Genomic DNA, 72,089 nt, shown 5'->3' on the forward strand with positions numbered 1-72,089 from the left:
ACAGGTCAATCCCTACGTATGACATGTGTACTCTATCAGCCCTCAACAAACCCCCTGCGCTAGCATCAAAATCCGGGTGTCTTATCCCCCAGCCCCCGCACTGCGCAACAAACTTGCCCACCGCCCCATTCACCTTTTTTCGTGTCTTATCTACCGCGCGCATCGACCTGGCCCCGCGCCAGGCCTACAATGTCTGACCAAATAAACTGCACCGTCGGCCAGCGCATGAACATCTGCGCCACGTCCCTCCTGATGGTTTCTATTAACTCAACCGTCCGCACCGCCGCCACGTCATTCCTCCCGCGTGGATGAGCAGGATCTGTGGTGGCTTTCTATCCCTTGCCAGCACCAATAGACGCGGTAGCAGCTGGTCCCACCGTAGCCCCCTTCCTCTCCACCAGAATATTCTCGCCTGCCCGCGCAAACCGAGGTCCGCTCCGTATGGCCGCCACACCGCCCGTTTCTCAGCCCAGTGTATTAATGAGTCACCAATGATCCAGACATCCATTGCCTCGGCCTCTGCGGTTGGGTGGTGGGGGGGGGGGGATTGTGGGGGGGTTCGGAAGGATAAGAAAAAACGGGGGGGGGGGAGAAAAGAGAGAGAGAATCATACCGGCGAGACCCGTTCTGCACCTGCCAACAAAGGCCTGACGTAGGACCGATACCTGTTGGACTCCCAACACGCAATCCTCTGTATCACCTCCCCTGCCAGCCCAGCCCGTGCCGCCTCTGTCGCGGCCCCGATCCTGAATGAGTGAGTCCCGAAATGGGCCGCCTTCATCCCCAAACGTTCGAGGCATACCCGGAACACCCGTGAGAACTGGTACCTGCAGTCGCTGTGAATGAGTAAGGGGCCCTGCTGGTGGGACGTAAGGCCAAATATGCCCTAAGCGCCTCCACTGGGCATATCCTCCTCCCTGGTACGCTTAGCAGTGGGACCACCACACCTCTACCTGCTTGATCCGTTTTGGACCGCCGAATAAAGAGCTGCAAGGAGTCTGAACCGAGCGCCACATCCCCCGCTTGCAGGCCCCCGTCCCCCCTCTTAGAAGCGCAGACTAGCTCCCCTACTCGCAATGCGCCAAAGAATGCCAGTGTAAATGCCGCGCTGAAAAGAGTCGCCTCAAATGCTGAAAAACAGACTAACCCTGTCATCTTAACCAGCCCTTCCAATAAAGCTGGCGTCACTGGCCTCCTGGCATCGCTGGTCGGGGCCCCCCTTAAAAACCCCGCCAGGGCCCTCTTTACCACAAACGCCTTGGGGATGTCCGACTCTCCCCCCAGCCTTAGGAAAAAAGACACTCCACTCAGCTTTTTGCTTATAGATCTCCCCGCTAGTCCCTTGCGTCCCAGTGCGACAATGAATTGCATGATTGTTTCGACACTCTCCGTCTGTCCCCCACCTTCACTTGCGAAGCCTGAGTACTCCCACCATGCAGCCGCATAAGCTTCCCACGTCCCCGGCGCCACCGATGCTCGCACTAAGTTGGTCACCGCAGGGTCCCCAAAGCCCATAACTCTGTCGGGCATGGTAAGCCGTCCCTGTCTGCTTCTGGTGCCAACTTCCGAAACTCCCCCATCTGCAATCGGGATAAAGAGTCGTCTATGTTATTTAATATCCCGGGCACATGGCGCGCTCTGAACGATATGTTCAATTTCAAGCATGTGAGGACGAAGCAGCGCAAAAGGTTCACGACCGGTGGGGAACGTGAACCAAAGCTATTCACCGCCTCAACCACTCCCATGTTGTCTGTCCAGAAAACCACCTCCCTGTTTGCGAGGTCATGACCCCACAAGCGCACCGCCACCAGCAATGGAAACAGCTCTAGGAACGTAAGGTTTCTAATGAGCTGGGACTCCTGCCACTGCGCGGGCCAGCGCTCCGCGCACCATGCGCCATTGAAATACTCCCCAAAACCTACCGATCCTGCCGCGTCTGTGAACAGCTGCAGCTCAGCGTTCCTTGAAGGGCGCCCCCGCCATAAGGTTCTCCCGTTGTAAGCCCCCAAGAAGTCCGACCAGACCTGTAAGTCCTCGCGGATCTACCGGGTTACCAGGATGAAGTGGTTGGGGTTTCTAATGCCGGCGGTGGCCGCCGCCAGACGCCTCCAGAAGACCCTCCCTACCGGCATGATCCGCGCTGCAAAAACTAGGTGGCCCAGCAGAGATTGAAAATGACGCAGCGTGGTTTTCCTCAGGCCCCCGAACTCTCGTAGGAGCTCCTTTAGGGTCGCCAGCTTATCTGGCGGGAGCCTGTATTCCATCCTCGCTGAGTCAATCTCGATTGATGACTGTTGTTGGGCTAACCGTTTTTTCGTCGGCCAGCGGGACCCCGAACTCTCGAGCCATGGCCGTAAACTCAAATAGCCATCTAGCGCACAACTCTGATCCCGCCGGGCCTACGAAAAGAAAGTCATCCAGGTAAAGCTTGCACCCTGTGACGCACCACCCATTCGAGAAACGTGCTAAAAGTTTCAAAATAAAAACATGATAGCGCGCAGCCTATGGGGAGGCACAAGTCGACAAAGTACTGACCGCCGAGCATGCAACCCAGCAAGTGGAAACACTCAGGGTGCACTGGTAGCAGCCGAAAGGCGGACTTAATATCCGCCTTTGCCAGCAATGCGCCCCTACTGATATCCGCCACGAGGGCTGCTGCCTGATCGAAGCTTGCATAGCTGACTGAGCACAACTCATGATCAATGCCATCGTTTACCGATGAGCCCTCAGGGTAGGATAGGTGCTGGATTAACCTGAACGCCCCTGGGTCCTTCTTGGGGACCACACCCAGAGGCGAGATCCTTAAGTTAGGAAGAGGGGGATAGGCGAACGGACCCGCCATCCTCCCCAACTCAACCTCCCTACTCACCTTTTCCCTTGCCACTACGCTGAAGGTCCTTGCTGATTTTAAATTCCTCTCAACTCCAGATCCCGCTTGGTGCACAAAAGGAATCCTGAACCCCTCGGAAAACCCGTTTAGGAGCAGCCGGGCTGCCTCACTATTAGGGTAGCTTTCCAGCCAGGGGATCAGATTATGGACGTTTATCGGAGAAGGCGCCTTGCTGTCCAGCCTTCCGCCCACCCCCCTTTGAATCGAGCCCCTTGTTCTTAAAACATTTTGCCCGTGGATGGGCCCCTCCACAAGTGATGCATTCGTGCTTGAAACGACAGTTTGCATATGTGCACCGCCTGTCGTTAAAGGCCCAGCACAACTTCTGGCGGGCATTGCCCTGTTTGTCTGTATTCATGGAAGCGCGTCCTGCCTCCGCTCCTCTCTGAGAGTGCGTCGGCTTGTCTGATAGGCCAATTAAGTCAATCCATAGATCTGTCTCTTTCATGTCCCAATTAATTTTCCCTTTGTGCGCCGCCATCTTCTGCCTAAACCTCTCATCATAAACCCACCAACCCTTACCCCCGTGTCTCTGATGGGCTTCCCCTATCATATCCTCATACTTAAAAAGCATCGAACATAAGTGGGGAGACTTCTCCCCGATTACTGCGGCTAATATTCTAAAGGCACGGGCCCAATTGGCGTATGTGCGCGGGAAGAGACGCTTCTCGACGTCGTCTTTCCTAGCCTCCCCTTTCTAATCAGATCGCGCCAGCGCCTCCCTGTAATCGGGTAATAGTGCCAGATTTCCAAAAAATCCCCCGCCCAAATAGTCTCCTTTTCTTCCTTAGTTAAATGTGTGCCCAACTCATTAGTGATGCACAACTGTGGAGTTGAAAAGGCCCCTGCCGGAAGCGCTACCTTTGGTGTTGAAGCGGCATCTGTGACCCCGGCCGTGAGAGGAGACACCGGGGTCGCTGATGCTGGGGGAGCTAATGAACCCGGGACCCCGGCTGTAATGGGGAGTGAACAAGCGGTGCCGACGACCCCGGCCGTAGAAGGAGACACCGGGATCGGGCTGAAGGCTGCCGTGGCGAGGTTTGATGCCGCCGCCCTGTCGCCGATGTGCACCCCCCATGCAGCTGCAACTCCTAACGCTGCGCCTACATCACCTGCCCCCGTTGAAGTCAATGCACCGAAGGAGACTGACGCCTGTGGCTCCAAAGCCTTCAGCATGCCTACCAAGGCTGATGTGAAGCTCTCCTTCCCTGCTGCACTAAGCGTCGATGGGTCCAGGGATGGCCCTGGCGCTGCCTGCCTTACGCCTGCTGCACCCCCTGAAATATCCCTCCCAGCGGCCTCGCCTGTGCCCTCGTGCCCTGTGCGGACCACCTGTGATGCAAGCCAACACCTAAAAGCGTTCGTTCTGTCGCGCAGCCGCCCTCTCTTTAATGCCGCAGGTTTCTTACCCATCCGTGGCTTCCCGTGAGGAAGAGACCTGGGCAGCGACTTGGTTCACCCATCACCCGATGCCGGCTCCACGTAGTCGAACCATGCTGGGTTCTCTGCTCTCCGAAACACATTGGCACCAACCGCAGTTGCGGTTGGCCGTTTTGGTCTCCTCGGCCCTGCCGACTCTGCAGGCGAAATCCTGACAGTGACACCGCCCGCGTCAGCAACGGGCGGCCGTGTGGCATGCCGTGACGCCCTGTTCTGCATCATGGTGGCTGGAAGTCGCCACCCCTCCTTGGCGGGCCGACCTGCGCGCCGATCCGCCGTGTCCTGCGTCCCAGCGGTCGACATCCTCCCCACCATCGCTGAGGCCCGACCTGGCCGCTGTGACACCCTGCCCCACGGTACCGTGACCGAGGGCTGCCGCCCTGCGTGCGGTTGCTGAACTTCACCTGCCGCCTTGCACTGCAGCACCCTCCGCACTCCCTTCCTGTGGCGCGCGGCCTCTCTGCCTGCCGCCTGTCTAGCGCGCCATGCTGCCTGAGGATTCTCGCCTGACGCGTTGTGCTGCAGCGCCCTCTGCTTCCCCTTCCCGCGGGGAGCAGCCTTAGTGCCACGTGCTGGTTTAGCAGAGAACAACGCCTGCAGCCGCCGATCCAACCATGCCTCGTCATGGTTTTCCGCCTCGGCTTGAAGAAGGCAGAACTGCACTGCCATCGATGCCATGCTGCTGTGTGGGGGGGATTCTCGATTAACTTCCGGTGCTTTATCTGGGCCCGGAGCTATGCGTGTGCGCTTGCCAAGCTGTTCTAAGCCTATCGCCGCTACGCAGCCCCCACACAGACACAGCTCCAATAGGGGGAGAACGAAGATCACCACTGAAAGAGTAAGACATGCCACGGTTATCATCAGAGCGGTGAATCTTTGCGCGGCTTGGAAAGGGGATAGCCGGAAATGTGTTTTTTTTTTTTTTTTTTTTTGGAACCACGTGTTTAGCTGCCCCAGTATAGCCAACGCCCAGCTTATTGCCGATCTCCCCGCCTATCCAACCGCCTATACCACATAACCACATCTTACGTACGTCTAACAAACTCCCATATTCCCTATGTGCATCAATGCCCGGCGTGCGATATTTACATATACCCATGTCCACGTATATATGTATATACCTACCCGTGTGCCCCCATATCCCAAACCCATATGCACACACGTACATGCATCTCTACACCTATATACAACTATAATCACAAACCCATATGTACGCACCTCTCTACGAACCACACCATATATGCACGCGTACACATGTACGCATACACCCACATATACATATATATATACATATAGCGGCGCACATACACACATATGTACCCATCTACGCACACATGTACATAAATACCCGTATAGATACCTATACATGCATCTACCCATACATATATATGCATTTACCCATCCCTATCTGTGCACCTACACCCAGACACATACCTATATGTCTATATATATAAGCGCCCACCTATAAATACGTATGCATATATATATATATATATATATATATATATATATATCCATATAACACATACACACATATATATATATACCCATGTACATATCCCACCCTTAAATACGTATACCTACATACATCCATATACCATACATATACATATATATACATCTAATCGATCAATATACATATCGCACACACACACACACACACATATATATATATATATATATACCTCCCAGAGGCATACATGCATGTGTGTCCACCTATACACATATACATACCCATGTATGCCCACATAATCTATTCCTATATACATACCCATCCACACATATACCAAATACATATATACCCCTGCTTATTTATATATTTATTTATTTTCCCAAATCTCCCCTGAACGAAGGGAATGGGAGGGGGAACCGCGAGAGCAGCCGCCTCTCTCGCTGCATGGCTGGCCGCTCCACTCCCCCCTCCCCCCACCACGTGCGCCTATCCATTGTGGCCCACGTGGGGAGCGCGAGCCATTAGCCCCACGGCTGCGGGAAAAACCGAGGCACCGGTAGGAAGGGGAGGGGGGCAGCCCGCCTCCCGTATGCCTGCTCCACAATCTTTGCGCGACGGGGCACCGGCCCATCCCTACCCGGCCCTGCTTGCACAGGTCGTGACTATTGCCTGCCCCAGGATTAGCAACCCTGGGCCTCACGCAGCACTGTGACTGCGTGCCTCCGCCAGCCCCCCTCTCCCCGCACACCAAACCCCCTGCCCCGACCACTATTCCCCGCCGGGCGGGAGGGGGATCGAATCCCTCGGTGTCCGCCACAGCCCCACGCCATCCTCCTGAGAAGTGAGGAAGGAGGAGGGGGGTCCCCCCGCGCTGCGCTCCCAAACGGAAAAGCGCTCCCAAACGGAGAAGGGAGGGCCCCCCACCCCGGGGGAAGAAACAACTTACATTGGCCGAGGTCCAGGGGAGTGCGGGAGAGATTCACTGGAGGTCCTTCTCAATTCGCTGAAGAGAACATAGAGATTGGTATATCGCATTATTAAAAGCTAATATAAAAGAAATATCCCTGGGGGATATGGTAATAGACAGTGACAGTGGTGCCACTCAATGCCATCAGCTGGCTTAGTTCACACTGCTAGAGTATATTCCCAGAGTAGCAGAGGTTGTGGGCTCTGATCTTGTAGGGCTGACACCATTCCAGTTATTAGATTCCTAAGGCCTTGGCCATAGTGCAGCAGATGGCACGAGCGAGGTCGCTAGCGAAGAAAACAAACGAATGTAGGCAAATGCGTTTGTGCATAGTGGTCATGTGCACGTTAGCGGCAAGGCGACCAATGTGTGGCGAGAAAGAAGTTTGTTTTTGCCGCAAAATCACCTTATGCAGTGTTGGGAAATCTGGCAGGTACATGTACTGCATGACCGTTATCCTAACTGTACCAAAACATTAAGAAAAAATTACAAGAATAAGAATTATTAAGCATCCAGGCCAGAGCAATAGTCAATGATTTTAGTCTCAAATTATATAACATACATGAATTGTTTTGCCTAAAAGCTGCAAGCTAAATTATTAAATAGAGAGGCAGGACTTTATATATTTCTAGTTCTGACCCGTTATCTTGTCAGAGCTTCCACCACTTTTATTAAAGGTGTGGCATCCTGGAGAGTATGCTAAGTAATTTAGTGGGATCCAGGTTCCTAAAGGGAGTTAAGTGGTTACATCCTTATACCGGCCCCTAGTATAATGTTGCAAGTTTAATTTAACTAATTCAATGTTGCAGGTTTCACTAAACTAATTTAATGTTGCACGTTAACCATAGACAGATGCTTGACCATGCCCTTGTTTCAGGAATATGCTAGAAGGGTCACCCGATAGGTGATGACTCAGCTAAGCTAAGCCCTTCCCTTATTCCGCCCAGCTACGGGGCTTGGGAGGAAATCTATAAATAAAAGGGACTTGGGTTTCCATCTTCAGATCTCAGTGGACCCATGTGAGGGGGACCTCGCCTTTATATACAATGTAAGTTATGTTAGTCTGTTACTCTATGTGTTAGTGTTTGAATCACTTTGTTGTTTTCCAGCTAGGGAAGTGTACTCCTAAAGATAGGGCCCCTGAGCAAGTTCTACCCACAATAGGGAATGGACAGTTATTCCTGAGAAGGTTCTGTAAGAAAGGGCCTTGGAGTATCACCTTAGATTTGCCAGGGGTAAGAGACTCCTTAGTTCTGTCAGGGGGGGAAATAGGAAAGTAGCAGAACGAGCACTGCAATTAGAATAGGCTGGAGGCAAAGTGCTATAGAAAAAACTTTATTACGGCATACAAGCCAGATTAAAAAACATGAGGAGGATCCTCTGACGTGTTTCGTCCCTAGGGGGACTTTAACGAAGAGTAACCTTATGGTAGCCGGACATTGCTATTTATAGCCCCTCTCCCCTGCGTGCAGGTACGAAACTCCTCCCTCCAATCTCCGCTGAATCCACAGCTGATGAATGCTTATTCATTAATGGAGGTGGAGCGCCACGCACCTACACACCACGGGCAGTAAGCTAATATATTAGACAAGCTCAAACCATCATATATACCCTCAACCATGTGTACACTAATTTATCTCAAAAATAAGCAATTATTAATTAATTGCTTTGCGTGGACACATAGTGACGGCATCCTGTAACAAAATGTAAAAAACATGAAAGTAACCACTGCCAGCCTGTCCGGTCTAACCCATCAAACTGACACAAAACACACAAAAATATATATTAAGAAAAAACATACATAATCAACATTTTACCAAGACAAGGAAGATTATACTGTAAATCTGTCCTTAAACTAAATGGACCCATACATGTGGTATACAATCCCACAGGATGCAGACCCATATAACTATGTCTTAGCATGAAAAGGGCTAAAGAAAAAAAAGGAGAAAAAGGAGGAAAAACAATATAGTAATGACAGAAATAAGATAAAAAAATATTAATAATAAAAGAAAAAATATGTATACAAAACAAAATAATAAATATACATTGAAAAAACTAAACAACTAAACAACTAAACAAATAACAAAAAATTGTTGTTATTCCTAAAATACAATAAACTCCTATGTTGAAGTAAAAAAGAAAGATAAGTTATATTTAATTGCAACAATAATAACAGAGAAGTAAGGATGTATGTGTTCACTTCCTATGGATTAATCTATATTAATTCCCTTGTTGTAATGTGAAGAGTTGTACCAATAATAATATGTAATTATAAACACATATCATAATCTAATATAGATCATAGTGAGAACACAAAGGCAAAATCAAGTGTAGTCCTTGTATGGAATACAGGAGAAAAAATCTCCAATACCGTGCTCAGCTATATGGTATTCCTTAGAAAGATATAAGTCATGTATCATGAAAAAGGACAAAGTGGAAAGGCTGTCTTCTCAAATATATATAAGTACCGTGTGTCCCATATAGTTAACCCCTTCCTCTAGCGGGCGGGACCTGAATCTACTGGTAAAATCAGTAAAAAATATCTGATTACCTAAGAACAGTTTGTAGTCCCCCTGGGAAGTATATGGGTACAAGGAACATAACCCCCAGAGCGCAGGTGAGCGGACTGGGGTACTCACGGTTTGGAAGGTATCAGCAGTTCCTTAGGCGTGCATCACGCTGGTAATGGACGAGTAGAAAAATCCTGCAGGAGGTAAGCGGAGCACAGCGAAGCAAATGCAGGGGCTATACACCAGAGTAGGTAAAAATCCTTTATTGCATGATCAACATCATGTTAGTGGACAAGTAAAATCTCTAACGCGTTTCAGGCTTCTGCCCTTTATCAAAGAGAACTGTTTTACTCTCTGCAAACGCCCTGTTAATATAGATCTCTCCCCGCTAACAGCTGATCTCAGTAAGGTGATTTGCGCGCGAGTTCGCCAAGCTACAATCTCATTGGTTGTCTGATGCAACCAATGGAATGAATGAAACAATTCTACTGTGTGTAACGAGTGCGGGTAGTGTATCTGATCAATAGAGCGGCTGCAGAGTATGTCAGTAAAAAGAAACAGTGTGTATAACAACATTACAACCTAATCTAAACAATGTATCAATATAATAAAGACAAGAAAAACAATCTACTTGGCTGAAATGGTAGTAGGGAGATAACGGAATGGTATGAGTCATATAGCAAGGCTGTTAATGTTCGTATAATGAAATAGTATAAGTTAGCTGGTGATATAATAAGCTATAAGAGCCTAAAAATAGTGCAGTTGCATAGATGTATTAATAATTTTCTAATTATACTAGTATGTTCTTCTATATATTAATTATATCCTTATACTTCTCACTATAATCAGCCTTGTATGAATGGAGGATGTTGGGAACTATCACAGTACATTATTCATCATAGGCATTTGTATATATAAAATAGATACATAAAAAAACATATACATGAAAACAGATACATGATAAGAGTGGGTAGTGTACCATCATAAAATTGAAAATAAAATTGAAAAATAAATAAAAAATAATAAAAATAAAATAGACATAATAATAAATATGGAACTAAATATATGTATACATGTGAGTCTACAATGGAAGAACTATGTTGTTTCCCAATATATCATTCAGATATTCATGAAGAATCTCTCTGAAATCACCCATTTATTGACTGTCACATGTATACATATTTCTTAATTGTTCCCATTTCATTTGTTTGATCCACATTATAACAACCCATCATTCACTGTTTTATTATGTTTTTGATATGTCAAGGTACGCCAAGCTTGTTGCAAAAAGAATATGCTATATGATTTAGACATTATATGTCATGTGATAAATGGATATTAGTTCAATTTAGTTTAAAAAGTGTTTTAGCTCCCAGTCAATATTCATACCCTTGGGGGCCAATGTCCCAAGGGTATAAATCCAGTGCATTTCTCGACGGTTAAGGAGTGTTTCTCTGTCTCCTCCTCTAGGGTGAATAGGTATGTATTCCAAAGCACTGAATGTTAAGTGATCTATAGAACCCTGCACACATTTATTGAAGTGTCTGGCCACTGGGTAGTTGTCATCTTTATTTTTAATGGTTCTGATGTGTTCCCTGATCCTTATTTTTAATGGTCTTATTGTCCTACCAATGTAACTAGAGCCACATGCACATTTGAGAACATAAATTACATATTTTGAGTTACAATTTAAAAATGAGTTAATCCTGTATTTGTGTCCCGTGAAAATATTCCTCATTGTTTTGATGGGGAATGCATATTTGCAAAAGTTGCAAGTTCCACATTTGTAAAATCCTTTTGGAAGCCCTTTCTCTGGTAACATTCTGTCTCTGTACATACTGGGTGATAAGTAGTCTCCCAATGATTTGGCTTTGCGATAGACTATTTTTGGTTTAGAGAGTGTGACTCTATCTAGGTCCCCATCTAATCTAAGTACTTCCCAATGTTTGTTAAGGATTGATCTTATTGTGCCAGCTTGTCTTGAATATGTGGTAATGAATAAGGGTATGTCACCCTCCTGAATGCTTTTATTCTTTTTAGTGTTCTTTTGTCTACACAATGTATCTGTTCTGTTAGAATGTATTGCATTCTGTAATGCACTTTCAAGAATGCAATCTGAGTAACCACGAGCCTTGAATCTTGTCTTAAGTTGTTCTGCTTGGTCATTAAAACATTCATCTTTCGAGCATATCCTCCTGAGACGTAAGAACTGACTCCTGGGAATGCTGTTCAAGAGTGGTCTAGGGTGTGCACTATTCGCTCTGAGCAGAGAGTTGCGGGAATTTTCTTTTCTGTAAATATTAGTTTGTATGGAAAGATCAGTATCCACATACAAGTGGAGGTCCAAAAAATTAATATGATGATCATGTACCATATGTGTAAATCTAAGGTTGCAGTCGTTGGATTCAAGGTATGTAAAAAATAAAGAGAGTGTGTTTGCATCTCCAGACCAAATTAATAACAGGTCGTCAATATAGCGACGATAGAACTTAATGTGATGTCTGTAAGGGTTGGTGTCACCGAAAATGTGTTGAGTTTCCCAAAGTCCCATAAACAAATTGGCGTATGAGGGTGCAAATGAAGTCCCCATCGCCGTGCCCTGTGTTTGTAAATAAAATTGGTTATTGAAGGTGAAATAATTGTGCTGTAATAGAAATAATACACTATCCAATAGAAAGGTGATTTGTGCCAAGTGAAGATTAGAATTATTCAGAAAATAAGTGACTGCTTTAATACCTTTAGTGTGTTCTATGACTGTATATAAAGACGTCACGTCTAATGTGACCCAAGTGTATGTGTGACACCATGTGAAGTTTTTTATGTCAAGGAGTAAATCAAAAGAGTCTTTCAAAAATGACGGTAATTGTTGAACCAACGGCTGCAAGAAAAAATCCACATACCTAGATAGACCATCTCCCAAAGATCCAATGCTAGATATTATAGGTCTGCCTGGCGGACACACAAGCGACTTGTGGATCTTTGGGAGATGGTGAAAAATAGGTATGATGGGAGAGGGATTGAACAGAAATTCTGATTCCTGTTTAGATAGAACATGCAACTCTCTGCCCAGATCTATAAGCTTTTCAATTTCTTTAAGATACATTTGTGTAGGATCCTTAGTAAGTTTGGAATATGCATCAGTATCATTTAGTTGTCTCATTGCCTCAGAACAGTACATCTCAGGGCTCATTACCACTATGGCCCCACCTTTGTCTGCATTTTTTATCACTATGTCTTTTCTAGCTTTTAAGGCTGCCAACGATTGGCCTTCTTCTTTGGATAAATTATTGGGTATTGTAGTGGTGAAATTAAACCCCTTAGCTAGTAATTGCAGGTCTTTTTCCACTAATTTTTCATATGTCTCTAGGTGTGGGCCTTTAGAAAACATAGGACAGAAAATGGATTTCTTCCTAAATGATGTATGTTTGGAAGTGGTCAAAAAGAGGAACTGTTCTGAGGCACTAACATTTTGAACATCTGACAAATTTTGTTCATCAAACAAGTCATTCATATCTTGTATAGCTGTATACTCTTTGAAGGACAGCCTGTCGTCCGCGCTCCCCCCCACCAGAGGGCCCAGAATAGAATCTTCTGGGTCAACTGGTGTAGGGATGTCACCGACAGCAGGCTGCCTAGAGTTGAAAAAAATTTTTAAAGATAATTTTCTAATGTATTTTTGCAAATCTATAACAGTATTAAAAAGATCAAAATTGTCCTGAATTCCAAAGTTCAGTCCCTTGTTGAGAATCTTTGTCTCTCCTTCTGTTAGATCTATCCCCGAAATGTTGACTACATTATTCTCTTGCGTCAATGTTCCATTTTTCTTCTCTTTGTTTGCCCTTCTTTTGGGCGAGCGCCGCGTCCTCTTTGGGAGTTTTTTGACTCCCTTTGATTGCCCAGGTCAAATGAGGTTGATGGATTCTCTTGATGGCGAGATGGATTTTGATGGTATGATGTATCTTTTTTGTGACGCTCTTCAGGGTCTGTAAAATCAGTAAGGCGATCTGTGTCTTCATCTGTTGTAAATGATACCACTGAAGGACGACTCTCTAAGTCTGAGGCATCCGATATACTTTATGCTCCAGACGTTCTCCTTTTTAAAATAGATTTGTTTGGGGTGGATTTTCTTGGGTGTGGATTTTTCTTGTAACGGTCTCCTTTTTGTGCTTGCTCTTGTTGGTATGTAATCCTTGGGGGAGGTTTTTGCCATGCATAAATCTGGTTTTTTTGATAGTCAATTCTATCCCTATCAAATTTTAATTGTTTTTTGATCATAATTTTCTCTTCAATGTTATTGATAGTTTTGGATAGATTCTTATCCATATCATTAAAATTCTCCATATCTTTGTATGACTTCAAATTAAGTTGTAACTCTTTAATTGTTTTTTTCACCTCATTTCTTTCTTTGATTTTGGTTTTTATAATCAATTCAATCAGCTTTTCCGAGCATTCATCTAGGATCTTTATCCATTCAGTCTCGAACTCTTTGTTGGGAAAGCCGAAAGAGGGGGTTTTTTTAATACGAAGCCCCCTAGGTATCCTTTTAACAACTAAATAATTGTCCAGTGTTGTTATATCCCACCATAGGCGCACATTGGATGACAAGGCTTTTTCAAATTTTAGAAAATACAGATTAAGATCAGTGTTGTCTTCGCAAACATCAGAAATAGTATTGTCAAATACATATGCAGCTCTTCTTTTTCGCCCAGCATTATCTGCACAACTTTGTATGTAAGTGTTCTCAGTGTGTGTGGGTTCCACATTAACATCCTCTATACATTCTTCCTCCATTTCAAACTATGCCAAGTGTCCAAAAAATAATGTAAAAGATTAAAAATGTGGTGTCAGTTTTTAGCCCCTGCAATTCAAAATTGATCCATCCAAAGCATAATTGATATCCACAATAGCAAGCTGACGGTTGTATATAATCAGTAGAAAGTAGGAGAAAAAATCTCCAATACCGTGCTCAGCTATATGGTATTCCTTAGAAAGATATAAGTCATGTATCATGAAAAAGGACAAAGTGGAAAGGCTGTCTTCTCAAATATATATAAGTACCGTGTGTCCCATATAGTTAACCCCTTCCTCTAGCGGGCGGGACCTGAATCTACTGGTAAAATCAGTAAAAAATATCTGATTACCTAAGAACAGTTTGTAGTCCCCCTGGGAAGTATATGGGTACAAGGAACATAACCCCCAGAGCGCAGGTGAGCGGACTGGGGTACTCACGGTTTGGAAGGTATCAGCAGTTCCTTAGGCGTGCATCACGCTGGTAATGGACGAGTAGAAAAATCCTGCAGGAGGTAAGCGGAGCACAGCGAAGCAAATGCAGGGGCTATACACCAGAGTAGGTAAAAATCCTTTATTGCATGATCAACATCATGTTAGTGGACAAGTAAAATCTCTAACGCGTTTCAGGCTTCTGCCCTTTATCAAAGAGAACTGTTTTACTCTCTGCAAACGCCCTGTTAATATAGATCTCTCCCCTAAATAGCTGATCTCAGTAAGGTGATTTGCGCGCGAGTTCGCCAAGCTACAATCTCATTGGTTGTCTGATGCAACCAATGGAATGAATGAAACAATTCTACTGTGTGTAACGAGTGCGGGTAGAGCATATCCTCCTGAGACGTAAGAACTGACTCCTGGGAATGCTGTTCAAGAGTGGTCTAGGGTGTGCACTATTCGCTCTGAGCAGAGAGTTGCGGGAATTTTCTTTTCTGTAAATATTAGTTTGTATGGAAAGATCAGTATCCACATACAAGTGGAGGTCCAAAAAATTAATATGATGATCATGTACCATATGTGTAAATCTAAGGTTGCAGTCGTTGTATCATGTATCTGTTTTCATGTATATGTTTTTTTATGTATCTATTTTATATATACAAATGCCTATGATGAATAATGTACTGTGATAGTTCCCAACATCCTCCATTCATACAAGGCTGATTATAGTGAGAAGTATAAGGATATAATTAATATATAGAAGAACATACTAGTATAATTAGAAAATTATTAATACATCTATGCAACTGCACTATTTTTAGGCTCTTATAGCTTATTATATCACCAGCTAACTTATACTATTTCATTATACGAACATTAACAGCCTTGCTATATGACTCATACCATTCCGTTATCTCCCTACTACCATTTCAGCCAAGTAGATTGTTTTTCTTGTCTTTATTATATTGATACATTGTTTAGATTAGGTTGTAATGTTGTTATACACACTGTTTCTTTTTACTGACATACTCTGCAGCCGCTCTGTTGATCAGATACACTACCCGCACTCGTTACACACAGTAGAATTGTTTCATTCATTCCATTGGTTGCATCAGACAACCAATGAGATTGTAGCTTGGCGAACTCGCGCGCAAATCACCTTACTGAGATCAGCTGTTAGCGGGGAGAGATCTATATTAACAGGGCGTTTGCAGAGAGTAAAACAGTTCTCTTTGATAAAGGGCAGAAGCCTGAAACGCGTTAGAGATTTTACTTGTCCACTAACATGATGTTGATCATGCAATAAAGGATTTTTACCTACTCTGGTGTATAGCCCCTGCATTTGCTTCGCTGTGCTCCGCTTACCTCCTGCAGGATTTTTCTACTTGTATGGAATACTCATATCCAATAACAATCTTAATAAGCCTTAACCACGAGAGCAGGTTATGAAAGAGACTTGATATTATACAAATTGACAACAGAGTGAGAGAAGAACAAATTTATAGACAATTTTGCAATAATATGCTTATACCATGCATTTCAGAATAATCCCAAATAATCATGGGTTTATAGGTTTTATCAGGCAGATCAGAGAGCCTACACATAATATATATTCAAGAACAATAAGGTCAAGTACATACACCATACAAATATATATCACTCATGATCTTATAGAAAATGGGCCAATTCCCAATCCACATTAATTTCGTCGTGTGGATGGAGGCTGTTCATACAAAATATCCAAGACATTTCCCTTTTGTTTAGGAGGTTCAGTCTGTCTCCCCCCCATTGTTGCTACTGGTATATGTTCTAAACCTGAGAAGGAAAAACCCTGAATCCCTCCCATGGGGCAAGTGGAGAAGTGTCTCGAGACTGGATGTAATGTATCCATCTTTTTAATTAAACGAACATGTTCCTGGATTCTATGTTTTAGGCCTGATGGTACGTCCGATGTAAACTTTATTACATTTACATCTAAGTATGTAGACTACATTACTGGTGTTGCAGTTAATGAAAGTCCTTATGGTCTTAATAGTCTTGGGTCTGGAACACTCTATCTTTTTAAGAGTCTTAGCAAAGCGACAAATGTTGCAATGGCCACACTGGAAAAAGCCTTTAGGTATATTCGTTATGCCTGAAGTATGTTGAGAAGAAAACAGGCTAGGTGACACATATGACGCCAAAGATTTTGCCTTACGGAACACAAATTTGGGTCCTTTATCAGTGATATGCTTCAAATCTGCGTCTACTTTCAGTGTATCCCAATGTTGTGCGACAATTGACCGTATGGCATTGGATTGTCCGCTCTGCTGTGTAATGAAAAGAGGTAATGGTTTTGTACCTTTTCTACCCCATTGTCCTTTTTTGGAGACATTCATGGAGAGGAGTTCCTCCCTTTCCATGGATTTCACCAAAAGCAGTGTATCCTTAAGATCCTTTTCCTTGTACCCCCTCTCTTGGAATCTAGTAATGAGTTTCTGGGCCTGTATGTCAAAACTTTCCTCAGTAGAGCATAATCGTTTTAAGTGTAGTAATTGGCCTTTTGGGATTCCTCTCTTAAGAGGCCCAGCGTGGTTACTGCTGGCCATAAGGTATGTATTCCTAGAGTTGGCGTATCAGAGGTCCATCTCTCTCTGACGGGGGCCCTTGTGTGTACCCTCAAAAGTGGAAGTCTTTATATGGTGATGTATGGATAGTTTTCAATGCTGGATTGTCACTAAGGAGAAATCTTATATATTCCTCCCAGGGAATACAAGAAAAGAGAGAGAGCGCACAATAGTGTCATCAAATTCGGGTATATTGCACACTTACAGTATACAAATATGAATGTTGCACTCACATTTTAAAATAAAGGAAAATTTGTGGGAGAGAACCGCAGATCTGTGGAGGTAAACACCGGTCAGCTTGCTGCCTCGTCAGAGATTTGTATAAGTGTGCAATATACCCCCCCAAAAAATACACTATTGTGTGCTCTCTCTTTTCTTGTATTCCCTGGGAGGAATAAATAAGGTTTTACCTTACGGACAACCCACCATTGAAAACTATCCATAAATCACCATATAAAGACTTCCCCTTTTGAGGATACACACAAGGGCTCCCGTCAGAGAGAGATGGGTCTCTGATACAACTACTTTTACCAGAAGAAACCTGTGATTGAGACTGACACAGTTTTTTTTGGATTAGAATATCTACTTTTTATTACAATCTGCATTATATTTGTATGTTTATTTTTCATTTTCACATATACCATCTTGAGATCAACAGCGCTCCCCTTGCCGGGAATAAGTTTACAAACTGCTGAGCATCACCAACACAAAGACACCTGGGGACATTTTGGTGTGGCCCCTTTTCTATTGGCTGGGGGAAGAGGTGTTACAATAATAAAACAATAAAATAATATATATTTGCTGTTCAATTTTCTCTTAAATTCAGGGATATATTGTACCAATATACAGTTGCATTCTCCTTTCACCACAAATAATAAATCCAGTTACATATTAATGTTTCATATGCCTAAACGATAAAATATGTTAAACTGTCCATGCAATGTCTGATACATAATGTATAACCGTGTTGCACTTAATGTAACCATGTATTTGTAACCATGTATTTGTCATCATAACTCTGTGCCCAGGACATACTTGAAAACGAGAGGTAAATCTCAATGTATTACTTCCAGGAAAAACATTTCATGAATAAATAAATAAATAGTTTCAAGAATCACTTTTTTATTTTTACCTTTGAATAACCAAGATAAATGTTCTTCTTGTGTCTCACTTGCTTTATTTCTGTTTTCCCAGGCATGTCCCATGTACAAGTTGCTGGACCTGGCAAGGGCTAATCAATCTGATGTTTTTGAGTTCATACTCATTGGGTTTCCAGGACTCCCTCAGAAGTACCATATCCTGGTTTATTGTCAATATTATGATACTGTTGGCAAATGGGTCTGTAATAGCATTAGTCATTTTGAACCAGCACTTACACCATCCAATGTACATGATCATTGCAAACCTCGCTTTTTCTGAACTCCTATTTGCCACAATAACTTTACCCAAAATAATTGCCAAGTATTGGTTTGGAGCGGGATCCATGTCCTTCTCTGCATGCATGTTTCAGCTGTTTTTTGTTCATTATCTGGGCACTGTTGATTCCTTCACCCTCATGCTGATGGCAATTGATCGTTTAGTTGCTATTGACAAACCACTGAGATATTCCTCAATCATCACTAATAAACGTGTTGGCATTTTATGTGGATTTTTATGGGTCTGTGCATCTATATTGCCTGCAACAACTGCTATCTGGAATGCACTATTTCCTTACTGTGGCTCGAGAAAAATCAACAATTTGTTTTGTGTTAACATGGCTGTCACGGTTTTGTCTTGGGGGGATATTACTTCGCTCAAGCAGGCAATATTTGTGTTTTCATTGGCTGCGCTTATGCTGCCGTTATCCTTTATTATTTTGTCATACATCATTATTATCCGAAGGATCTCTTTATCGTCTGGATCTGAAAGATGGCAGAAAGCATTGTACACTTGCACCACACATTTGTTTATCATTGGTATGTACTATGTCCCTCGGGTGTTTGTGTATGTTGCATATCATATCAACTTAGTTTTTAGTATTGATATAAGTGTATTGCTCCTTTGTCTCTACACATTTCTTCCACACATGGCTAACCCTATCATATATTGTCTCAGAACCAAGGAGATTAAACAGACCATTGGAAAGACAATCAGAATTATGTTCAATTTAAAAATTGAAAGCAGTCCCCCGACCAAAAAAATGTTGAAATGCCAAACATCTTGATCGTGGTCCTGTGTGATGGCGTAATGCTGTCTGACATTAGTCCTAATGCGTTTCGTCACCGGACGGAAACTTCATCAGAGGATTGTGGGCAATAACTCAAGACACGTCTCAATAACCTTATACACACCAGCTGAAATAGATTATTAACCACTGAAACCAATGGTGAATGCATAATTTACTGTACATCAGAATTTGATCAATGTTGAGGGATCAATACCATACAAGGATGTAAGGAAAATGTAATATATTGATTTAAATCCTAACAACAACTGGTGTGAATGAACAAATAAAATAAAATATTGATATATGATAAATTAAAAAGACATAAACATTGAACACAATAAATATGTTAATAAAATCAAAGAGATAATGAATATGGTTACTGTATATGTATACCGTGCATAACCAATATGATGTGAAACACAATGCACACGGAGGATTGACAACTCAAACAAGAATATACTCTATGTATAAAATATTAACAAAATTATCCAAGTGTAAAGAATGTTTTGTATTAAAAATTACTAAAATATTGCAACAGAACTAAATGAATAAATAAGGAAAATTAATATTTATAAATAAAAAGAATATATTTAAATAAATAATATACAAAAAGTACATATATAAATTATAAAACCAATACTAATGATATTGATCCTGAGGCAGGGGAGAAGGACGAGGAGAGCAGATAGCAGCAAAGATGCAGAATGTTTAAACTAAGGTACTGGTGACTGAACATTCATTGAATCCACCCGGGGCCAGAGTACTCAACTGGTAGATCCCAAAAGTTTCCTTTTAGCACAGGAGTTTAAATCTATCACCTCCCAAAGTATTGGAAGATATACTGTATGTTCCAATCCTACAATGGTGAGTGACAGAGGACAAATGTCTCGACACACTGTGTGATTTGTTTCCATTTACAGTATAAGGCTAAGTCCCCGCTCGCGCTGATCGGGCTGAGCTAGCGGCGCTTGCGGAGACTTACATATATAGATATGTGTAAGTCACCGTTCACGCGGTGCGCGCGGCGCTCGTGCACACACGCTCAGCCACGATCGGCGCGTAGGTAAACAATAAATCTATACTTACCTGCGCGCTGATCTACCCGCAATGCCCCACCCTCCCCCGTGTACAAGCCGGACACCCGGGGCTCATGCTTGGAGTGCTCTCCAAGCATTAGCACGCTCAGCGCCAGCGGCGACTTAGCCTTACATGCCATCTGTGTTCAAGGAACCATGTACTTCAGTTTGAATGGGACTGCAGGAACCCCCCCCCCGTTAATCCAATAGGCCATTAGTCTGGCTGCAGAAATCTCACAGAAATGTTGCAGTTTATTGGGCGATTGCCCCAGATTTTCCAAGGCAAGTGATCTAATACTGGTGGCTGCATTTTTACACTACAGCACTTACTCTAGTGGGGTTCTAACCCAGTTAATCTCGCGTGACAGAATATGGCAACTGAGGCACTATGTTTTGGGTCATTACCCGGGAAGAACTGATGACCAGGTGGAAATTTACATAGTTACATAGTAGATGGGGTTGAAAAAAGATGTAGGTCCATCAAGTTCAACCTATAGGAATTTAGCTTTAATATAAATCAACTGTAGGGTCGATAACCTCCCGTTGAAAAAAATATTTTCCATGATTCCTGTACACAGATCAATTTTTTTTAATGTACATTAAGGCATTCTTACAGTAAATACTGTAGATTACACAACAGTAAGCTGTTACTGGTTGTACGTATATTGCTGCTTAATTTCACTACACTGGCGACACACTTTATTCGAGCTTGGCTAGTCCCACGAATTCGGGTATACCCGGGTGTATTGAGGTTTGTGACAGTTTTCTGCCCGAGTGCATTGAGTTATTTTCCAAGCAGGGATTGAAGCATTTTATTCCCGCTGGCTGCAATACTGCACAGTATATATATATATACTGCATTACAATTCATGAATTTATGCCATCTGGTAGACACGCGAAGCATTGCAGCCTATTAAATCCTAATCATTATCATTTAACAGATCAGCCGCCCATCAGCCAGGCATGAACCCAGGCTGGGAAGGCAAATGCAACGGGGCTTGTCAGAGGTGAGGAGTGGCGCATTCCAGGTATCTGCCAGGTACATACTGGGTATTTGCTCGAATAAAGTGTGTCGGTGCAGTACATTACAAATTGTTACAATTAGACAGAAAAAAACTATCTAATGAAATTAACAATTACTTTATAAGGGATCTGTCTGAACATTCAGGATGAATGCTCACAGGAAGTGACATCATCTGGTCTGAAACTACCATGGCCTCCTTGCTTCCTGGCAAATCCTGCCCTTACTCCCATGACAGGAAATCAGCCTCTCTTTTGTTCTCATTGCTAGCAGCTGCCTCTGGCTTTTAAATGGCAGGCAGTTGCTACTAGTCTTTGCTCATGCAAAGTACTTGTCACCTTGTCCTGTCTAAGCTCTGCCTTGCCTTTGTTTCACCTGCTGCTTGTCTTGACCTTGGAACTGAACATGACTACTATTTGTCTGCCACCTGCTTCGAACTCCGAACCTGACCTGACTACCCATTGCCTGCCGCCTGCCTCGACCTGGAGCCGTACCAGACTACCCCTGTATCCTAGGCTTTTGATCCCAGGCTAAGGTCGGTGTATTACTCCCTACCTCTGCCCTGCAGGTACGTATCCTATCTTGCAGTCAGCAATGTTAAATACTGTACCTAAAAGAAAATCAGAGACCTACTGTACTGTCAAATATTATAATGGGCCCTCTTCCAAGTCTCAAGATAGCACCCCACACATGGACCTTGACTGGGTGTTTGACCTGAGACTTCAGGACTTGACAATTTTTTTTTGTAGAAGGCCAAAGTGCAAAATCTTTCTAGGGCCACGGACGTCTCAACAGAAAATATGACATCCTGAAAAGTTTCCCCACTATCAATCCATGTTTGTGCTTGCTCAACTTTTAATCTTGTTGGGCTCCCTTATCATTGGTTACACTCTAATGACAAGATAGAATTGTTCAGGTACTGTAAAATCGCAATTGGGCATACTGAACAACACAATATTATACAATATTACAGTAAAACACTTTACACGTCTATACTTCCAGTCCAATTCGCTTCTCATTTTCTTGATGCTGGACTCAAATATTGTCAGGTTACAGTATGAAACAAGAATTACAAAGAACAGAAACAAAACATATTATCATTACAGTTCTCAAAACATAGATTGCAAGCATAAGTGTATACAGTACAGTACTTACTGCATTGTGACCAGGCGAATCCTCTTTACACTTTTAGGGGCCTATTCTACTAGCCTCGATAACCCACTCGTAAAGGCCTTTTCAGCCAAAATGCCTTCTGCTATTCAGAAATCCTCTACAAATGGGCGATAAAAGCATGAATCGCCACTTATTGCAGCCGTCCAAAATACATCGCTGGGTGAGCGGAGATAAGCCACTTATCGGCAGGTTTTGAAAATTCGTGCAATTCTAGAAGCTTATCGAGGCCTATCATAGCTCATGAATGTCGATTTTCTCCCAAAATCCTCACGCCGGGAAAAGTTGGAGTGACACTGGGGAGAAGCTGCTGAGGTGATGGTGAGAGAGGACTTAAAAAAAAAAAAAATCTTTTTTCCTATATTGGAATGATGCCGGGAGTCTCCGGAACTAGTACCCATTAATATCAGCACCAGAGACCCCCGGCATGAATCCCACGCAATAAAAATGCATTTACAGGCTAACCGCTAAGAAAATGAAGGGGTTAACTACCAGTGCCACCTTTATTGTGGGTAGCAGGGGTGAGTGAAGTTGGTATTTGGCCCTCTGTGGGTGTTTATGCCTTGTGGGGGGTTGTGGGTGGAGTTAACCCCTTCATTACCTTAGCCGTTAATACGGCTAAGGTAATGAAGTGGTTAACCCTTCCCGCTACCCACCCGGTAGGTATAAACACCCACCAAGGGCCAAATACCAACACCACCCATCCTTGCTACTCACAATAAACATTCAAAACACAACACTTTTACCCACCTCCTCTACCCCCAACAACCCCCCCTCCCCCACCCCCCCACCCCCCAACACATACAGTACAGTAATGGACAAAATTACTATTATCCACATTTGGATAATAGTGCATTTGCCCATTATAAAAGCCAACATTAGCCAGCTCGTATAAATAAAGTAAATACAATTTTCTACTTCCCCCTGCCATGATGAAGGGCGTCCTCAACACCATACTCCAGGTCCATGTCCTCCGTTAGCAGCAAGAGTACAAGAAAAAATACAATCTAATTGCTAATAACCTCTTAACCAACTTGGCAATTAATAACCACTGTAGTAATTCCCCCGTATCCCGCTCGGGAGGCTTAACCACCCACCCCGGGACCACTATTCCTACCCTCTGTCCATTGATTGGCACAGTGGTACATCATGCCCATATATTATAGGCATGATAAGCCACTATAGCACTCAATGGTCAACCGAATACAAATCATTAAGGCCAAAAATACACAATAATAAAAGGAAATAAATGAGCACCTGAACACCCCAACAATAAAAGAACTAAAAAGCCTTGTATATAATATATACCCTGCTCATTTATGTAACTGTATTTGTAAACATGAATTATTTGTCTTAACTCTGTGCCCAGGACATACTTGAAAACGAGAGGTAACTCTCAATGTAAAATATTTTATAAATAAATAAATAAATAAATAACAGTACACATGAATAAAATGTATCTATCACCAAAACAGCAAAATAATTAAAATGATGTTATTCCAAAACATAAGAATACAATGAAATAAACACCTATCCAACCAATTCAATCAATAAAAGCAGAAGCCAACAAATCAATTAAATAAATAAAACCACTAACCAACAAAACAATTAATTAATTTAAACCACTAACCAACCCTAAAATATTTTAAAATACATTTTAATACAAGAATACTTGAGCAGGGGGTCTCTGGAACAGAACCGCATTGATTTCAGGTCCGGGGACTCCCTGCTTCCCGAGATACAGGTCTCATTATGGGATGCCGGTATCACATACAGTATGCATTTAAATATCTTGTGTCACATGAACCTGGGATTTAAATGCATAGGAGATACCAGCACCCTATAACGGGGCATGTATCTTGGGAAGCAGGGGGTCCCTGGACCTGAAATCAACGCGGTGCTGCTCAGTAGACCCCCTGCTCACCTACAATAGTATTACATTTTTTATTAAAAGCCTGTGATCGATGATGAGATATGCGCAGGGAGAGGCGGCTCTCTCTGTGCAGCTCTCTATGCAGCTTGGCCAGATCGCTGCAGATCACCACATGAGCCCTTTAGAGAGAGGCGAACATCGACAGTTTGGGGCATTTTGCTGTCGCAGATATTCGAGGCTTTCTGAATACGTGATAACAACGCTCACAAAACTGGCGACGTAACCGGCGCAGCAATTTTTTTTAATGAAAGCTACTAGAATAGGCCCTATCGTCTTTCCATGGGCATGATGGTAGACAGAGTTATGAGATACCTCGAAGCCCGAGGTAGCTAACCAGGCGTTGATGTGCATTATTCGGTATCTTTTCTTGTATATGTCCCGTATCCTCATGCTGAGCTCCTTTTAAATAACTTTCTGGGCATTGCTGCTTTATAAAAGAAATGAAGCACAGTTACTGTATGCACTGTACTGTACATTACAGTATTTAGCATGTACTATACCATACTGTATGTGATGGTGCTCATCTCCAATCAGGAAGTGGACCCGCAGGGCTGAGGTAGGGATGCAGAATAAACGATTAGAGCTCAGGGACAGAGCCTTGTTAGAGTATCCAAAGTCAGTAAGCAGGCTGAGGCCAGGGCTGCCGGCAGGGCTGCAAAGTCCAGTAAATAGGCTGAGGTCAGGGCTGCCGGCAGTGGTGAAAAGTCCAGTAAAAAGGCTGAGGTCAGGGCAGGTAGAAAGCAGGGAGGTCTGGGTCACGGTTGCCCAACCAGATGACTCTTTCCCCACCGTAGCAGAAGCCGAACCTATTGGGCCTTAATCCCTTCATTGGCTTAGCGAATAGCCGCTAAGGTAATGAAGCTGAATTAATGTCATTTTTATTAATAGTGTGTGGGAACAGGGGGTCTCCTGAGCTGAACTGCTTCGATTTCTGGCTCAGGGACCCTCTGCTTCCAGAGTTACAGGCCCCGTATGGGGCATCGGGTGCAAGTGTCGCCACCATTTTTATTGCGTCCACGTCGCGTGACGTGTGACATGTAAACAATGGGATACCGGCACCCGATGCCCCATATCTGGGCTTGTAACTCGGGAAGCAGGGTGTCCCTGAGCCAAAAATCAAAGTGGTTCAGCTCAGGACACCCCCTGCTCTCCCACACTATTTAAAAAGAGGCATTAAAGCAGCTTCATTACCTTAGCGGCTATTCACTAAGGCAATAAAGGGTTTAAGGCATGTTTATTGGGGACAATTGCCCCAATAAACATTGCAATATACAATACACTCACTCACTGTGCCCCCAACAACTGCTATACCCCACTAACATACATACTGTAACATGCCTTCATTTTTTTGGGATGCACAGGAATTATACTACAGGCCGGCGGTGGCCCTCGGGTTGCCCTGCAGGTGTCCGGGGGTCCCCGCTTGCCTACAGTACCAATTCTGTGCCCCCAAAAAATAAATTAAAAATACATAAATACTTTAAAATAAATACACCCCCTCCCCCGCACTCCCGTCCCCTAACACATACAGTACAGTAATGGGCAAAATTACTATTATCCACATATGGATAATAATGCATTTGCCCATTAAAATACGTGACCCCGGAGTAGATGGCTGCGTGACCCCGGAGTAGATGGCTGCCTAACCTGAGAGCTCCGTCCCCCCACAGCAATTAATAAAGTGTAATTACCCTTAAAACCCCATACAACGCCCAATAAAAGCTTGATACCGGTACACAAAGACCCAGTGATGGCTCCGGTGAACCAGAAAAAGAAAAATGGAGAGGATTTAAAGAATTATTTTGCCAGAACCCGTGCGCAACGAGCCGACACAGAAATGGCGCGCGACTCGAATAGGGAGTCGGATACGGAGCGGGAGGAGGACACTGCGGACGGCTCTTAACAGCTGCCAGTCCGCCGGTGTGACTTCACAAAATTATATAGAGATGTGAAGTCCTTACTACAGGCCGAGATTCAAGGGCTGAGGAAAGAGGTCCAGAGTATCGGCGAACGTACTGGACAGGTAGAGGAGAAGGTGGATGCCTCCATAAGGTCAGTCCAGAAAATCGCCAAACAACAGAATAAGCTACAGGCCCAAGTCACAGAACTTGCTGAGACACAGAAGGATGCGGAAAACTGCGAGTGGCGTAATAATGTCCACATAAGAGGGCTGGTCGAGACAGTGACAGACTCCGAGGCGTTCATAACTAAGTGGATAAGCGAGGTCTTACCTGAAAAGACAGCGGCAGAACTGGTAATGGACCGTTGCCATAGAGCCCTATGTAGCCGTCCACTAGATACCGACAGACCATGGGATGTGATCCTACGACTGCATTACTACCGCACATGGGAAGCCCTTTTCCAGGCAACCCATGCAAAGGGAGCTGGGATTACGAGGGACAAACACTCCAGATATACCAGGATCTATCCCCTCTCACGCTGATAAGACGGCGCAAACTACAGCCCATAACGGGGATACTGAGAGAAAGGGCCATTAGATAGCTGGACATTCCCATTCGGGCTGCTAGTTATTAAAAATGGCAAAACAGTCAGCATGAGGGAAATAGAGGAGGGAGAAGACTTCCTCAAGAAGCTAGGCATAACTAACGCCTTACCAGCTCCTGCCGCGGCCAAAGCTGTGCCAGAACCGTGCTGGCAACAGCAGAAGCAAGCGCAGAGAAAAAGTCCAAGGCCGGAGGTTGAAGACTCAGAGTGAAGTCATAAACCCCTGAGCTGGGGTGCTCAGTTTAATGTTGGGCCGAAGTTACGGTCTCTTACAGAGTTAATGTTTCTGTTTCGTAACTCTCCCCTCAAATAAACTCTTAAACTGTCCTGTGCCTGGCCAGCCCAAACACAAACCCTGGAACTGAAAAACAAACAAAGATCACACAAAGACTTACCTCCGATACATAAGCTGGCTCCGCGGCTGAGAATCTGTTGCAGGGCCTGAGAAGGCACAATCCAAGATGGCCGCGAAACAGCACATGGATCCACAGGAGGTGAAGACGACTCTGGCGGGAAGATGCAGCTCTAAGGCGGGAAGAGGGAGAGAGGCGACATCCTCCCCACACGGAGACCAGGCAGCTTCTGAGGAGACCGGAAGGGGAGGAAACGGTGCTGCAGCGGGAGTTGCGGGACTGCCATCTTGGAGGTGGCAAGCGTGTCGGAGGAAATGACGTCACGAGAGCGCCGGAGACCCCAGAGGCCAGCAAAAAATGGACGGGCAAGGAGAAGGAACGGCAGAGACGACAGGCGGCAAGGGTTATACCGGGACTACCATAACATATGTACACAACAACTCCATACAAGGGGCAGACAGCAGTAACAGATAACACATGACGAAGCACAGATAAAAGGGAGAAAGGAAGGAGATACCACAGGCTAGAAATCCGAAGTGCAGCCACCCACACAGGAGCATAAGACAGGAGGCACAATACACCCGTGCACTCACAGAGAAGCAGAGCTCAGAAGTTTAAAAAAAAAAAAAGAAAATGAGGTGATAGAGGTACAGGCATAAGACACGATGGATCAAGTTAAGGGGTTTAAAAAGTCAGGGACACATGGATCACTAGAGGATAAGAGGGGAGATAGCACCACACTAGGTAAAGTTAATGTATAAAGTTAACTCAATGTTACACGGTTACAAAGAAATAAGATAGAGCAGCTACTAGAAAGCCAGGGTTTTAGTTAGGTAATCAATAAGATCGGTGAAAAGGAGGGTAGAGGAGCAGGGGGGTAGCTCCGAGGTCGGTAGGCGTCTCCACTTGAGCATCAGAGAACTTATTACTGGTGGCTCATGAAAGTCCTCAAGAGATGGGCCGGGAGGGTCTGTGGCACCAAACTAGGCAGGCCACTAGATTACATCCCACGCGACCATCGGTTTGAGGCAATCACAGTGGCGGGAGGTTATAGACTTCCTCAGACCACAGGCTATGTTATCACTGTTTTAGGTATAGTGTATGTGTTTGTGTCGTTGTTCCGTTTGTCCCACCCACCTTTCCCTCCCCAGGCGCAAGACAATCCAGTTCACCTCGCCCTCGGATGGCTGGCAATATGGAAGTCAGACAGCAGGACATTACAACCAGGCGACCCTCGACGCTAGTGACACACTTACCAACATCAATGGTTAAGGACATTAAAATATTGTCACACAATGTTAAAGGATTCAATAGTCCAAGGAAACGAAGAATGGCCATAACAGACTATAGACGAACTGACCCTGACATCATTTTCCTTCAGGAAACACATTTTCCACGACCAACTCCCCAAAATACATAGACAGCAAATTCAAACAATGGTTTGCATCATCTGCTCCGGTCAAGAAAAGAGGGGTTTGCAACACTAATAAACAATAGACTACCTCTGACAGTAGACCTCACAAAAAGGGATAGAGATGGGCGATATCTAATACTAGTAGGTAATGTCCAGGGTCAGGCGGTGACGCTAGCAAATGTATACGCTCCAGGTGAACAAACCGGAGACTTCCTCAGTAAGTTTTTCGCAATCTTACGCAAAATAGCCCAAGGCTGTATTATACTTGGGGGAGACTTCAACCAGACCCTGGACCCAGATCTAGACAGATGTACGCCAGAGACAAAAGCTCAGACTAGAGTTAGAACAATCTGGACGTAAGCGCTTAAAGAAACAGGTCTTACTGACATTTGGAGGGAACGACATCAAGGAGAGCGGGATTATACCTTCTTCTCACACTCACATGACAGATATAGCCATATAGACTACCTCTTTGTGTCAAATAGATTGGTCTCTGTGATCTCCCATGCCTGGATCCACAATATTTCGTGGCCAGATCACGCACCGATTGAGCTGCGGTGCTCTCACTTCAGATTAGACAAACCAGAAGCGAATTGAAAACTCAATGAGTTACTCCTCAAAATCCCGGAGATTGAATACACCGTGGGTCAGGAGATCAGGGCATATTTCCAAGATAACATGGGCAGTGTTCCCACACAATCCACCCTGTGGGAGGCCCATAAGGCAACCTTACGGGGAACACTTATCGGGATTGCAGCCCAACGCAAGAGAGATAGGAATAATAAAATTAAAATACTACAGTCACAATTATCTGCTCTATCTACTCTACATAAAAATAATAAACTAGCCACAACCCGAAAAGAATGGCTAGACACAAGAAAATAATTAAATTTGTTGCTGGCCTCCCAGCCAGAGAGGGACATAAATTGGACCAAGCGGAAGTTTTACGAAAAAGCAAACAAACCAGATTCCCTACTTGCCAATAAATTACGCAATAAAATCTCGAATTATCGCATTAATGCAATTTGATTAAAGAACGGCGACCTTACATCTGACCCAAAACAAATTATAGAAGAATTTAAACAATATTATAAGTCTCTTTATGATGGGGAAAAAAGTAGTCCAAAGTGAGGCGACTCATAAACAACTCAAAACATTCCTAAGGACGGCAAAATTACCTAATTTAAGCAGAGACGAGCGAGAGGCGCTACAGGCAGACTTCTCGATGGAGGAGCTAACTGAGGATCTCAAGACATTGAAGCCATCAAAGGCCCCTGGCCCCCGATGGCTTCTCTAATCTATATTATAAGAAATTCCGGAAAACCCTAGCTCCGCATCTATTAAAATTATACAACTCATTTCTAGCAGGTCCCCCTATACCAAGCCAGATGCTCCAGGCGTCAATCTCACTGATCCATAAACAGGGAAAAGACCCAGCAGACTGTAAAAGTTACAGGCCTATTTCCCTGATCAATTCGGACACAAAAATATTCTCTAAATTATTAGCAAACAGGATAAGTCAGCTCATGCCGAAATTGGTTCACCCGGATCAAGTGGGGTTCATCAGTGGGAGACAGGCGGCGGACAATACCAGGAGGGTAATAGATTTAATTGATTTGGCCCAACGGAAAAACATCCCCTCCATGGTGTTGGGTATAGACGCCAAAAAGGCATTCGATCGAATTGATTGGCCCTACTTAAGGGAGACGTTGGGAGCATTTGGCTTTCGCGGCAGAATCTTGGGCACTATTCTGGCTCTTTATGAGGGACCAACGGCGAGGGTCAGACACCAGGGCTTTGCGTCGGAGCAATTCCAAATAAAGAGTGGCACCAGACAGGGATGCCCCCTGTCGCCCCTATTATTCGCGCTATGCATTGAACCATTGGCAGCACACATTCACCTAAACCCCGATATAACAGGGAGTCAAACACAGAAGCAGTCACATAAAGTGGCCCTGTACGCAGATGACGTGATTTTAACGTTATCGAAACCTCTTATCTCTCTGCCGAATGTTTTCAGTTTACTAGGAGAATTTAATAAGATATCAGGATTCAAAATCAACCAAACTAAGTCAGAAGCCTTAAGCATTAATCTGCCTAAGGCCGCCGAAAAACTGATAGAACTAAACTTTAACTTTAAATGGCAAGCCTCCGAAATCAAATACCTATGTATAAATATCACCAAACATTATAAGGCCCTATATAAAGCAAACTATCCCAGACTAATACGGACTCTAAAAGTCGAGCTCAGGACCTTGGCAGGATTTGGAATTTCATGGATTGGCAGAATACATAGCATCAAAATGAATCTCCTTCCTATAATTTTATACCTGTTTCAGGTGATCCGGCCAGGCCCAGGTGGTCAGAGAGGACATTCTGCTTTTACAGTCCGCCATGGTGAAATTTGTCTGGGGTAGCAAGAAACCACGGATTAAAAATAGTATTCTCAAATGCCCAACCCCACGAGGCAGATTAGCGGTACCTTGCTTGTTATCGTATTTTCGAGCGGCACAATTAAGCCAAATTGTACAATGGCACAGTCACCCCAGCCTCAGAAGATGGGTCGAATTAGAGGAAGACTGCTGTGCCCCAGTCACCTTACAAGATTTAATCTGGCTTCCAACACGGGCACGTAAACATACCACAGAGCCGCTGTCCGCGGTGACTAGCTCCCTGTCAATCTGGGAGGCCACCAATTATAGATATGTGCTGACAAACAGGCATTCTCTCATGACCCCCTTTGTGGGAAACCCTGACTTCGCTTCGGGCCTGACAAGCAATAGTTTTGCAATCTGGAAACAAAAAGGCCTCACTCGGCTATTGCATCTGGTGGGCAGAGAATCGATAAAAACCTTCGAACAAATCAAATCTGAGAAGGAGATGACAAATTCCGAGTTTTTTAAATACCTCCAGATCAGCGCATTCTACACAAAAATTCCAAATCGACCTAAAAGAACCAATTTTTAACAGCTCTGCTCTAGAAGAGCAATAACAGCAGGACTCAAATCTAGGATATACCGGAAGGTAGTGTGTACGGCAAACAACAATGACACCAGACTTGGGGCTCTATGCAGTAAGCGCCGATAATGTGTTTTTCGGCATTTTTTGCCCTCCCGATTCAGTAAGCGCCGATAAGTGGGAATTATCGGGAAATTTTGTTCCCGATAAAAACTTATCGGCAGCCCACTTATTGGCACTTTTTGAACTCAGTGGATTTCAGGTAGCCCCGATCAGCTTTTCGCTGCTGATCGGCACTCCAGAATGGAGAATTTATCCGGAATCCAGCCCGCCAACTAAAGTTGGCAACTTGGTGGAGGAGAAGCATCGGCAAGGGCGACACTTAGAAAAAATCAGCCCTTTTTCCTGCCTGGTATTGATGCCGGGGGTCTCCGGAGCTGATAACCATTAATACCAGCACCGGAGCCCCCCGGCATGCATCCGAGGCAGGAAAAATGCATTTAAAGCCCACTTCATGACCTTAGCGGCTAACCGCTAAGGCAATGAAGGGGCTAACCCACCGTTCCAGCTTTATTGTGGGTAGTGGGGGTGGGTGAAAGGGGTATTTGGCCCTTGTTGTTTGTTTAGGGCTTGCGGGGGGGTTGCGGGTGCACTTAACCCCTTCACGACCGTAGCAGTTAATACCTCTACGGTCATGAAGGGGTTAAGGCCTCCCGCTACCCACCCGCAAGCCCTAAACAACCACCGTTGGGGCTAATACCCCCTTCACCCACCCCCGCTACCCACAATAAAAAATAATCACACACAGCAGCCCCACAGGAAATAAATAAATAAATATATCTAAATAAATAAATAAATAAATGATTATAAATAAATAAATGAATATAAATAAATAAATAAATAAATATATATATATATATATATATATATATATATATATATATATATATATATATATATATATATATATATATATATATATATATATATATATATATATATATAGACAAAAAAAAATATATATAACCCCAATAACCCCTAACATACACATATATGCACATCAATGATACTATAGGCCAGCGGGGCCCTCGGGTGTTACCCGAATGCCTGCAGAACCAATTATGTTGCCCCCCAAATTAATGTCAAAACACATACATACTTATAAAGAAATAACCCCCCCTAACACATACAATAAATTAATGTAAAAACACATACATACTTATAAATAAATAACCCCCTCCCCCCTTAACACATACAGTATAGTAATGGTCACAATTACTATTATCCACAAATAGATAATAGTGAATGTGCCCATTTTAAATACATAAACACCAATCAAGACATTAAATACATATAGCACTCACCCATGTCCGGCTGCCACGATGAAGGCCATCCTCATCTTCATCCTACCCATGCCCCCTCCGCTGCTGCAAAACAGACACAAGAATAAAAACATCCAAAGTAATGTCCCCTAACCCCTTAATAACCATAGCAGTAATTAACCGCTACAGTCATTAAGGGGTTAACCCACCCTCACCCACCACTCGGGACGCCTACATACCCTCCCACACTAACCCCCCATCCCGTGAGGCCTAACCACCCTCACCCACTACCCACAAGGGAGGCCTACCCACATACCATTGGGGAAAATAACCACCCCCCCACCCCCAGTACCCACAATAAAAACAATACACAGCCCCACAATAAGCATCATTCTATTTATTAAATACATTACCCACCCCCTGTGCCCCCCCATAAATACATGATTTATCATTTTACAAACAGGGTTCATAACAAAGCCCCTCGTGAGTCCCCGGCGGGCTGGCGGGGCACCTGACAGACCTACAGGGTACCAGCAGCTCATTTCAAACAGGTTCTGGAGGCCTGCTGGTGGGTCCCGCCAAGCGCCATGGCCCCCAGGTGGTCCCCTTGTTACACCGTGGGCCACAATTGGGTCCCCACGGTAGGCCCGCGGATGTCTGGGAGCCCCGGGTCAGACCCACAGGTGTCTGCAGGGCCTCGGGTGGTTCCCACGGGGGTCTGGGGAATTCACGAGTGCTCACTACAGGTCCGCGGTGCCCCCACGGATGTGGGACAACCGCTTCATCCCCACACCTATGGGTCCGCGGTGCCCCCACAGATGTGGGACCACTGCTTCATCCCCGCAGACTACGGGTCCACGGTGCCCCCACAGATGTGAGGCCACCGCATCATCCCCGCATGTGTCACCCGTGGAACCACCAGCCTGATACCCTTGAGATACCCGAGGAGACCGTAGGTGGTCTCCAGAGGTCTCACGCAGAACCACGGAACAAACGCTGAATGTAAAAAAATAAACCTGGCCTATACATTCAATACATATACCCCCCCCCCCCAACACCTACAGTACAATAATGTGCAAAATAACTATTATCCAGATAGGGATAATAGATTATTTGCCCATTATTAAACCCATTAACTAGCATATTCAAATAAATAAAGTACTACTGACCTCATCAATAAGAAGCCCCCATCGCCAGCAACATCCTGGTCTTTCATTGCACACACAATACATAGCCAATACAAAGCCAATAAATTCAATTACATTCAGATTTCAATTAACCCCATAAACACCTTATCGGATAATAACCGCAAAGGTAATTAAGGGGTTAAACCACACTGGCCCGATACCCACCCTTCACCCATGAATGTGTAAAGTGGCTTCATCATGCAACTATATATATATATATATATATATATATATATATATATATATATATATATATATATATATATACAGATATATACAGATATATACAGATATATACAGATATATACAGATATATACACATATAAATATATATATATATAATCAAAAAATAAATAGATGATACCGTTCTGTGGCTAACGAAATGCTTTTATTTGTGCGAGCTTTCGAGATACACTGATCTCTTCTTCCGGCGGTGTTACAATGAATAAAGCAAGCAAAGGGTATACTTAAAAACAGTGTTTCTTGGAACGTTATCTGTGCTTGTCCCTCCCACGTGAGTGGATGCGATTTATGACAAGAGGTTTTAAATGGTTCCTGAATGTTAGTGATGTAAGAGTGTGTGTGTATATGTGAATATAAATGAATGAAGAGCCCACTGTGGGCTCTTCATTCATTTATATTCACACACACACACACACACACACACACACACACACACACACACACACACACACACACACACACACACACACACACACACACACACTCTCTTACATCACTAACACTCAGGAACCATTTAACTATATATATATATATATATATATATATATATATATATATATATATATATATATATATATATATATATATATATATATATATATATATATCTATATCTGTATATATCTGTAAATATCTGTATATATCTGTATATATATATATATATATATATATATATATATATATATATATATATATATATATATATATATATATATATATATATAACAAACAGAAGGGAAAAAAGCTGCGCCTCTAAGGAACATATACACTATGTATGTCTACGTCGGAATTATCTAGTGTAAAACCTAAATTGTCTAAGCAATAATGTAAAGGTTATACAGACCTATAAACATAAGATAGGCCCATAACAAACATACAGCAACAACACATGAAAAAAGCAAATGAAAGGATAAACCAGTCCTCAAATAGTTCCGATGATTAATATGGGTACTGGTGTGCAGGGTCTCCGGCAGCTCTCAGTGTGGACCACCACGTCCACAAGATATCTAAAAAGGAAAAAAGAGGAGAGAGCGCACGCCCATAGCGTAAAGGAGTAAATTTAATGAAGGGAAGGGGGGGGGGGGTAAAAAACGCACTTACAAGAAGTACAATAAAATCAAGCATATGTGATAATAATCACCACCATCCGGTCTAACTGCAAGCTCTTGGGGCAGTCCCAGGCTCCGTTGGTGAAAGAGCAGCGTCTCAGCAGGTTTCCAGGACTGATGTAAATCATCCGGTCGAAGTGCAGACTTTTGGGGCATTCCCAGGCTCCGTTGGCAAAAGAGCAGCGTACCAGCAGTTTCCCAGGGCTGGTGTGCTGTAGATAGTCCAAGACAAAAGTTCCGTATTGGTAGTGCCTGTAGCACTAGCGCTTGGATCAGTCCGCTCCAGCGCTGGGTGTAGACTTCAATGTCAGTGCGTCTGACGTCATGACGCTCCCTGACGCGTTTCGTCAGTCTCGGCTAACTTTTTCAAAGGGATAACGTGAGAGGGGGAGGTCCGGTATTATATACACACCCCAAAGATGGTAATTAATGAAAAAAATGCCCCTACTCAGCTGCAGTCGTTTTCCGTGCTACTACACACTATTAAAAACATAGTTACATAAAATACAGATATTTAACCCTGAAAGGATTGGAGGAGATGATTTGGGGAGGTGGAACTGAGATATACATTCAATAGCTAATCAGATTACTAAATATATATAAACAGATGGCACAAAGTTAAACATATATGGGATATAAAATAATTATAAAAGAACAATTATAAAACAATATAATTCTCAAACCCAAATTGAAAACACTAATCCTGTATGTGGATCAGACCCCATCAGTTGTAACCATGGGATACATTGCAATACATAAACATGTGCAATGATTATACATATCTAGACCCCACCTATAGATAAGGAGGGATGATTCACACACAGGCCAGTGTTAAGTATATTACTTAAATATTGATGATAGAACAGGAGATCATATAACATTATATAAAGTGTAGTGAAAATGCAATGCAATATATACATATGCAACCACAAATAATCAAATAGTAAATATTACACCCTGATATGTGTGTAAAATTAATAATAATTTTTATGGTCCCTTGTAATTGGACTAAAGACAGAATAAAAATAAGGATAGAAAAATAAAAATTAAATATAAAATAAGTAAAAATGAAATTAAAAATATAATTAAAAATACAGATACGAATATAGATATTAATACAAATGTAAGTATAAATTCAAAAGGAAAATATATATTACTGGAGTCTGTATGCCACAAAAAAGGCAGGGGCCCGGAAAGCTTATCTGCATCTATGTGCTATACTGTGATCAAGTGAGATACGTGTAGTGTGTGGAATATTATATGTGTACTATAAACTATAAACTATATACCTATTTATATCCATTCTATAATGGTAACTACCAGGCCCTATTTGGCCATACTAGAGTGAATGTCTAATTAAGTAAATATCAATTTTTATATATGTGGAAACTATTATATACAGTGTATATAAGGATAAATACCTTGTACCGTCTATTAAACCCAGTGACCCAAGTTAAGAATATCTATTTTATAAATCAACATGAATGTGCAATTAAATGTAGTATTAGTGAATAGATCATCCATTAGTCAGACGGGAGGGAGGAGGGTGGGGACAAGGGGGGGGGGAGGGGGGGGAGGGGGGGGAGGGAGGGAAAGGAATGGGGGGGAGGACCTCTGGAGGAGATCCAAACAAGGGATGGACTGAGAAGCAGAGGAGGAGAACAGGAAGAGGCATCCAAGGAATCACTAAACTAGAGTACTAACGTCTAAACATTCGTTTAGTCCCCCAGGATTGAGAGTGCCCAATTGGTGAATCCAATAGGATTCCCGCCTGCAGAGCGTCTTGAACCGGTCGCCTCCTAGAACACAAGGAGAAATGGTCTCTATTCCCATAATTTGCATGGTCTTGGGATTCTGTTGATGAAATAATTCAAAGTGTCGAGGGACACTGTGGTTATTGAGACCCTTAATAACATTTCTCCTATGTTCTAGGAAGCGAGTTCCCAGAGTCCTATTGGTTCATCCAACATATTTCAGACTACAACCGCACTGTATAAGATACACAACATAAGTGCTGAGCCTCTTCCTGTTCTCCTCCTCTGCTTCTCAGTCCATCCCTTGTTTGGATCTCCTCCAGAGGTCCTCCCCCCCATTCCTTTCCCTCCCCTCCCCCCCCCCCCATTCCCTCCCCCCCCCTTGTCCCCACCCTCCTCCCTCCCGTCTGACTAATGGATGATCTATTCACTAATACTACATTTAATTGCACATTCATGTTGATTTATAAAATAGATATTCTTAACTTGGGTCACTGGGTTTAATAGACGGTACAAGGTATTTATCCTTATATACACTGTATATAATAGTTTCCACATATATAAAAATTGATATTTACTTAATTAGACATTCACTCTAGTATGGCCAAATAGGGCCTGGTAGTTACCATTATAGAATGGATATAAATAGGTATATAGTTTATAGTTAATATTCCACACACTACACGTATCTCACTTGATCACAGTATAGCACATAGATGCAGATAAGCTTTCCGGGCCCCTGCCTTTTTTGTGGCATACAGACTCCAGTAATATATATTTTCCTTTTGAATTTATACTTACATTTGTATTAATATCTATATTCGTATCTGTATTTTTAATTATATTTTTAATTTCATTTTTACTTATTTTATATTTAATTTTTATTTTTCTATCCTTATTTTTATTCTGTCTTTAGTCCAATTACAAGGGACCATAATAATTATTATTAATTTTACACACACATCAGGGTGTAATATTTACTATTTGATTATTTGTGGTTGCATATGTATATATTGCATTGCATTTTCACTACACTTTATATAATGTTATATGATCTCCTGTTCTATCATCAATATTTAAGTAATATACTTAACACTGGCCTGTGTGTGAATCATCCCTCCTTATCTATAGGTGGGGTCTAGATATGTATAATCATTGCACCATGTTTATGTATTGCAATGTATCCCATGGTTACAACTGATGGGGTCTGATCCACATACAGGATTAGTGTTTTCAATTTGGGTTTGAGAATTATATTGTTTTATAATTGTTCTTTTATAATTATTTTATATCCCATATATGTTTAACTTTGTGCCATCTGTTTATATATATTTAGTAATCTGATTAGCTATTGAATGTATATCTCAGTTCCACCTTCCTAAATCATCTCCAATCCTTTCAGGGTTAAATATCTGTATTTTATGTAACTATGTTTTTAATAGTGTGTAGTAGCACGGAAAACGACTGCAGCTGAGTAGGGGCGTTTTTTCCATTAATTACCATCTTTGGGGTGTGTATATAATACCGGACCTCCCCCTCTCACGTTATCCCTTTGAAAAAGTTAGCCGAGACTGACGAAACGCGTCAGGGAGCGTCATGACGTCAGACGCACTGACATTGAAGTCTACACCCAGCGCTGAAGCGGACTGATCCAAGCGCTAGTGCTACAGGCACTACCAATACGGAACTTTTGTCTTGGACTATCTACAGCACACCAGCCCTGGGAAACTGCTGGTACGCTGCTCTTTTGCCAACGGAGCCTGGGAATGCCCCAAAAGTCTGCACTTTGACCGGATGATTTACATCAGTCCTGGAAACCTGCTGAGACGCTGCTCCTTCACCAACGGAGCCTGGGACTGCCCCAAGAGCTTGCAGTTAGACCGGATGGTGGTGATTATTATCACATATGCTTGATTTTATTGTACTTCTTGTAAGTGCGTTTTTTACCCCCCCTCCCCCCTTCCCTTCATTAAATTTACTCCTTTACGCTATGGGCGTGCGCTCTCTCCTCTTTTTTCCTTTATATATATATATATACTGGCCCGATACCCACCCTTCACCCATGAATGTGTAAAGTGGCTTCATCATGCAACTATATATAAATATATATATATATATATATATATATATATATATATATATATATATATATATATATATATATATATATTTATATATAGTTGCATGATGAAGCCACTTTACACATTCATGGGTGAAGGGTGGGTATCGGGCCAGTGTGGTTTAACACACACATGATGAACCAATATACAAATAAATGTAGAAGGGTTATCAAAAACATGCTGTACTACAAATAACACTTCTCCATACGGACACACTACAATAAAATCAATTTCCTTTAATAATCCTATCTGATCTTGCAATCAAAATCCTCAAATGCAAATCAAAAACCTCAAATGACAATCAAAACATTTTATTTACATTGTATATATGATGCATACAATCTATGCACCATATACATTCTGCAAATGAATGTTAACAATAACATTCAAAACAAAATACCAATACCTCCAAACAAGTATACTATTTTAACCAATCTAGTAAACATACATCAATTAGCATTCATTAATGACATCCCTAAACAATTTAAATTCCATTCCTAACAATTAAACAATTAACTAATTCAAGTGTTCAACAGAACAAATTATCCTGTGAAAAAATATAAGTACCAACAAGACTACAATATAGAAAAGCAAGGCTGACCCTGACCTAAACTACACCATACAATAGCAACAATTACTTCTATCTAATTTTAACATACATTATACACACATTTAAGCATAGCAGCATAGCCAAATTAATGTCAAACACAGCAAATCAAGCTTTTAAAAGAACATAATTTCTTACCCTGTATGTATATATCTCTCTAGACATACATACATACAGTGGCAAGAAATGATAAAGCAAAGAATCAAACATATACACATGTAAAAAGCCTTTAAAATAAAAATCAAGTTAAATAAAATACATTTCTTTAGTTCACTTACCATTACTTGACCCCACCGACTCCCGTTGAACAGCTTACTCATGAACCAATCCACCAGGCACAGGAACCCATAAAATAATAAACCATAAAAAAATAAACATTACACTAAAAATCCAAATCAATCCACGGGTCTTCTATTAGTAATCCATCTTCATCTGTATTCTTCTTTCTTCTATCTTCTTCCGGGGTCTTCTTCCCATCTTCGGCCACGCCCTGGCCTTCTTCTTCTGTAGGAGGTCCTTCCTCCTCGGCGTCTGGCTTCAAAATGAGACGACATAGGCTTTTAAAGGCCTATGACGTCACATTTTCGTCATGGTTCCCACGGCCCTGATTGGGCCGTGAAAACCATGTGTTTTGACCGAGAAAAAAAAAATGATGACGTCACTTAAAGGCAATGAAAGCACAGCCAATCAGAATGGCTTTGCTTCAATTGCCTTTAAGATGACGCCATTAAAAGAAACATGGCCGGTCTCACATAGTACGGTAGCCAATCAGAGCGTGGGAAATACATCCCAACTCTGATTGGCTCTAGTCCCATGTGACAGGCTTTCAAAGACGTCACATCCGTTCTCCCCCAAGCCTCTGTCACATGGTATACTAGAGCCAATCAGAGTTGGAATGGAGTTCCCACGCTCTGATTGGCTACCGTACATGTGAGACTGTTGTTTCCTGAATTTACATAACTGTATAAAAAAAAAAACGGGGATGGTTGGTTACACCAATGTAAGATAATGGGTTGGAAGATAATTTGCTGTCTGTACCTGATTCCCAATAAAAATTTGATGTGGAAAAAAAAATACAATAATCAGCAGAAATAAAACAAATACATCTTGCGCTAAACCCTGCCAGGCTGCCACGATGAAAACCTCACCCCGTCCATACCCTCCGGTGCTGCAAAAAAATACACACAAATAAAAAGCGACAATATAATGTCCCCTATACCCTTAATCACCTTAGCGATTATTAACCGCTAGAGTAATTAAGGGTTAACCCACCCTCCCCCACTACCCACCGTGAGGCCTAACCATCCTCACCCACTACGTACACAGGAGGCCGAGGTACCCAGAATCAACACAGAGGGACAGAGGACAACTAGAAACTCACTCCTCCACGGCGCACGATCGCAGTTGTCTAATGAACCATTGTGTGCATATGCCTAATGTACACAATGGGAGTACATAGGCCATTTATCCTGTACATTTGCTGCTATTTTTGGAGGATAAAATCCATACTGGTCTGTACTATTGTCTGTTTTCTTTCATTCTGAGACATTCATGCATTCTGCCACATACCTGACCAAGAATGTTAGAGACACCACTTGTCACGGGCTATCTGCATTTTTTATTCAGTAACACTGTAAATACTGTAGATTTATTGAGGGAGCCAAGACCCCCTCCCCTTTTAAACTATCTTAAATAGGTCTATACCATATATCTCTTCTTTTTTGGGGTGATCTGAAGAGACCCTCCCAGTTAGGAACGTGTTACTCCTAAAGATTAGGGCCCCTCTATATAGCCCTGGGGTGTATCCTACCACCAAGAGGGTCTAGATGGTACTCGATAGGAGAGTCCTTAGTAAGGGGCTTAGAGTATCACCTTGGAACTGCTAGGGGGTAAGAATCTCCATAGTTTTGTCAGGGTGATAGGGTGTAACTTCTCATGAGAGAGGGCATACTACCAAAGGATCCCAGGGGAGGTGGGAACAGGCATCATCCAAGCAATGGAGTGCTATATACCATGACAAAAGTGTAAGAGATGTGCCTCTTTGGGGGATGCTGCCTGAGCACCCCAAGGAAGAAGTTTATATGTTGCTTCTGTGAATAAAGTTAAAGAAAAGTCCCTGGCAACTTTTTATTATTTGCTTACCATACCAGACTGCATGAATGCCAGCACCCTGAGAACAAGGTAACAAAGACTCTGAGCACCACCTGAACAGACATTACACAATGTGTCACATACTGTAGATTACGTCTTGAATTAGGGTGCTGTAAGGGGTTTTGTAAGTACTGTACAATTACAAAACAAACATGAGACAGTAAGTCTCCGTTTCATGTGTTTATGACACTGACAGAAGTTAATTAGCAATTATGTTATCTCTGTGAAAGCACAAAATATTACCTTTTGATATAATGACACATTTCTGTCATAGGGGACTATCCCTTCTGGGTGTACTTGCTTATAAAATCCTGTACACAAGAAGACATTGCAGCGCATACACCCAGTAGCCGCGCACTGAAGATTGCTCTCTGCTTTCTGGCACAATTGAACTTGTAAGTATTTTGCGATTTCTTATCAGGACAAAGTGTAGAATCCTTATGTAGTAGTTTGGGGTAATGGTACCTTTAGGGGGGGAAATTTGAGAGCTTTTAATATACAGAGATTATAGTATTATATGTCACTTATTTACCTTTGTTTTTAAGACATAGGTATCATTTAACTAAATATTGTTTTTAGGGTTACAGGACACATGGGACAATGGAGTCTCACAAATAACGAGGGCTTACGTTGGATTGAGTTTAGTAACTGTCGATATTTTTTTTTTTTTTTAAACTACTACAATTCATTATTTGAGTGCTGAACAAGTTACTGTAGCATCAAATTAATACTGTCACACAACAGAGACTTATGATGTAAGTAAGTCGAAATTCAAGTGTAGTCATCCCAAGCCTTAGAAGATCTAAAACAATCATTCTAACTATTGACCATTGGACTAACTATTGTCTTGTAAGCATAATTTTAGCACTACAGTATAACCCAGTTGCTTTGGATATAAGTTTGCTTTCCAATACTCAGTAAATTACATACTGTGTGTACTTTCTTTTTTCTTAGTACAGTACTGTATGACAATCAGATTCCAGTTTCCTAGGAGCTCAGTGGTTGAGTTATAAATATAAAAGGAATCACTGATCTATAAAACGTGAGGGATGTGTAGCATGCACGCAGAATTAAAGTAGGAACAAAAAACTTGAAGTCTTTCTATCCCCCTTTTTATTTGTATTGATTGGATCTTGTAAAATCCATACTGATCTGGTATTTACCACCGATCTCCTTATTATGTTTGGCTATTGATGACAACTGTTATACACACAAAGAACAAACAGTGTGCCTGTGTTTTTTAGACTCACAAACTTATCAGGAAAGAGATGCAGTAAAAGTTTTCAGAATTATTTTGCAATAATTTAATGTTTCTGATTTTTTTAATGATGCTAATCCCGTCCATTTAATCTATTATAAAAACAACTGCCATTAGTTCACTTTGGTCCCAAGAAGTACTGTATAGCTCATTTAGCCACCTCACTGCCAGGAGCAATGATTGGCAGTTAATGGCGTGAACCTTTAATAAATCGGTTTTCTATCCTGTAGTGTTAAACAATGGGACAACGCTTTGTTTTCCAAGTGGTATATATGATCAAGTAGGTAGAGTTGGTGATTGATATGTGATATGTACTGTAAGTGGAGAGAACATAGAGATGGGTATACCTAATTGTCAAATGCATGTCAGGGAAGCTGATGGGTTATTCTGCTCTATTGCTCCATGCAACTATTACCTATAGCACTGTTTTTAAAGACCCTCTATTAGAGAGGTTTTGGGTCCATTACAATGCATCTGACCTCAGATGCGCTATTAGAGAGGGTTAGGGTCCCTTACAATACATCTGATCTCAGACTCGCTATTAGAGAGGGTTGGGGTTCCTTACAATGCATCTGATCTCAGACTTGCTATTACAGAGGGTTGGGGTTCCTTACAATGCATCTGATCTCAGACTCGCTATTAGAGAGGGTTGGGGTTCTTCAGAATTTCACAGTATAATGATAGAATACAGTATTTCACTTTTTTTTTTAAAGTGCCAGTGAGAAGAGATGGGAGAATTTTCCTCCTAAATCCGATTTAGGATTCTTTGATCTGCGGATCAGTCTAAAAATGTCAGATTGTTTTTTTTCCTTATTACTGAAAATTCCCCTGATGGATTTCAAAAATCCAAACAAATTGTTTGAACTCCATCATTGGATCCATTCCGCGTATTCTTAAAAATCCAAAATTGGACTTCAATACGTGATGGTGTCTCCAGTTGTATATATATCCCAAACACATTAAGAAGATATGCCTGTGCTGAAAAAAGAGCCCATCTGAGGTAACCTGGGAAATATTTAAAGTATATTTAGATGAGTCACAACTCACACTCCCTAAAAGCCTGTCTAAGGGTCGTTCTATAGTGTGTGCCCATGCGTGCGCATTATGTGTGTATGCTGTGAGCGAATGAGGTACTGTGTGTATGTATGTGTATGTGTTTGTATATGAGTGTGTATGTGTGTGTGTTATAAATACGTTTATAAATTATTTATTAATTGTACATACATGTACATACACACATACACACATACACACATACACACATACACACATACACACATACACACATACACACATATATCTACATTTCAGCGGCGGTAGCGGTGCAAATTCATTATTTTCCTCATCTTCCCCCTGTCAGCCGCGGTCCTATTATAGAATGGCTGACTAACCTCAGCCAACTATAAATGCCGCGCGCACGGCGCAGCAAGTGCGCGCACTCTACTACATTGGGCATCAACTCTAGCAGTGTGAGCTAAACCAGCTGATGTCTACCATTCCTGTCACAGCATACTTTTTATTAAGGTCTACTTCTCATTGACTGCTCATACCAGTACAAAGCACTTTACTCTCTTCTTGGAAATAGAAGCATATCTAATATGCAGTATTTTGCCATGAGACACCTTCCTTACAGACCGTTTATTTGAATAAACTATAATGTATTCCAGCACCAAAGTTGCCTTATGGCAGAACACTGCCTAGTAAATATGGCCCACTGTCTTTATTCTTTTTGAGATTAGAAGTACTAACTCAAGTCATCAGGTCACTTTGTTATATTACTTTCTATCTGCATCTGCATTATTTGCTGTGCTTCACTCTGTTTTTACTTGTGTGCGTCAGAAAATGTGTTTTATTTAATCTCACCTGGCCTCAGTAGCTCATAGTTCTTATTGATGTTTTAACTAAATGATGGAACAGGGAGGAGACAATGCATACTGCAGTAGGTACAGTAGTAATGATACAAAATGTTCAATTATCATTAGGTTAGCAGCAAATCTATTGCTTCATATGATACATTAGGAACTGTCAGCAGTTCCAATAATCACTCAAAAACATACAAAATACACACATGAGAATGTACAGTAGGTTAGAAATGTCTACAAGGTGATAATAGTAAGCCCTGTGTTAGTTTGTATGAGTGTGGGGTCTGTATGAGATGCTGAGAATGTGTATGGATATAATAAAATAATGTACTATTTTTCTACAGTATATCGAGTTCAGTGCTGTTTTTTTTTCCATCTTCCTCTTCTTTCTCTTTTTTGACTTCCTCCAGTAAAAAAAAAATGTCCTTTCCTGCTTCAACACCGACCTCTTTTCTGCTCCCCACTTATTCATTCCACAAATCTAACTCAGAAGAAAAGGAGGTGGTGATAGGGAGTGATCAACTATAAACCATACTAATTAACAAATGAAGTAATCGATCATTGTAATGAGTGAGTGCAAACTGTTAACTGAAAGAGAATCAGTGAAAGGGTGACCTCACAAGACAGTGTGCTCAAAGAAAAATTCACTTAAATGCACACCACTGAAAATTAGAATATAACTTTTAATAGTATAAAGAGAATAGCTGAATGTGGAGTTACAATCCAAACTCCCACAAAGAGCTTGGGGGAACGTAGGGAGGTCATCAGTCTCTGTTATGGAGCTGTTTTAGTTCTGAGTTACGAGATCCCAGCTGATCAGAGTATTTATATCTGTTTCACCATACCATATTACTAGATATTCATGACAGGAGTGTAATAGAGTTTGCCTAGCTGGACCTTATTATGGGCGTCTATGGGTGGTCAACATTAGAGCCCATGGTGTACTACAGCTCTATGTGGGTGTTTGGATTGTAACTCCACATTCAGCTATTCTCTTTATTGTTGGAAGGTTATGCACTGAAACATCTATCCAACTAGTGGTGTGTGGTGTCCGCCAGTTATGGTCGCCTTATACTTACCACATATGCTATATGTATATACCTGCATTTCTAAGGTAGTGCATTGCCCCTGCTATATTCCTCTCCCTTTTTGGGTATAGAGGGTTGTTTATGGTAGGGGTTAGAGGTATTTTGTCTCACACTTTTTAATTACTGTTACACATAAAATCGGTAATATATGTTTAAGTAATACTATTAAAAGTTATATTCTAATTTTCAGTGGTGTGCATTTAAGTGAATTTTCTTTGAGCACACTGTCTTGTGAGCTCACCATTTCACTAATCTAACTCACGTCTATCTATCTATCTTTGATTCCCTCTGGCAACCTCCTTCTACCTACAGTATTTCTGTCTTTCAACTACACCTCAAGACTTCACTGACTATTTCAGTGCCAAGGTAAATATAATCCGTCAAGACTTCCCTAACTGTTCATACTCCTTTCCTTCCTAATAGCCCCCTCTCTCTATTCTGGAAACCTTCTTACTGGTTACAGGAATGAAATTGTCTCAACTACTATCCAACTATGCAACCTTGACCTGATTCCCTTTCACTTTATTCGACCTTATACTGCCACTCTGCTCCTTAGACTTACACATGGAACTCTTTGTTCTGCACACACACACCCTTCTCTCTGCTTTCCAACATGCAATAGTTAGGTTTTTCCTCAAAATCCTATTCATCATACTTCCTTTTGTTGACTTTATTCTCGCTTACTCCAACTCTCATACTCTATTACACCCATTTAAATCTGGCTTTTGAACAACTCAATCCACAGTTAATTCGCTCTGAAGAGTGGTCATGTGATCAAGATTTGCTGGAGGGTTCGTGGCCACGGAGGTGACACAACACTGGCACTGAAGGGATTTTGGCGGATGCAAATCACACTTCTCACAATCTGCTAAATTATTAATCCGAGAGACAGGACTTTGTATATTTCTAATTCTGACCCATCATCTTGTCAGAGCTTCCACCACTTTTATTAAAGGCGTGGCACCCTTGAGTATGCCAAGTAATTTTAGTAGGATCCAGGTTCCTACAGGAAGTTAAGGGGTTAACTCTGTGTACGTTGCACGTTAACCATAGACACCACTCCCTTGTTTCAGGAATATGCTAGAAGGGTCACCCTATAGGTGATTACTCAGCTAGGCTAAGCCGTTCCCTTAGTTTGCCCAGTTACAGGGGTATGGGGGAAATCTATAAATATAAGGGACTTGGGTTTCCATCTTCAGATCTTAGTGGACCTGTGTGATGGCAATCTCACCTGTAAATACAATGTAAGTCATGTTAGTCTGTAACTTTTGTGTTAGTGTTAGGAACACTTTTTTTTTTTTTTTTAAAGCTAGGGAAGTGTCCTCCTAAAGGTAGGACCCCTCTATATGGCCCTGAGTAAGTTCCAGCCACAAGAGGCAATAGACAGATACTCCTGAGAAGGTTCAGTAAGAAACGGCCTGGGAGTATCACCTTAGAATTACCAGGGTTAAGAGACTCTTTAGTTTTCAGGATGGTAGTGTGAAAGCTCTTATATGGAGTGTACCCTGTCCAGGGATTCCAGTGAGGAGGAATTACTATCACTCAAGAAAGAAAGAGAGTGCTTCTGTGCAACACAAAGTGGAAGACTGTAAATCTTTGGGGACTTCTGCCTTGGCGTCCCTGAGGAAGAAGTTGATATACGTATGTGTGTTCTTTTAAATACAACTGCAGAAAAGTTCCTGGTGCCCACTATCTGTTTATTGCTTACTATCTCAGCCCTGCACGAATCCCAGCACCCTGAGGAATAAGGTTACAAACTCCTGAGCATCCCAAAGACAAATGGGGACATTTTGGTGTGGCCCCTTCTCTATTGGCCGGGGGTAGAGGTGTTACAATAAAAAAGCAATACAGAAATATATTTCTCCTGTTCAATTTTCTCTTTAATTCAGGGATATATTGTACCAATATACAGTTGCTTTTCACCACAATTAATAAATCCTGTTACGTGTAACTGTTTCATACGCATAAAAGATAAAGGGCCTCATGCAGTAAGCGTTCATAAGCCACTTATCGACCACTTATCGGTCAAAATGCCTACTGCAATTCAGTAAGCGTCGATAAGGGTGCGATAAATGCCTGAAATCTCCAAAAAAACTTTTGAACAAAACCAAATCGCTGACTAAGCGGCGACAAGCCACTTATCTTCGCTTTTCTGAATGTTCATAAACACGCGCGATTCTAGTATCAGCGAGTAGTTATCGATGCCTATTGCGGCCCTAAAATGGCAATTTTCTCCCCAAATCCAAACACCAGGAGAAGTTGGCAAGTTGGTGGGGAGAAGCATCGATAAGGCGGCGAGATGGGACCACGTCATGTGATCGGGACATTTACATGCATAGGAGATACCGGCACCCCATAACGGGGCCTGTATTTTGGGAAGCAGGGGGTCCCCGGACATAAAACCAATGCGGTTCTGCTCCGGAGACCCCCTGCTCATCTACACTAGGAATAAAATGTATATTAAAAAACATAATTTTCGGGCGAGATTTTCCTTGGGAGACTCTGAGTAGCTCTCTCTGAAGCAGAAATGAATCGCCGGGTAAGGCCTATTCCGAGAGGCGATCCTATCGCTGGCAGCAACTCGCTCGTTTTGGGTATTTTTTCTATGACAGGTAATAAAGACTTTCTGAATACCGTGATAGCAACGCTCCAAAAAATGGCGATATGAATGGCCCGGCGATATTTTTTTTGAACCTTTACTGCATAGGCCCCAAAAATATGTTAAACTGTTCATGCAAAGTCTGATACATAATGTATAACCCTGTTCACTTAATGTAACCATGTATTTGTCATTATAACTCTGTGCCCAGGACATACATGAAAGCGAGAGGTAACTCTCAATGTATTACTTCCTGGTAAAACATTTTATAAATAAATGTTACATGAATCACTCTTTTACCCTTGATTAAATAAGATAAACGTTCTGCTTTTGTCTCACTTGCTTTATTTCTGTTTTCCCAGGCATGTCCCATGTACCAGTTGCTGGACCAGCCAATGGCTAATCAATCTGACGTTTTTGAGTTCACACTCATTGGGTTTCCAGGACTCCCTCAGAAGTACCATATCCTGGTTTCCATATTAATATGTATTGTCTATATTATGATACTGTTGGCAAATGGGTCTGTAATAGCATTAGTCATTTTGAACCAGCACTTACACCATCCAATGTACATGATCATTGCAAACCTCGCTTTTTCTGACCTCCTATTTGCCACAATAACTTTACCCAAAATAATTGCCAAGTATTGGTTTGGAGCGGGATCCATGTCCTTCTCTGCATGCATGTTTCAGCTGTTTTTTGTTCATTATCTGGGCAGTGTTGATTCCTTCACCCTCATGCTGATGGCAATTGATCGTTTTGTTGCTATTGACAAACCACTGAGATATTCCTCCATCATCACCAATAAACGTGCTGGCATTTTATGTGGATTTTTATGGGTCTGTGCATCTATATTGACTTCAACAACTGCTATCTGGAGAACACTATTTCCTTTCTGTGGCTCGAGAAAGATCAACAATTTGTTTTGTGTTAACATGGCTGTCATGGGTCTGGTATGTGGGGATATTACTTCTCTCAACAAAGCAATACTTGTGTTTTCAATAGCTGTGCTTATGCTGCCGTTATCCTTTATTCTATTGTCATACATTATTATTATCCGAAGGATCTCTTTATCGTCTCGATCTGAAAGTTGGCAGAAAGCATTTTACACCTGTACCACACATTTGTTTATAATTGGTATGTACTATGTCCCTCGCATGTTTATGTATATTGCATATCATATCAACTTAGTTTTTAGTATTGATATGAGTGTATTGCTCCTTTGTCTCTACACATTTCTTCCACACATGGCTAACCCTATCATATATTGTCTCAGAACCAAGGAGATTAAACAGACCATTGGAAAGACTCTCAGAATTATGCTGAATTTTAAATTGGAAAGCAGTGTCCAGACCAAAAAATGTTGAAATGACAAACATCTTGCGATATAGTAGAAAGGAAACAAACAAAAAAGCAGTTTGGGTTCCACTATATGAAGATGAAGTTGCAGAGATATATACACAGAGTATAGCAATGGCTCATATTACCAAATTGCCTCCATCTACAGAAGTATCATATAATACAGATTGTACATACAGTACTAGGGTTTGGCAAAATACCGGTACCATAATAATACCGTGATAATAAAAAATTCAACGTACGTCAATGGGACCTATGCAGTAAGCATTCATAAGCCACTTAGAGCACTTATCACCCAAAATGCCTACTGCTATCAGTAAGTGTCGATAAATGGGCGATAAGTGGGCGATAAATGACTGAATCGCTGAAAAAAAATTGTTAAAAAGAGTGAGCTACTTATCGCCGCTTTTCAGAATGTTCATAAACTCGCGCAATTCTAGTAGCCACAAATAGTTTATCGAGACCTATCGCGGCTCTAGAATAGCAATTTTCTCCCCAAATCCAAAAGCCAGGAAAAGTTGGCGGGAGGGTGGTGAGAAGCTGCAAGGAGCGGCGAGATGGGACTTATAAAAAAAAAATGCATTTTTCCTGTATCAAATTGATGCCGCGGGTGTCCGGAGCTGATACTCATTAATATAAGCAATGGAGGCCCCCGGCATGAATCCGATGCATGAAAAATGCATTTGCAGGCAACTTCATTACCTTAGCGGCTAACCGCTAAGTCAATGAAAGGATTAACTACCAGTGCCATGCTTATTGTGGGTAGCGGGAGTGGGTGAAGGTGGTATTTGGCACTTGGTGGGTGTTTAGGCCTTGCAGGGTGTTTGCTGGTGGAGTTAATCCCTTCATTAAATTAGCAGTTAAGGTAATGAAGGGGTTAACCCCTCCCGCTACCCTACCGGTAGGCCTAAACATACATCTTTGGGGCTACTACCCCCTCACCCACAATAAAACAAAATACTCACAACAGGCCCACTACCACCTCCTTGGCCACCTATAAACATTACAATAGCTAATAAACACCAAGACACAACCTACCCACCCCCTGTGCCCACACAAAACCATTCTTTATAATTTTACACACAGGATTAATACCACATGCCAGTGGGGAGGGCCAGGTTGCTCCCCACGGTGCCTGCAGGCCACACAGTGCACCCTGGGGGTGTACCCACGGGTGTCTGGGGGCCCTTGGGTGGTCCCTTCTAGGCTCTGTGGGCCTCCAGGAGTCCCCGCAGGCCCCAATGGGGTCCCCAGGTGGTCCCTGCGTCATCCCCATGGGTGTCTGGGGGCCCTCGGGTGGTCTCCACGGGAGTCTGGAAGCCCTTGGGTGGTCCCCTCAGGTCCCCGGGGGCCCCATAGGGGTTCCCTTGTTCTTCCCTACAGGTGTCCGTGGGTCCTCAGGTGCTCCCTGTGGGCATCCGGGGGTCCTCGGGTGGTGCCTGTGTGTCCCGGCTGGCCTGCGGTACTGTAACAGGGGACTTATCCCTGTTCACAAAGGTGCCTCTAATCCAGCAGTGTGGTGGTTAACTGCTGGTAGCAAATTAACTAGCACCACCTGCCGGAGTACAGGTAGTAGAAAAAGCCTGCCTTTGAGACAGGAAGTGACTCCTCCTTTGCTCACGTGTGAGCTGACCTTTGGAGACAGAGCAGAGGTTCTTGAGTCCCAGGAGAGACTGACCAAAAGAAACCCAGATCTCTGGAGCTGACCGGTCTTAAGCTCTGCACCGCAGAGCTGATTTTCAAGACACAGGGAAAACTACACCTGAAGCTGAACCAGGAAGTGACAAGATTTTCCCTCCAAGAAACAGATAAGACTTTATTCTTAAGAGACTGCTTATATCTGCTTATTGTATGTTATATGTTTTGGGGCTGGGAGAACCTGCTTGTCTAAGGGAGATGTGAATTATTGCATAGGATTTCACTAGAAATACTCCCAAGTGATTAGAACCTTTGTTCCCCCCCCCCCCCTTGTTTGGATGAATTTCCTGATGAAAAGGAAAAGGCACAATAAAGCCTTATTATAATTTCACATTTAAACGACTCCAAGTGTGTACCTCTGTAAACGTCCGTCCACATATGGTCGTCAGAAGTGGGACAAGAGGTGTCCTTGTAGTTAAAAAGGACCGAAGTTTTATGTGAAATTTTTTGTTATGCTTTTTTGCCTACAAACAATCTAAAAAAAAAACAAAAAACCTCATGCAGCAGAGGCAGAGTTAAAGGTGTGCACACCACTGAAACTTACACTGCACTGAAACTTACAAATACCACAGATGGACTCTTTTCCCCAATCCCAAGAGACTGCTGAAGCAGGTAAATTGCCTATCACAAAGTGTAATACGATCATTGAAATAGGGATTTTGCCTTCTAGCCATAGTCAGGGTTCAAGAAGTGAGTCAGCCCTTAAAAAAGGGATAGGTGTTTGTTGTTTTTAAAAGTTTCGCTGAAGCAGTGAATACATATTCACATGAGTGGTACTGATTTTGCAAATAAAGGTTGCCACACCGCATAGGGCTACCAGTTGTGAATGGAGTATATGCAGAAAAGTGTGAAAATTGATGCAAAGACTGTGCTGAAGCAGGGGTATTTTTAGCAAACAAATGCTGAGTGTAAAATTGCCCTATAAAGGAAAAAGGTATTTCAAAGCCAATTGCTGAGTGTTGAGTCACCCTGCCGGGAATTAAAGAAATAGTCCACTGCAAAGAATGTTTTTCTGCAAGTAAAAATCTGCCTATATACTGTATATCTTGGGAGAAAACAGATACCCAAAGATGAGACTGAAAATTACTGAACTCAGGCAGAAAACCAAATTCGGTTGCTGAAGCGGAGGGATCGCACCTAGCAAATATATGGTGTATAGCAAATAGACTTTTTTACCTAGCAACTGCACAATCTTATATACATGATAAAAGAAAATGCATGCACAGCACTGCTGATATTGGGAAAAAAAAAAATGGAGGACAAGATGCAGCGTTTCTGTAATGAACCCTACCCCACGGAAGAGTGGCCCTTCCAGTCCAATAAAGAGGAAGACATCTCTTACGGGGAACCCGAACCGAGTCACACCCACAAAACACCCCAAGAATGGTGGGGGTGTCTGAACTCGACACGAACCGAAAAGACCGCTCCCTTTGACGAATATGATCAGCAGGAGAAAAAGAGGGAGCAGTGGATCACCGAATATTTCTGTCAGCTAATGCAGCTGCAAGAAAAGCCTGGCGTAGATAATGAAGCTGCTAAAACTTCAAATGAAGATGGAGACCCCAGTATCCCTGAAGGGACGGTGTCATCCAAATCAAAAAAGAAGGAAAAGAAAAAGAAAAGCGGTTCTTCACTTACCGTGGAAGTAACAGACACGTCCGCAGATCCTGTGGAGGAAAAGGGGGACCGAGTTGCCCTGCAGCCTAGAAAAAATGGAGAATTCGTCCCACGGATAACCGAATATCCAGAGGGCCCAAGGCAGAAGTCGTGTACCCCAAAGGAGTGTCTGTCCGGTGCCAACAGTGAGGAACCCTCAACCAACCATCCCAGGGAAGTGGAGCCGGAACCAGTGAGTGACGATCCCTTGACCAGCCCTGAAGACGCCCTGAAAATTGCCAGGCATGACTGTGATCTGCTCTGTGAAGAATTGGAAAGGGAAAAAAATAATAATGCTGAGCTACAGAAGACTGTGCTCGCAATTTACTCTGCGGCCAAGACTGAATTGGAGGATCTCAAGACTGAGCTAGATACTGCAAAGGCTACTATTTCCGCCATGGATGTAAAGCAGAGCCAGTCTGACAAAATGGTGGCTACACTAAAGCGGAAGTATGAGGAGGCACTGAAGCAGATGACAGTCTTCCAGCAAGAGGTTCACACTCTGCGCATAGAGTTGAATGCCTCACAACAGGAGGTCAACAGTGGCCGGATAGAAGTGGACGTAGCTCAGAAAGAGGTTCAGACACTCCACAGAGCACTGGATGCCTCACATCATGAGACCAACAGCTGCCGCACAGACCTGGAAGTTTCCAGAAAGGAAAAGGCACAATAAAGCCTTATTAGAATTTCACATTATAAATGACTCCAAGTGTGTACCTTTGTAAACGTCCGTCCACAGGTACCATTCCTGTATGTAAAAGAACAAAAGCATGGCCAACATTTCAATAAATACACCTCCCGGCCCCACCACCAGACACACACAGTACAGTAATGTGCAAAATTACTATTATACAGATATGGATAACAGATTTGCCCATTATTATACACATTAGCCATGCAGCATAAAGTAAATAAAAACCATTCTACTTACCCCTGGCATTATGAAGGGCATCCTCGTCAGCATACTGCAGGTCCATGTCCTCCGTTGCCATAAAAAATACATTCCAATTGTCCCTAACCACTTTATCACCTTAGCGGTTAATAAATGCTATAGTAATTAAGGGGTTAACCCACCCTGCCCCGCTACCCACCCAGGAGGCCTAACCACCAACCCCGGATACACTATACCCACCCTGTACCATTTGATTGCAACAGTATAGTAATACATATACAATACATAATACAATATAATATGGGCATGATAGGACACTATACCACTCAATGGGCACCTAATCAAAATACATGAAAGCCAAAAATAAACAATAATTAAACATACACAAGCAGCTAATCAACCCCATTTAATAAATCAAAACATTAGCCAACAAATTAAATAAATACAAGCACTAGCCATCCAATTACATAAAAACACTAACCAACAAAACAATTAATTAATTATAACAGTAGGCACAAAGCAATTAATTAATAAAACTATTATCCAACAAATCACGTCAAACCAAGAGCCAAGCAAACAAATAAATATTTTAAAACACTAATCAATGTAAATCATAAAAATAAACCAGCCAACCACATAACACAGAATATAAGCCAAACAATCATGGCAATTCGTAAAAATAAAACTCTATAGAAAATAAGCAATTTGCTAAAAAAGCATTGGCAATCACTGGGTAGCGGTGGTGGGTGAAGGGGGTATTAGGTATTAGGATGGGTGCTTAGGCCTACTGGGTGGGTAGCAGGGGGGAGGGTGTGTGTTAACCCCTTCATCCCCATACCGGTATTAACCGCTAAGGTAATGAAGAGGTTAACTCCACCAGCAAACCCCCCGCAAGGCCTAAACACCCACTAAGGGCCAAATATCAGCTTCACCCACCCCCACTACCCACAATAAACATGGCACTGGTGTTTTACCCCTTAATTGCCTTAGCGGATATCCACTAAGGTAATGAAGCTGCTTTAATGTAATTTTTATTAATAGTGTGTAGCCAGGGTTCCCCCCGGTGCTCCTTTCCCCTCCTTAGCTCCGCTGCCGTGGGAGGTGTTGTGGGGAGGCGACGGGCTTGCCAACGGCTCCCTCCACAGAGCGTCGCCATGCACAAGTGCTCGTGCATGCACAGAGCAGTCGCGGCAGCCATATTGAGATTGGCGCGGGAGGTCGTGCTTTAGGAGGTCGCGCATGTGCAGTGGAGTGCCAGATGCATGGCGGCGGCCATTACAAAGTCGCACATGCGTGTCACGCTAGGCACACGCGGCACCAATGTTAGTGGCCCTAAGCGGGGACTACAAGAACCAGCAGCATCTGGGGCTGCTTTACCGAAAGGGAGAGGGAAAAGAACGGAGCACTATCTCCAATGCTGTAAAAAACAGCCAATAAACCACAGGGTATGCGTTCCCAAAATAAAGCTATTTAATGGGTCAAAAAATCAGTTACAAAGCACACCAACGCGTTTCAGACCTTAGTGGTCCTTTATCAAGGTGAATACACAATTTCTAAAAAGAGTGTGATTTATACTTACCCCAAAGCCGCGCTGACCAGTCGCGAAGACTTCCGGGTGCGTCACGTGTCTCGGGTGCTGACCCCGCGACCTGTGACGTCATCCCGTCGATTGCTGCAGTGGGGGTGCATAGCCGCACCAGGCGCGCGACGTCACTACGCATAGGCTCGTGTGGGGGGAGCATGGCGTCTGTGTAACTGTCCACAAGAACTGCCAGTGCTCCTCCTCCCTCGGCCTGGATGTTACAGTGCGTGTGACGTCACCACGTTGTGCGCGCGACGTAAGCACGTCACAATGCCTCCCATTGCTAGGCAACTAGGTCAACTCGGCTCTGGGGAGGCACAATTCAATAGAAACAACTTTATTAACATAGACAATAACACTCTCCAATCAACTGTGAAAATAAAAACAAGAAAAGACAAAAAAAAATGATTAAAACATAATGGTAATTTTTAAAAAAAAACAACATATCATGAAGGCAATTGATCAATATATGATCAATCCATGATTGAGTGACCTTGGAGAATATAATTTCAATTCGATCTTAATGAATTTGTGTAATGTTTGTAGTGTAGGTGTCAGAAACTTTTATGGATAATAGTATGTCTTGGCATAAACAACCTAATATTACCATAATACAGGTAAATTCTGAACCTATGAGAGAATGAGACTGAATTTAGGATTACAAACCAGTTACATAGCGAATGATTATTTAAATACACATATAGATATGAAATCTTTTAAGGCTATATATTCTATATTGTATATGTAATTACGCTATCCAGGGTTTGTAACTAACTGAGCTACATAATCTGTGCACGTGCTGCTAACAAATATTCAAACACAAAATTATGGTTGAAAGAGGGGTACTCCTCCAGTGGGCAAACAGAACTTAAGTATCGAATAGAAGAGAACCTATATCCCAGTCTGAATTTAGACCATACGGGATACGGGTTTGAAGAGTGAATATCCAGTAAAGCTCTCTTCTATTCAAAATACTCAATCTGTTGCCCCCTCTAATTGGGTTCGGCACATGCTCAATGCCCATGAAGGACATGTTGGTAGAATCGCCCATGCTACAATTACTAAAATGTTGGGATACAGGATGGTTAATATCTTTTTTTATAATCAACCTTAAGTGTTCAAGGATACGAACTTTGAGATTTCTTATAGTCCTTCCTATATATTGTTTGCCGCACCCGCAGCTTAACAAATACACTACAGAAGTGGTATCGCAATTAATAAATGAATTTATATGATATCTTTTACCTGTTTGTTTAGAACAAAAATCTGTCTTGCTATTCATATGTTTACATATCTTACATTTCGAGCAAACGTAACTGCCCTTAGGTAATTTAACCGTTGGAATCTTGGTGGATACAAATAGGCTGCTAGAGACATGGTTGGCAATAGTTTTGGCCTTCCTGAAGACTATTCGTGGTCCTTCCTCGTAGATGGATTGTAACATCGGATCTGCTGCTAAGACCCCCCAATGTTTCTTAACTATAGCTTTGATATTATTGGCTTGGTTATTGTGTTGTAGTACAAGAAACGGGGAGTTTGGATATATTTTTGATTTCTTGTGGACCCTGTCCAATAGATTGGACCTTTCCATGTTAACAACCTCTGTAAAGGCTTTGTTTAAATCCTTTATCTGGTAGCCCCTGGCTTCAAACCTCTGCATCAGATCCTGGGATTGTTTGATAAAATCATCGTGATTGGTACAAATTCTTCTCAGTCTAATGAGTTGAATTTTTGGTATGCTTTTAATCAACGTTTTTGGGTGGCAGCTGTCAGCACGCAAAAATGTGTTACGTGAATTTAATTTGCGATAAACCGTAGTGATAATATTTTTGTGCATATCAACAGAAAGTAATAAATCTAAAAAGTGAATGTGATAAAGATTGTGATTAGAGGTGAAATTTAAATTAAGTACATTTTTGTTGAGATAATCAATGAATAAAGTGAGAGAGTGCTCATCCCCATTCCAAATAAAAATCAGGTCGTCAATATAACGCCTGTAAAAAGTGATAAAGTGTCTAAAGGGATTTCTATCTCCAAACACATAGATCGCCTCCCACCAACCTAAAAATAGGTTCGCGTAGGAGGGGGCAAAACTTGTACCCATAGCGGTACCACGTGTTTGGAGATAGAAATCCCCATCAAACATAAAATAATTATGAGTGAGTAAAAATTGAATAGCATTAAGAATAAATGTGCTCTGTGCTGGTGAAAGATCTGATTGCTGTAAATAAAACCTGACAGCTGCCAACCCATGATCGTGTGCTATAACTGTGTAAAGGGACGTAATGTCCAAACTTACCCAGATGAAATTTGTTTCCCATCTGATGGAGTTGAGTTGAACCATGAGGTCCCCACTGTCTTTAATGTATGACGGTAACTGTTGCACAATTACCTGCAAAAAATGATCAACATATTTAGAAACACCATCTCCCAAAGATCCAATACTGGAGACAATTGGCCTCCCAGGAGGGGAGACCAATGTCTTGTGGATCTTTAGGAGATGGTGAAAGATGGGGATGATAGGATACGGACGGAATAAGAATTCCAACTTGTTGGCATCGAGGGCGCCGAGAATGGAACCTTCATCAAGGAGGTTCCTAAGTTCCTTAATGAACATTGTTGTAGGATCTCCTCGTAGCTGAATATAGGAGGTATTATCATTTAATTGGCGAAGTGCCTCTGTCCTATAATCTGACTTATTTAACACAACAATTGCCCCTCCTTTATCTGCCCCCTTGATGACCAAAGAGTTGTTGGCCCTCAGTGCCTTAATAGCCAATCTTTCACCCTGGGAGAGATTGTCTAACTGGTGATAAAGGGGCATAAGTGAAAAAGAATAGCCCTTGGCTAAAAGAGTTAAGTCACGTTCAATAAGTTGCTCAAATGTATTTAGGCAATTGCCCTTCATATGTAGAGGATAAAACACAGATTTTTTCCTAAACCCTGAAGGCCGTCTACCTAAAAAGGTGGATGGATCATCAGAGTCATCCATATTTTCAACAATTAGGTCTTTCATATCCTGTACACAACAGTTCTCATAGAAACTTAAAGACTTATTCTTAGCAATGTATTCATCAATAATTGGTGGAACCATATTGTCAATAACAACAGCAGAATCCTTGTGATGGTAAAATCTTTTCAATGTTAATTTGCGGATGTACTTGTGAAGGTCGATAATAGTATCAAACAGTTTAAAGTCATTACAGGGAGCAAACTTCAGACCTTTGTCAAGAACTGATAACTCCTCTTGTGTTAAGGTAAAGTCTGAAAGATTGATTATTCCTGTGTTTTCAATCAAAAGTTCTTTTTCCTCTTCTGAGGGTTTTTTATGTTTCCTTTTTTGGCTCCTCCTTGTTCGTCTGTAGTGACCCTGTTTTTTGACCCGAAAAAGGTTCTAGATTCGTATTCGGACTCCCTTTGGTTCGTCTGTTGGGATGATTCACCTCTATCTCTTTGTCTATCAGCCCCATTGTAATAACCAGTGCTTTCTTTGTTATTAGATGCCATTGATCTTGGGAATAATTCTGTTTCTGACCCCTCAGATTCAGCACTTGCTGACTGAGGGAAAGAAATATTCTTTTTTAATATTGATTTCTTTTGCTGGCCCTTAGGTTTATTGCTTTTATGGGGAGTAGAGGAGTTAAAGTTCTTAAAGTTGGGAACCCTTTGCCACACGTAGACCTGGTTTCGGGCATAATCCTGCTTGTCTCTTTCAAATTTTGATTGTTTTTTGGCCATAAGTTCTTTTTCCATAGCTTTTGTATTATTTGATAGGACAAGATCTAACTCATCAAACCCCTCCATGTCTTTGTATTGACGCAGATTTTTTTGGAGGGATATAATTTCTTCATCTATGGTAGATTTTTCTTTTGTTTTGGCTTTAACAATTAAATCAATTAGAGTAAAGGAGCATAGGTTTAGTGCCTCCTTCCATTTGGTCTCGAACTCTTGATTTATAAACCCAAATGTAGGTGACTTTTTTATACGTAAGCCCCTTGGGATTCTTTGTGTAGTGATATAGTTTTGCAGTGAAATAATATCCCACCAAAGTCTGATTTTTGTTGACAATATCTTTTCTAATCTTGCAAAATGTATCTTCAAATCAGACGCATCTTCACAATCTAATTCAAGTGTGTTTTCAAAGACTTGTTGAGCTTTTTTAGCTCTGTGGGAATTATCAGAGCAATTGAAAGCAAATTGCACAGGATTGTCAGTATCAGTCTCATATTCGCTCTCAGTGATATTGAGATCCATTTTGTAGTTGATATCCAAAAATTGTTAGAAAAACAAAATCTACAAAAAGCTTATGGGAAACAAAACATACCCTTAGTGGTGTGGTAAAAATAAAACTACGGTATGTCTGAGCTATCTCACAAATACAGTGCAATAGAAGAAAAAAATGTGTGATGCTCTCAAGACAATTGTGTAGTTTAAAAAAATATATAATGAATTGGAAGACAACCTGTTCATATAAATATGTCCTATTGGATCAGGTAATCAGCTATCCCACAAGGCAATGAGGTAAGGATAGTTACCAGTAGATGATCCCTGGATATTGATTGAGGCAAAGCTGGAATGGACTCACTTGGGAAAGCAGATTCCACGATGAAGAGAAAGTCCTTGTAGATATCCAGCACCTCCAGGTTGAATGTGCCTCCGTTGTAGAAATCTTCACAGAAAGGGAGAGGGAAAAGAACGGAGCACTATCTCCAATGCTGTAAAAAACAGCCAATAAACCACAGGGTATGCGTTCCCAAAATAAAGCTATTTAATGGGTCAAAAAATCAGTTACAAAGCACACCAACGCGTTTCAGACCTTAGTGGTCCTTTATCAAGGTGAATACACAATTTCTAAAAAGAGTGTGATTTATACTTACCCCAAAGCCGCGCTGACCAGTCGCGAAGACTTCCGGGTGCGTCACGTGTCTCGGGTGCTGACCCCGCGACCTGCGACGTCATCCCGTCGGTTGCTGCAGTGGGGGTGCATAGCCGCACCAGGCGCGCGACGTCACTACGCATAGGCTCGTGTGGGGGGAGCATGGCGTCTGTGTAACTGTCCACAAGAACTGCCAGTGCTCCTCCTCCCTCGGCCTGGATGTTACAGTGCGTGTGACGTCACCACGTTGTGCGCGCGACGTAAGCACGTCACAATGCCTCCCATTGCTAGGCAACTAGGTCAACTCGGCTCTGGGGAGGCACAATTCAATAGAAACAACTTTATTAACATAGACAATAACACTCTCCAATCAACAGTGAAAATAAAAACAAGAAAAGACAATAAAAAAATGATTAAAACATAATGGTAATTTTTTTAAAAAACAACATATCATGACGGCAATTGATCAATATATGATCAATCCATGATTGAGTGACAACCTTGGAGAATATAATTTCAATTCGATCTTAATGAATTTGTGTAATGTTTGTAGTGTAGGTGTCAGAAACTTTTATGGATAATAGTATGTCTTGGCATAAACAACCTAATATTACCATAATACAGGTAAGTTCTGAACCTATGAGAGAATGAGACTGAATTTAGGATTGCAAACCAGTTACATAGCGAATGATTATTTAAATACACATATAGATATGAAATCTTTTAAGGCTATATATTCTATATTGTATATGTAATTACGCTATCCAGGGTTTGTAACTAACTGAGCTACATAATCTGTGCACGTGCTGCTAACAAATATTCAAACACAAAATTATGGTTGAAAGAGGGGTACTCCTCCAGTGGGCAAACAGAACTTAAGTATCGAATAGAAGAGAACCTATATCCCAGTCTGAATTTAGACCATACGTGATACGGGTTTGAAGAGTGAATATCCAGTAAAGCTCTCTTCTATTCAAAATACTCAATCTGTTGCCCCCTCTAATTGGGTTCGGCACATGCTCAATGCCCATGAAGGACATGTTGGTAGAATCGCCCATGCTACAAATACTAAGCTGCGGGTGCGGCAAACAATATATAGGAAGGACTATAAGAAATCTCAAAGTTCGTATCCTTGAACACTTAAGGTTGATTATAAAAAAAGATATTAACCATCCTGTATCCCAACATTTTAGTAATTGTAGCATGGGCGATTCTACCAACATGTCCTTCATGGGCATTGAGCATGTGCCGAACCCAATTAGAGGGGGCAACAGATTGAGTATTTTGAATAGAAGAGAGCTTTACTGGATATTCACTCTTCAAACCCGTATCCCGTATGGTCTAAATTCAGACTGGGATATAGGTTCTCTTCTATTCGATACTTAAGTTCTGTTTGCCCACTGGAGGAGTACCCCTCTTTCAACCATAATTTTGTGTTTGAATATTTGTTAGCAGCACGTGCACAAATTATGTAGCTCAGTTAGTTACAAACCCTGGATAGCGTAATTACATATACAATATAGAATATATAGCCTTAAAAGATTTCATATCTATATGTGTATTTAAATAATCATTCGCTATGTAACTGGTTTGCAATCCTAAATTCAGTCTCATTCTCTCATAGGTTCAGAACTTACCTGTATTATGGTAATATTAGGTTGTTTATGCCAAGACATACTATTATCCATAAAAGTTTCTGACACCTACACTACAAACATTACACAAATTCATTAAGATCGAATTGAAATTATATTCTCCAAGGTTGTCACTCAATCATGGATTGATCATATATTGATCAATTGCCTTCATGATATGTTGTTTTTAAAAAAAATTACCATTATGTTTTAATCATTTTTTTATTGTCTTTTCTTGTTTTTATTTTCACTGTTGATTGGAGAGTGTTATTGTCTATGTTAATAAAGTTGTTTCTATTGAATTGTGCCTCCCCAGAGCCGAGTTGACCTAGTTGCCTAGCAATGGGAGGCATTGTGACGTGCTTACGTCGCGCGCACGACGTGGTGACGTCACACGCACTGTAACATCCAGGCCGAGGGAGGAGGAGCACTGGCAGTTTTTGTGGACAGTTACACAGACGCCATGCTCCCCCCACACGAGCCTATGCGTAGTGACGTCGCGCGCCTGGTGCGGCTATGCACCCCCACTGCAGCAACCGACGGGATGACGTCGCAGGTCGCGGGGTCAGCACCCGAGACACGTGACGCACCCGGAAGTCTTCGCGACTGGTCAGCGCGGCTTTGGGGTAAGTATAAATCACACTCTTTTTAGAAATTGTGTATTCACCTTGATAAAGGACCACTAAGGTCTGAAACGCGTTGGTGTGCTTTGTAACTGATTTTTTGACCCATTAAATAGCTTTATTTTGGGAACGCATACCCTGTGGTTTATTGGCTGTTTTTTACAGCATTGGAGATAGTGCTCCGTTCTTTTCCCTCTCCCTTTCTGTGAAGATTTCTACAACGGAGGCACATTCAACCTGGAGGTGCTGGATATCTACAAGGACTTTCTCTTCATCGTGGAATCTGCTTTCCCAAGTGAGTCCATTCCAGCTTTGCCTCAATCAATATCCAGGGATCATCTACTGGTAACTATCCTTACCTCATTGCCTTGTGGGATAGCTGATTACCTGATCCAATAGGACATATTTATATGAACAGGTTGTCTTCCAATTCATTATATATTTTTTTAAACTACACAATTGTCTTGAGAGCATCACACATTTTTTTCTTCTATTGGGGCTGCTTTACCACCTGACGCCAGGGAGCCAATAGGGCTGAGGAATCCTCCTGTTTAAGGGAGGATCTAGTTAGGGATATTAGCAGGCTGGCAGGAAGGAAGTCACTCAGGGATGGGAGGCAGACAAGGGAGGAGGTAGGTGTGCAGGTTCAGTGACAAATGTACTAGGCCAGAGTACCCTCCCCAGGCCCCAGATAGCCCTGAGTCACCAGTGAGTTGCTGCAGCTAGGGACAGACCCCAGATAGGGATGCTGCCACCTTAGCTGAGCAAGATAGTTAAGTTACAACAGAGTTTCTTTGCAGTGCAGCCACAGCAGTTAGTTTTGGCTGTCAGCAGGAAAGGCCCTTCAGTGCGAAGGGGGGTGCTTTCTATAGTATACACAGTGTTATGTGATATCACCGGTGCCAGTTGCACGCGGTGATTGCGGCCTGCGTCTGGACTCAGACAGGCTCTACAGTAAGAGACATTCTGTGGGCGAGGCGCTCCACGAGGGAGACAGCTCACACGGAGGTGTGACACCGCGGAGGCGGATTCCTGTTCCTGTGTCAGACCCTTTTTGAAGATCTTTACACCCGAGCACGGACGTGTGCCCAGGCAGGTATCTATAAGTGCACCAACTATATACACGTGAGCAGCACTGCCACACATTGGGGGTGGGAACGAGCCAGGACACTGGGACACTGGTGCCGGGCACCCAATTATTGTGGGCACTGTATGGTTGGGTTACTTGTGGGGGCGGAAAGGCCAAGGGCCTGTACAATGAGATATCGGTGCCCTTGCACCCAATGTATGTTATGTTATGCATAGAGCTGTTGATACTCTGTATGATCTTACTGTGATGTATTGGGCGACCTGCCCATTCTATGGATGAGTGTTATACACAATTATTACCTTTAGTAAATACAGTTGCATGTTTACAGGTGTGCATGTTTACTTATGGTGTATTCCCGGGAGGGGCTATCCCACGAACTGTGTGGATCCCTTCTGGGTGGAGGCGCTGTTGCATCATCTACACACTCCAGGCTCCCAGTAGCGGAGGCTCAGGCCTCCTGTGAGCCTGAAACACACAAATAATCACAATGATTACATAAAGCTCCCAATCATAGCACTCACGATAGATAACACTATAGGTAAAAGTGTCCTCACAATGGAAGCCAAAAATAGCCTAATCCCACAGTGGGGTCAGCCGCAAAAGGTCACACCCAACAAAAATAATAACGTTTTATTAAACAATTAAAACCCGACGAAACACCATAAAAATGCATGAAAATGCATGGTTAAAAATCCCCAAATGTATGGAGGTGAGAGGAATAGGCAGTGTAATATTATACCTAAGTCTCAAAGACAGGTAATAGTAGGCTGTACTCACAACAGTCTCACTCAATCTCTGTATGAGGCTCTAAAAGCATAAATAATGCCAACAATGCAGCAATAGAGTATTTCTTATAACTCCCAAAAGACACTGAGTAAATCGTCCATAAGGTACGTATACAACCTGATATGGTGTGTCCTGCGCATATAAGAGAACAGCTGCAGCCCTGGGAAGTATCCCGAACTGATCTCGCCTCCAAATACAAACCACGTGAGCGTCAACGTGATGACGTCTCCTGTGAGCCTGACAAGTAAAAGCACCACATACCTGGTAACATAGAAATTCCCCCTCACATGCACGCTATCTGCGATTGGGGAGGGGGAATACCCAATACAAGTGTGTGGGAGCAGGGGTCTCCTGAGCTAAACCGCTTTGATTTCAGCCTCAGGGACTGCCTGCTTCCCGAGATACAGGCCCTGTTATGGGGTGCCCTGTTATGGGGTGCCTGTACCTCCTATGCATGTAAAGGTCCTGTGTCACGTAAGTAAACACTAGGGTAGAGTGGGGGGAGGGAAAGGGAAAGAGAACCCTCGCAACTGCTAAAAATATATTCTCTGAGGTGCTGCTATCTGGGGTGAATAATGAACTGATACTGTGGGTAGAATAGAACCCCAATGGAGAGCACTCTGCAGATGCACAATATACAGGGGACAGGAATAGGGGTGTATACAATGATGAGTGAATTGTGCACGTTAAAACACTTTATTGGAGTCTTGACTCAATGTTAAAATACAGACGCTAAATACCAAAATGAGTGAGACTCATATGAGCCAAAAAAGCGCAGCGAAAGTAAAATATATATACCAGGTCTCACGTGTGGAGTGTAAGCTAATATCCCTGATGATATGTGCGGGGTACAGCTAGGTGGTATCAGAACCCCATTGGAATCTGTGAGTGTAGTGTTCAAACACAGACACAGCCACTAGTGGCTATATATATACACGTTACGGGTAGTGGTAAGTGTGATAATAGTCTTAGTCACAAGATATACACAGGTAGGTACACCAGGTGGGTGTACATATAGTATACATGGTGGAGTATGGCAGGTAAGTATATCTGCTTCTGTGCTCACACAGGAGTAGACCATTCAAGTTAGGAGCTCAAGGTGGTCATGGATGTTAAATTATATATTGGTCACACAATATGTGCAGGTAATAACACCAGATATATATTTCTGCAGTATGCACAAATGGGCACGTAAGGTGAGTGTTTAACCCTCTGTGTTCCTGATCAGCAGATCGCTGCTGTGTTGCCTGTGTAATGCTGCAAGTCTAAGTGCTGCAGCAATATTAAGAGCACTCACACATACTCTCTAACCACTACCATTTTGCAGATGTCATAGAGGGTGTATCTGCAACAAAAAGGAGGTCGTTCATCCAATGGGTGGAAAAAATAAAAATTGTAGTACACAAGTAGTGTCTACATACACTCAGAACCATAAAAACGTGAGAAACTAGTCACATAAAAACGGACAGAGATCGTGGTAATGCTCAGTGGCTGTGCATACATAGGCTAATGCTCTGTTGCTCAATAAACACACAGTCTCTGCTCGTGTAGATTAGTTTGAGATATAGTATTTCATGCTAACTCTCTGTATGGGAGTTAGTTTAGGTGCAGGACACGCTCCGATCACGAGCGTTAGTCCCGCCCCCTTGACGTAATGACGTCACTGCCGACGTACGTTTCGCTTAGGCAAAAGCTTTCTCAAGGCTGGGCAGGGCATAGGTACTGACCCCACCTTTTATTGAGGAGCGTGAGCTCTGATAGGTTACTCATGTCCCTATTCTGGTGTGCCAGTTAGGTACTCAGCGTACGTAGGATAAGGATTAGGTTCAGAGCCCTAAGTTAAAATAAACTGCTGCCCCCAGTGTCCATGACGATAATGGGATATGGTGAATGGATTCCTTTATCTTGATAGACTCTGTGTCATGTTTATAGGGGCTGCATAGGCTGGCAGTTGTACACACAGGGGTGTGGAGGATGACAGCAAGGAGGTGTGGGGTACTTTAATATGATCCATGATCACTGAATTGTGGAATAGTCCTCAAGACATGGCACTTGTGGACCTAGGGGCTGCTTCTTCACTCTATATAAATGGACTATAAACAAAACCCTCATTTAGCCCCCTTGGGCTCAGGGTCTGTAGGGTCTAGATCCACCGGGACTCTTTTTTTAGTAGCTCTTGGTCCCGTTCCCTTTACGGATGCCCATGGACAGTTGGTCTATGCCCTTGAAGTGTGTCACGTAACCATGGGAATCAAATGCATAGGAGATACCGGCACCCCATAACGGGGCCTGTATCTCGGGAAGCTCATCTACACAATAAAATGTATATTACAAAACATAAATTTTGGGCGAGATTTGCGCAGGGAGAGGCGGCTCTGAGCAGCTCTCTCTGCAGCAGAAAGGAATCGCCGGGTGAGGCCTTTTCTGAGAGGCGATCATCACGCCGCTGGCTACTCGCCCATTTTGGGAATTTTGCTATCACAGGAAATTGACTCTTTCTGAATACCGTGATAGCAACGCTCACAAAAACAGCGATTTGAATGGCCTGGCGATTTTTTTTTATGAACCTTTACTGCATAGGCACCCAATATGTGAGAGGATTTATTACTGCAGTATTACTTGGTGCCAGCTTGTGGGGCTGCAGGTGTCACTCTGATGCTGCTGCACATGTGAAGTTTCACACAGATCGGGCAGACACGCTCCTCTCACTCCCCTCTCTTCCAGCTGCACTTCTCATTGCAGAGGCAGGGGAGGAGTGTTTGGCATCTCCTTGAGAAACAGTCAGCAGCTTGAACAAAAAGACTCAACCCCCCAAACCCTTCCTCCTGCCCCCCCTGGGATTCTTAATCTCTTCCCCACCCTCCCCTGTGGGACTAAACCCCTTACCCACCCTACTCCCTGGAACTTTTACCCTCTTACCCCACCCTGCCACCTTGTACCCCTCAATTCCCCTTCCCATCTTCCTAACCCGACCCCTGCAATTCTTAACACGTTGTTTTCCCCTCCCCGTGTCTCTTTACCTCTTCCTTCCCCTCCCCCCCCTGGGACCCTTGAATGAGACGATGTTAGGGTGTTGAAAGCAGCGTGCGTTAGAAAAAGTGAAGCGCAAATACTGTACGGAAAAGGGTTTGGAAATGAAGGGCCACTTTCATTGTAAATCTAAAGAAAGAAGAAAATTTAAAACAACTTACCGTAATTTTCTTTTCCTGGAACCATGGCAGTGGGCACCATTGGGTTAATCCCTTCTCACTCTAGGTAGGACAGGAAATAGACTTTTGCAGGTAGGCCATATAAGGCCCCTCCCTCTACCTGCACCTTAGTCTTACGATTCTTCCATAGCTGAAAATATATAACTGATAGTTACCCTCCCTGTGTATGTCTAATGCCTATGTGCCCACTGCCATGGTTCCAGGAAAAGAAAATTACGGTAAGTTGTAAATTTTCTTCTTTCCTGATCACCCAGGCAGTGGGCACCATTGGGACATACCCAAGCAGTGAAAATTTTAGGGAGGAATACATCAGAATAAACACCACCAGTTAATGCCTTATCAGTTTGACCTTTATTAATACACTTTACACTTATTTCACTACAGATGCTAACACTCTACGACCAAAGCTTGCGTCAGCTGATGATTGTACGTCTAGTATTTCAAGAATGTATTGAATGAGGACCAGACTGCCGCTTTGCATATCTGTCCTGGTGTAGCCTGGGCTTTAAATGCCCATGAAGTAGACATGGCCCTTGTAGAAGGAGCTTTAATGTTCAAAGGTTTATCTTGTCCTTTGCTTTCATAAGCCTTTTTAATATAAGACACTATCCACTGGGAAATTGTTGTCTTTGATGCTGCTTGACCTTTCTTCGGTCCCTCTGGAATGATGAATAGTCTGACTTTCTGATATCTCGCATCCTTTCCATGTACATTTTTAGACATCTTACCACATCTAATTTGTGTAGTCTTTCTTCTTTCTTAGGTTCTGGACAGAATGACGGAATCACAATTTCTTGATTCATATGGAACTGAGATACAACCTTGGGCAGGAATTGATGCACTGGTCTGAGAACTGCCTTGTCTTGATGTATGACTAGGAATGGTTCCTTGGCTGATAGAGCCTGTAGGTCTCCCATTCTCCTTGCCATTTGAAACTGAGAGCATCTGTACCTTGTGTGCTTGGATGAAACTGTCTGGCACAGTAGTTCCTTACCTTGCGGTTCTGGTGTGTCGCCATGAGATCTATGTCTGGCTGACCCCATCGCTCTACCAGTTCTTGAAACACCTGCGGATCCAATGCCCATTCTCCTGGGTGTATGATGATCCGACTTAGAAAGTCTGCTGTGACATTTTCTAGTCCTGGGATATGTATGGCTGTAATTCCCGACAAGTGGCACTCTGCCCAAAAGAGGATTTCTGCTGTGAGGTTCATCAGCTTTCTGCTCCTGGTTCCTCCTTGCTTGGCTATATACTTGACAACTGACCTGTTGTCTGATTCCATTTTTATACAGCCACCTCTTATATGGTCTTGGAAAGCTTCTAGGGCCCTTTGTACTGCTTTTAGTTCCAGCAGATTTGATGGAAGATGCTTTTCCTGGTTTGTCCAGGTTCCTTGCACCAATGTTTCTCCCATCTGGGCACCCCAACCTGCGTTGCTCGCATCTGTTGTAATTCTTACCCAGTGCACTGGTTGTAGTGTTTGTCCTTTTTCCAGGTTTCGGGTATCCTCCCACCACTTTAATTCTTGTTGTGTGTGTGGGTGTAACAAGATTCTTTGTCTTGTGTCCTTGTGATTCCCGTTCCATTGTTGCAGAAAATTGTTTTGTAATGGTCTCATATGAAGTGCTGCCCATTTTGTGATGCTTAATGTTGAAGCGAATTTCACTAAGAGCTTCATGCATTCTTCTGCTGAAGTCCTGGTTGCTTTCCTGAGCTTCTTTGTTTGCATGGATATGTCTTGCCTCTTTGCGTCTGGTAGTCTCACTTCTCCCTTTGCTGTATCGAATTCTACCCCCAGAAATCTTAACAGCTGAGTGGGCATGAGATGGCTCTTGTCTCTGTTTATTAGCAAACCGTGCTGTTCCAGGAAGGTTATTACCATCTTCTGATCTTGTTGCAGTTTCTCCAGACTTTTTGATTTTTCCAGGATGTCGTTCAGGTATGGGTATATTTCTACCCCTCTTTCTCTAATTTCTGCCACTAGAGGGGCTAGGACCTTTGTAAACGTCCTTGGGGAAGTCGCCAGACCAAATGGCAGTGTTGTGTACTGATAATGATCTTGATTTACTGCAAACCTTAGGAATCTTTCGTGTCCCTTTGCTATGGGCACATGTAGATAAGCATCTTTTAAGTCTATCGCCACCATCCAGTCACCTGGTTGTACCTCTTGAATAATCAGGTTCAACGACACCATCTTGAATTTTCTTATTTTCAAGAATAAATTCACCTTTCTTAGGTCTAGGATTGCTCTGTAATCCCCTGTAGGTTTCTTTACTAGAAACATTCTGGAATAAATTCCACTTCCTCTGTCTTCCTGAGGTACCTTCTTTATTACTTCTGCTTGTAATAATTTCTTTAAAGCCGAATTCATTTGCCTTCTTTTTTCCTTGGACTGTATCCATGTTATTAAGCCCATATTTCTTCTTGGCATCTCTCTGAATTCTATACTCTACCCCTGACGAATGGTCTGTAATACCCAATTGTCCTGTATTGTTTGGGCCCATGTTGCAGAAACTGCTTCAGTCGCCCTCCTACTGGCAACTGCTGGGCCCTCTGATCTTCATGTGGACTTATTCTTTGTGAATGATCCTCTTCCTCTGGCGCCACGAAAAAGCCGGTTCTGGCCGCCCCTCCATGTAGTTTGTCTTGGAAATGACCTGCCAGGTCTATATGCCTTTGCTTCCTTATACTGGTTTCTAATAGCCTGTTGGAAACCGAATCTTCTGGCCCTGTTTTCCTGAGGTAAAAAAGTGCTCTTACCTCCTGATGCTTTTGTTATTATCGCATCCAGTTTGTTACCGAAGAGGAACTCACCTTCAAATGGTAATCCACATAAGCTGTTCTTTGATGCTGTGTCAGCCATCCACTGTCTGAGCCATAAAGCCCTTCTTGCTGATACCGCTAGCGCCATAGATTTGGCTGCTAATTTTACCGCATCCAATGAGGCTTCCGCTATGTAATCTGTTGCCCATTTTACTTCAGATTGTGCTTTAATAGCACTTCTTTTACACCTTTGTCTATTGCCTCTTCAATGTTGGCAATCCACACTCGCATAGCCCTTGCTGCTGACATAGTTGCTATGGCTGGTTTGTAGGATGTTCCTGCGGTAACGTATGCTTTCTTCAATATGTAATCCATCTTCCTATCCATACCGTCCTTCAATGACGCAGCTTCCTCTATTGGGATTGTGGTCTTTTTTACTATTCTGGAAATAGCAGTATCCACCTTTGGGCTGACATCCCCAAATTTTACCTCCTCTTGTGGGAATGGATACATCTTCCCAAACCTTTTAGGCGTAAATACTCTGGCGTCTGGTCGCGCCAACTCCACCTGAATGGGGTCCTTAATTACTTGATGGATAGGAAAGACTCTACTTTTTCTTTGCCTCGCCCCAAAAAGTTTATCCTTCTTGTGGGTTTGCTACTCAGTGTCTTCTACTGTAGTTCCAATGCCTGTCTCATGGCTTTGATGAGTGGATCAACCATTTCTACATAAGATTCAGATTCCTCTTCCTGAATATCTTGATCTGATGAATCTATTTCACCCTCTGATACTTCAAAACAATCAATGTCAGACTCATCTGATGAAAAACCTTTCCCCTTATCCAGACTGGTTTGGGATCTAGATCTTTTCTGCGCAGGGTTAATAGCTTGCTG

At 42.6% G+C, this 72,089-nt stretch overlaps 2 protein-coding genes across 2 annotated transcripts; both read left to right on the plus strand.

Moving 5' to 3' along the window:
• Positions 1–18,295: 18,295 nt before the first annotated feature.
• Positions 18,296–19,295, plus strand: LOC142490844 (olfactory receptor 56B2-like). The gene is given in 2 exon segments (XM_075593263.1): positions 18,296–18,393; positions 18,395–19,295. Coding segments are annotated over 2 exon segments (999 nt in total).
• A 30,119-nt stretch (positions 19,296–49,414) lies between these two features.
• Positions 49,415–50,395, plus strand: LOC142490846 (olfactory receptor 1500-like). The gene has a single exon (XM_075593264.1). It carries the CDS (start codon positions 49,424–49,426, stop codon positions 50,393–50,395), a length of 972 nt encoding a protein of 323 aa, XP_075449379.1. The 5' UTR covers positions 49,415–49,423.
• Positions 50,396–72,089: the final 21,694 nt, after the last annotated feature.

Source organism: Ascaphus truei, chromosome 3 (genome assembly GCF_040206685.1).
Source record: "Ascaphus truei isolate aAscTru1 chromosome 3, aAscTru1.hap1, whole genome shotgun sequence".
Lineage (NCBI taxonomy): Eukaryota > Metazoa > Chordata > Amphibia > Anura > Ascaphidae > Ascaphus > Ascaphus truei.

What these genes read in the sequence shown, in the direction of transcription:
- LOC142490846 (XM_075593264.1), top strand. Translation starts at nt 49,424, where the DNA reads ATGGCTAATCAATCTGACGTTTTTGAGTTCACACTCATTGGGTTTCCA.